Below are 72089 nucleotides of genomic sequence, written 5' to 3'. Positions count from 1 at the left end.
GATCATGAGTTTAGAGGAGAGAGGGGAGAGAGGGGAAGGGAGAGAGAGAGAGGAGAGGAGAGGAGAGGAGAGGAGAGGAGAGGAGAGGAGAGGAGAGGAGAGGAGAGGAGAGGAGAGGAGAGGAGAGGAGAGAATGCTAAATCACAGGCCAGTGGAGCAAATGACTAAGAAGTGTTGATTTTTAAGAGCCTAGAACATCAAGGTATAAATGCAGAAATGCAGACTGTGGGTGTTGGTGTGGTCTGCACTCACCCATTTCACCCTTAGCAGAGGGGCTCTTTCTCCCCACTGTGGTTTTCCATGAGTGTGTATGTGAGTGGTCAGGACACTAGAAAGATGAGGAGAAAGAACTCAAGCACATATTCCAAGTCAAGAGCACCATAGCACAATGGAAAGACATTGAAGGGGCTCAGGCCACCTGGCCTGGGCTTCCTGGTGGTGGCTACCCAGAGGGCACAGCAGGGCAATGTCTTGACTGAAGGAGGGGGCAGCCCTCACTATGATATGTGAGGCCTGTTGTGCGCACAGGCCTTGCTGTGTAGCCCCTCCACCACTCTGTGTGTTTAGGCTCATCTTGGCTAGGGGGTCTGGAAATCTAATAAGGTAAATTCATTTGACCCAGGGGCTTGAATCCCTTTCCTAAGCTGCATGGAGCTCTTGTGGTATGAGTTGTGAATGCTGCTGACTGTCCTGTCTGCATGCCCGTGGGAAGCTCAGTTATGTCTTTCTTCGGTGCCTTGTTTTGCTTATCTACAAAGGGGACTGTTTTAGGGACAATAAAGAAACGGTTTTCTTAAGCTGGTATAAGGGGATGCTATTCACAGGCCATAGAAGTGATTTAGTGGGCTACAGCTGACTTAAGAAAATGTCAGCAACTCTTTCCTTGGGGTTACTGCCTGTATCCCCATGGGTAAGTGGCATTTGATACGTGTATATGGTATGATTGGACAAGGTGAAGTTTAACAGCTCAAAGCCTTGGCCTTCTCACACAGGGGCCCCACCCAAGCAGATAGCTGTGCTTCTGCGTGTACAGCTACCTGTTATATAAAGCCTCTTCCCACACCTGATCAATCTTCTACCACGAGTTAGCTTCCTCAAGACAGGGTCCAGGCCAGACCCAGAAGGTGAGGGGGTCCTGAGGGCAAGTCTGAGCCCTGGGAGAAGCTGGAACCAAAGGGCAATCATTCAAGGCCAGCTCAGGCCTAACTTGGATAAGACCCTCCAGGTTTTTCTCTGGTATCATATAGTCAGGAGATGGAAGCCTGGATGGAGGGAAAACATGAGCTGGGACTGGGCTGGGGCTGGAGCTTGCTTACCTTCTGTTATCTGTTCTGTGTCATACTACATCTTCAGAACTTTTCTGAGCTCCAGACTTCCTATACGATGACTATGTTGGGGTAGGACTCTCTCAGACTGTTGAACCAATTAATGGTAGAACTTTGCAAGTCAGATAGAATTTTAGGGTTGTACATAGATGCTACTTTTCCCATTCTATGCACAAACTCCTCTATGACTTCTAACTTTGCTTTCCCTCTGGTCCACAGAAGTGACTAGCAGACTCGGAGTCTTACTGTAGGACCAACCCCAGACTCTGCCTCTCAGCTTTGTTGAGTCTTGACCACTTTGACCTTTGGCCATTTTCTTCTGAAAATGAGACTAATCATCAAGTATGTACATAGAGGAGTTGAGGTTATTTAATTTTTTTACTTTCACACTTTTTTCTCCTTCTCCCTTTTTCTTTACACTAGTAAGCTCTGGGGGCCCTTTCTTGGGAGGCCTGGCCTCTGAAACTCTTTCCTCCCTAAGAAGGCTCAAACAGGTGGTGTTCCAGGATGAAAGGTATTCTCATGTGTGGAGAACACAAGGTCTGTTTCACAATCTGGGTCCATGGGGCCTCCAAAGACATCTTTCACCTTTCTCTCTGGGTCTCTAAATAGTAGGGCCATTGGGAAAATGTCTGGACTTCTTGCCTTCCTGATTGGGCTAATTCTTCTTTCTTTTCATGAATCCCTAATAAGTCAACCAGAGGATCACAGTGCAATGTGTATATTGTATAATGTGTGTGTGTATGTGTGTGTGGTGTATAGCATATGGCAGTATAGTATATGGTATATGATGTGTGTCTATGTGTGAATAGCATGTGCTTTGCGTGTATGATGCATGTGATATAAATGTCATGTTTTCATGCTGGGTGATGTTTGAGTGTGTGTGATAATGTGGTATGAGGTGCATGTGTAAGGTGAAGTAGCAGAGGATTTCAGCTATGAGAGGTAGGTTTAGTTCTATCTTAGTAAGTAGCAGTTATAATGGTGCAACTAAGTTTTTTTTTTTTTGGCCAGTCCTGGGGCTTGGACTCAGGGCCTGAGCACTGTCCCTGGCTTATTTTTGCTCAAGGCTAGCACTCTGCCGCTTGAGCCACAGCGCCACTTCTGGCCATTTTCTGTATATGTGGTGCTGGGGAATCGAACCCAGGGCCTCATGTATATGAGGCAGGCACTCTTGCCACTAGGCCATATCCCCAGCCCCAGCAACTAAGTTTTGGAGCTGGAAGAACTTAGAGTGGAGCCTTACAAATAGGAAAGCATTGGCTGCTTTCATTATTACCTGATGCTGGAGTTTTCTTAGCTGCCATTGAATCATCTTTATTATAGCAGAACTCTCAGCAGAACAGTATATGCAGGAATGGAAATGTTTTTACCTTTACTAATCGACACAGCAGTCATTTGCCACAAGTAGCTGTGTGGTCAGGATCCTGAGAAACAGTCTATTTCTTTTCATCTAACTTCAGTTAATTGATTTAAATAGCCACCTGTAGCTCATGGCTACCATTTGTAGAATAAATGAGAGAATAAGTAGGAAGGGCTCATGCAGAGCCAGATATTTGCACTCTGTGATTCTTTGATACGCAGGCAAATTGAGGTTCTAGGAGCTCTAATTAGGAATTCAAATGAACATAATAACAACTTAGCAATCCACAAAGACTAAATTTTCAGGCAAGGAATTTGATGTGCAAAGGGATTGTTCACATTGGTGAGAAGTGCAGAGGGCTCCCAGCTGAGCTGTCTGGGTTGCTTGTGACCAGGCCTTGTTCTCTGAGAGCTGTCCTGTACTGAAAGGCAGTGGAGACTAGTAGTTAGGGGCCCTACCCCACAGGATACCAGCCAGAGTGAGAACTTGATTCTGAGTGTATCAGTTGGCCTTTCTAGAACTTAATTTTCTGTAAGTGCTAGTAATGGGGCTTACCTGTTGAGATGAATGAAATGTAATGATTTGGCAGAAAGCACTGTAGAGCTCATGCTCAATAGCTATCTCTGTATCCTTGGTAGTGGTGGCAATGACAGAATAAAACAGTTACGGCAGGCAGAGACTAGCCAACAAACAGAGAGACACTGTGCTCTGAGAAAGGAACGGGAGACATGGATCCTAACCAAATACTTTTTTCTTGGATTCTGTTATGATTTGAATATCAAATGTCCTCCAAAGAGCCATGTCCGGTTTTAGTGGCCAGCCTGTGGTGCTACTGTGAGGCAGTAGAACTTGTAGAAAGTGGGTCCTAGTGGAAGGAAGTTTGCTGCCTGGGTATGGGCCCCTAAAGGAGACATTAGACCCACACTAAAGGAGATATCAGGACCCTGACCCACACAGTCTTTCCTTTTCACTTCTGGCTGCCATGAGGTGAACAGAACTCCTTCACCTGTGCTCCCTCTAATATACACTGCAGCCACAGGCCCAAAGTGATGAGGTCAAGTGCTAGGCGGAAGCCTCTGAAACCATGAGCCAAAATAATATATTTTTTGTCATTTTGAGGTGGCTAGGTCAAGTGTTTTGTCACAGTGATGAAATTCTGACTCTGATTTCATAGTAAATGGAACTGAAAATTTATCCACCTGCCTATTTTGCATCTGAAATGACTCCACAGGAAAATGCCCCCAGTTGGGCTTTCTTCATATTTGTGTAAAGATGCCTCAGCAGGCGTTAATACTTAGGATCCTAGTGTAAGCACAGAGTGGAATATCAATCATAACTCTGTGCTCCCTGTGCCAGGCTCTGACTTTCTCTCCTACAAAGGTGGAGAGGGTACTTGGCTTTTTGTGTATGATGCAAACACCTTGTTGATGACAGGATTTTTGCCAAGCCCCTGGGGCTGCTTTCCTTGTGTCTCTGCAGGTTGCAGCTCTGTGGCCCCAGACTCAGGAGACATGAACTTTGGCACCATGAGAGGCATCCTTGTTGCTGGTGTCATCATGGCACTGGCCATTGCAGCTGTAGGTAAGAAAAGCCCACAAGGCTCCATTTGGTGAGAAGGACCAGAATTTGTCCTGGATTTTCCAACCTCTCCCGTGGTTTCTCATGTCAGTGTGGTCAGTAGAGGGTATGAACCCAGAAGAGCCATTCTATTGTTGGTCAAGGTCGAGTGTTATCATTGGGGAATGGTAAACAGTAGGAGAAATGGATGGGTGTGGCTTCAGCTCACAAAATCAAATTTGGGGATTCCTGGAGGGCAGGGATAGCATCCTACCTACATCCCTTTTCCTAGAAGGAGCTTTGTGCAAGGCATGCTCTGTAAATGTCTACTGAATGTTGACTGATGTTGGATATTTTGCCTCCCAGAATCCCTAAATTGTAACCAGTGTGATTCAGCAACAAACTCCTGTGTCAACGTCAGTGAGTCTGAGTGTCCACAAAATTCTGAGAGCTGCATTCGTTCTTTGACCAGCTCTGTTCTGGGTAAGCCATATGGATATTTGTGTGAATCGTCCCACCAGTGAGACTCACACTGAGCAGGACCTGGATGGGTGGCTGGGATGATGGGTGTGTACACCATACCCAGTTTATTTTAATTGGTTTTGAAGGTGTCTCGCTAACTTTTGCCTGAGCTGGTCAGGCAAACCTCCATCCTCCCAACCTCTTCATCCTGACTAGCTAACGATAGGTGTGAGCCACTGCATGTAACTTGATTGCTTCCTTGTAATGTCAGTTAAGTTCTGCTACAGTTCCTGGTACTTTCTGTAAACTGGATCAGTGCTGCCCAACAGTACTTCCTTCTGTGTCAGTACTTTTCTGTCAAAGCATTTGGAATGTATGTTATATAATTAAGGAAGTTGACTTTAAAGTTAATTAATTTTATTTATTTTTATTTTTTTGTGATGCTAGGGAATGCTAAATAAACACCTCATTACTGGAGTTCATCCCCAGTTCTCTTAAATTTTATTTTGAGCTAGGATCTCATTAGTCTTTTTTTTTTTTTTTTTTTTTGTCAGTCATGGAGCTTGAACTCTGGGTCTGGGCACTGTCCCTGAGCTCTCAAGGCTAGCACTCTACCACTTGAGCCGCTGCGCCACTTCCAGGCTAGTCTTGAACTTGATATCCTCCTGACCCAGCATCTGCAATGATTACAAGCACATACCATCACATTTATTTAATTTTAATTAACCTCTATTTAGCCACAGATTGCTAGTGTCTAATCATATTTCATAACTCAGTTCTAGAAGCTGGGCTAAATTTACATTCAGTTTCTTTTTTTCTAGTTCTCACCATGTACTTATTTTTATTTTTAATATTTTATTGTTATTATAAAGGTGATGTACAGTGGGGTCACAGTTACATAAGCCAGGTAAAGAGTACATTTCTTTTTGGACAATGTCACCCCTTCCCTCACTCTCTCCAAGTTTTTCCCTCCCATCCCCACCCACAAGTTGTATAGTTCATTTTCAACACAGTGTCCAGCGCTGCATTTGCTTATCCTTTGTTCCTCCATTTATGTGCCTACCTTTACACTCCCAAAGACATATAAATGAATATGCAGAACAAAAAGGAAAGAAAACAAAACCAGAAAAAAAGGGGAAAAAAACCTCATGTTTTTATTTCCTGGAGTTCATTTTGATAAATATTATTTTGTATGATTGGGTGCATGTAGGTACTGGGCCTTTGTGCTCCTCTCCTAAGAATATCTTCATTTGGTTTCACTGTTTGTGAATGCTTAGAGACCTGTGTAATTTCTTGTCCTGGTATTTTTAGATCTCGCTTCTGAATATGAGAGAAAACACCTGCTGTTTGTCTTTCTGAGCTTGGCTACATTCAGTTTCTAAGAAGGAACAGCTAGTGTTGTGAATGTCACACTGTGCACAGGCACAGGTCTTATAAATTATTTTTAGAGATGTTTAGACTCATTGCCAGATGTAGAGGTATTATGTCAGCCTGAACCACCCATTTCCATTCTCTCTTCTTGGCCTTATGTCTAGACGGAAGTTAACCCAGATCTTGGATAATCTCCTGATAAGGGAAAGAAATACCTGACAGAGAAGGACTTTTACATTTGCAGGAAATTTTTTTAGTGACTCTGATACTTCACTGAACTCAGGCAGCTCTCCCTGGAGCCTCTCCTCATCAGGGGTTAACCATCCATGCTTGGTTTTGTATAGGAAACACCACCATGTCCAACCAGAAAATGTCCTGCTCAGCCAGCAACTGCACTGGGCACAATGACACCTTGGTGGCTTTCACTGTCCAGGTGTCTGATGGGGAGTTCTTCCGTTTTGAAGGCCAGTGCTGCCAAGGAAAGAACTGCAATGATACCAGCAATGATCCAGGTTTGTGCTGGTCCTAGGGCTCCCGTCCCACGTTTGCCAAGCCCGGGCCCTTCCCATATCACCTGGGCTGTTTGTCCTTGGGAGGTCATCTCAAGTCCAGCATTTCAGTGCATATCTGGAGAACATGAATATCTGACCTACAATTATGTGAGAAACAAAGGAGACAGACTAGTATTGGCCCCATGCTTTACCCTTCCTTAGTAGAGATAGACGTTTTGTATGTACCACAGGTAGTGTGGAAAGGGCAGTAGATGCTTAGGCTACTCCTAAACTTCATGATCCAAGGGTCTCTACCAAGCCTTAAAAATGGTGTGAATACCAAAAAACTTCTGTTCATGTGGGCTTTATCTACCAGTTTTGACTATCTTAGAAATTAAAGCTAAGAAAATTCACTAATCTTAATTAGTTTACTAAAAATAACACACATTAATGGTAATAATAGTTGTGTACTTGAAATTACTTGATGAGAAGAGTGAATACATATATATCTATTACATACATAAATATATATTTATTATACACATTTCTTTTAAATCTATAATCATATAAATGTAGATAATCCACAATTATATTATTTTACATTATATAAAAGGCTGGATCTGAGGTTCCCAAGGATGCAATTGCTCTATTCTCATTATCTCTTTGGCAGTATCTTTACTCACATGGGGCAGTGCCATGTTCTGTATACAATACTATCTTGAGTAATGCTTCTTACTCTACCCAGCCACTCCAGATGCGTCCAGAAACACAGAGTGCCCTGCTTGTTACGGATACAACATAACGTCTTGTACTGAGAAAACCCAGAAATGCAATAAAGAAGAGCGATGTGTCTCTCTAACTGCAGACATCACCAATGGTATGTTTTAGAGTTCTAGTTCCTTTGTGGGGCTTGACTGGGAAACTCAGGCCTTGAGTTGTAAGTTCTAGGTTAACACAGAAGGGCCGAGGGGGTTGAAAACAGAGGGATCAAGATTAGGATTGGGATAGAGGCTGACAATGAAGCCTTGATTTGGTTGCAATTTCTGCCTTCTTCATTTAGAGCTCTCTCTTCTGGCTGCCTTTCTCTTGAGCCCGCTCTTTCTCAGTTTATATGAGCCATGATTACTTCAGTGCACCGTGACATGCCTGACATTCACCTCTTTACTAGGATGCTATCATTTTTATTAGTGTGGAGAGTTGTGACTTTTATTTCAGTTTAGACCTACATTTTTCATCTCTACCTATCACAAGAGGCTTATGGCAGCCTGGGTCATCTTGCGGAGAGAGGGAAATTAGAATTAAAATTCGGTTGTCATTTCCTATAAAAGCAAATCTAAAGGTGAAGGTGTGATTCCTTCCCACAGGCCATTGGCTGGGACCCAGTGACTTGGCCATTCTGTCTCTAAGGGACAGAGAAATGCAGTCTAGTGGTGGCCAGCCAGTCTCTGACAAATATGGCTCAGAATATTAAGAACAAGTTGATTTCAGCTTTTGTTAAATGACAATTTCAAAAGCTTCACCATAATCACAGAGTTTTCAATGGAGCCAAGAACCACTGAATTTCTTCTTACTTCTTAAAAAAAAAATCACCCTCCATGTTTTAGAGAAGTTTTAGATTCATAATAAGATTGACTAAAAGGCACAACATTTCCCCAGGTACTCTTGTTCCCCTCACATGTAGCAGAGTAGAACAGTTGTGATAACAGATGAGCCTGTATTAACACATCATTATTACTTGAAGTCCACATTTGCATCAGAGTTCACCTTTAGTGGTGTACATTCAATAGGTGTGACAAATATATAATGACACATACACACACCAGTTAACATTATAGAGTGTCCTCTGAGCTCCAATAATTTATCCTTCCATGAATACTTTTTAAATTGTCCCTACAGTTTTCCTTTTCCAAACTGTCTTCTAGTTGAAATCATCCAGTACATTATGTAACCATTTTAACAATGGTTTCCTTTTCTTAGGAATATATGTTTAAGGCCATGTTTTCTCTCTCTCTCTCTCTCTCTCTCTCTCTCTCTCTCTCTCTCTCTCTCTCACACACACACACACACACACACACATACACACACTCTTTTTCTGGTGCTGGTAGATGAATCTAGGAACTTTGCACATGCTAAGTTCACGATCTATCACTGAGCTACACCCCAGCAAAGGCTCTTTTTACTTTTAAAATCTTTGTGATGTCAACATTAATATTTTTTATTTTTAATTTTAAAGCTATGTCCAAAGGCAACAATAATATTGGTAGGATTTTCTCTGCTCATCTTGTTCTCGGTATCTTCTGATGGATTTTTTTTGTTTTTACTTTTTACATAGAGTTTCACTGTTGCTAGGTCAAGCTTATAGCCACCAAAAGTGTATATTTTTGTTGTTTATTTTGGCCCAAGGTCACTTTTTTGTGTGTCAGTCCTAGTGCTTGAAGTCAAGGCGTTGGCACTGTCCTTGAGCTTTTTTTTTTTTTTTTTCAAGGCTAGCACTCTACCATTTGAGCCACAGCTCCTCCACTTGTAGCTTTTTTGGTAGTTAATTGGAGATAAGAGTCTCATGGCTTTCCTGTTCAGGCTGGCTTCAAGCCACACTCCTTGGATCTCAGCTTCCTGAGTAGCTAGGATTTCAGGTGTGAACCATCAGTGCCCGGCTCCAAGATCAGTTTAAAAAAAATTACTCTGGAGATGTGGCAGGCAACATATGTTCCTAAACTCCTAGCACTGCACTGATGATAGCTATGGAACAACAATAAACTACTTCCTTAAGTGGGATTTGTTAGGATTTTTGTTTCCATTTCATTTCAGAAAAAGCTAAGAATAAGCCTTGAGTTCAAATTGCAGCTCTGTACCTTATGTTTTGAGAGCTGCTTGTCTTCTAGGGCTCTCTGAGTTGCAGGTGACAGCTCATTAAGGGCACAGTGTAACTGCTTAATTAAAGTGAGCTGCAGTTATAATCACAGCTTCTCTGCACATGTCTTAGGTCTTTTGCTAGGACTTCAGTCTCAGAGCAGAATTCTGATTTATGATCAAGACATCTGTCTGCTTTTCTTTTCTTTCAAGGACAACTCAGGGAAGGGAACATCAGATCTGGAGGAATGACAGGGAAGAATGGGGAGCCAGGGTGTTGACTTGGACTGGATGCAGAAAGCAGACTTTTGAGCTTGTCCTTAGCTTTTTTTTTTTTTTAAACTAGAAGCTATGTAGAAACATAAGGAGATTGAGTCCACTCTAGCTCTGATCCTCACTTTTTTTTTTTTTTTTTTTTTTGCCAGTCCTGGGGCTTGGACTCTGGGCCTGAGCACTGTCCCTGGCTTCTTTTTGCTCAAGGCTAGCACTCTGCCACTTGAGCCACAGCGCCACTTCTGGCCATTTTCTGTATATGTGGTGCTGGGGAATCGAACCCAGGGCCTCATGTATATGAGGCAGGCACTCTTGCCACTAGGCCATATCCCCAGCCCTCTGATCCTCACTTTTGCACATGGCTTTGCAGCCCACCCCTTGCAGTCTGTTTCCTTCAAGATACATGGAAAAAGGGATCTAGCTTCTGACCTCTGTGGATCTTCTTCTTTTATTACACATCGCGGGTGCTAGACTCCTTCCTTCAGGAACAGACCAGCTCTTGGAGGTGTTTTAGCTGCCATGTAGCGGATGGGAACCAAGAGGCAGGCAGCACCAGGAGATGTGTGACAGGGCTCAGGGCTGCATGATATCCTGATTGTCTCTTTTGCATTCACAGGAACTCACTCTATGCTTTTGGTGAAAGGGTGTTCCAACATCAGTAACTCTACCTGTCAGTTCCTGGCTGCTGAAAACCAGACTGTTGGAGATGTCTTCTTCTTAAAGGTTGAATGTACAGAAGCCGCTATCAGCCCCACCCCCAAGCCCACCAGCTCCAGCCCAGGCCTCACTGTCTCCATGGCTCTCCTGTCTTTTGCCAGTCTCTTTCTGCTTCTTCTGCTGCTCTGAAGTCTGGGACCTCTGCCCTGTGCCCAGTACCTGTGGGACGCCACTGCCTATTTGTTCTGGTTCTCCTGGTTTATTGCTCAGTGGGGTGGAAGGCAACAGATAAACTATTTGTCTTTTATTAAAGTGTTGGTTTACTCACTGGCCAAATCTGTTCTGATGCATTCGGGGCTGCACTTGGTGTGAACTATGGGGTAGCACTCCCATCTCTGGACATCATGAGGCCTTGTTTTGGCAGCATGTGCATGTTTACTTTTGGACTCAATCGCTGCAGGAGGGACAAAGGCATCCCTCTTGCTTCTGAGAAGCTGACCTTTGACTTTGCCAGCATTTCCCACTTGCAACCTTATATCCCTAAGGTTCTCCATCCTCTCTTCCACACAAGCACATGCAGGAAACACCCCAGCTGAGCTCCACCATTCCCCACACTGACTGTAGTGCCAGCATCAAAGCTACCATAGATCACACTCTTTCCTGATATCCTGTTCCTCAACAATTGTTCTGGCTGTGTGTGAGGCCTACAGTATGGAAGAAACAAGAATGTCATCTCAGAAAGGTGCATGCAGGGGGACTGCTAAAGGCCCAAGTACTCTCATTGGTTAAGCTGCTCAGACAGCTATATGATCAGGTCTTCAGGCAGCTAATTGGGTGCAGGACCAAGGCTTAAGGAGGTTTCCTGTAGCATTTCAAAGAATGAAATGTGGCTCTGAAGCCTTAGTCCCTTTCCTTAGAGAACCTATAACCAAACACAAAGCCATTTACTCTATTCTCAATAACAAGAAAACCATCAGGGGACTGGGGATGTGGCCTAGTGGCAAGAGCGCTTGCCTCGTATACAAGAAGCCCTCGGTTTGATTCCCCTGCACCACATATACAGAAAATGGCCAGAAGTGGCACTGCAGCTCAATTGGCAGAGTGCTAGCCTTGAGCAAAAAGAAGCCAGGGAACAGTGCTCAGGCCCAGAGTCCAAGGCCCAGGACTGGCAAAAAAAAAAAAAAAAAAAAAGAAGTAAGAAAACCATCAGACCAAAGTACACATAGGTTCAGACTTACCAAAGAAAGTGAATGATAAGTTGGACTTTAGTTTGTTGTAATAAAAACATTTAAAGATATAAATAAGTGTGGATCTTTATGGCCCAGGATTACCGATAATGTCCATTAAGAGCAAAGCCATCATAAAGGCCATCTGGTGGAAATTCATTACCTTGTTCATGCATTTATTTGAGCTTTTGATTTTGAAATACTTTTAGTCCTATAAAATGTTACTAAAATAATCGAGTTCAAGAATTTTCTTCATCCAGTTACTCTTGATGTTCACATTACACACCACCATAATACAAGGACTGAAACAAGGAAATGAACATTGAAAAACCATTGTTAAATAACAGACTTCTCTTGTAATCTATCACATTTCCCTAATGCTCATTTTCTGATCCAGGACCTAATCCTTAATAACTAATTTCTATGTTGACCCAATCCCTTTCAATCTGGAAGAGTCTGGAATCTATCTATCTTTGACTATTGGCAAATGAATTTTGTAGAAAGTCTCTTATTTCAGCTTGTCTGATATTCTTATGATAGGATTTTGGTTATACTTTTTTGGCAAGAACACTGCAAACTTGATAAGCTTTTTCTCTCCATGTCTTGTCAGGAAGTACATGATGTTAACTTGTCACATTACTGACGTTATTATCCTTAATTGGTTGGTTAAAGAGAGTGTAAAGTTACTATCACACTTTTAAAAATATTAAGTTATCTTTTGCTGAAATGACATATAGATGAAGGGGAGAATGCAGTCAAGAAGCGAATGTATATCCTATGGAATGAAGAAGAGTGAGGGAAGGGTTTGGTAGAGGAGGCTTGGGTGAGAATGCTGAATGGGGTGACATGGATCAAGTGATCAAGATATATTTTATTCATAAACTGCTTTGTTAAGTGACAACTCCTTTGTAAAACTACTTAAAGATAATGAAAAAGAAAATAATCAATGAAAAGTTAAAGTGTCTTCAACTAGAAATTAGACACACTGTAAGGGTGTAGACACAAATATTTTACCTAGTATAACTCATCATTATGAATAAATTAGAATCAGGTGGAAAAATCATATAACAGATATTTATTTCTCGATTACTTAAACTCTAAGGCTGATCTTGGTTGGGCAGATGTCTGCATCTCCCCTCCAAGAATAAGGAAAAGAACAGGACCTTTCTATTTCATGCCCCATGGTCTCTTGGGACTTCTTGAATTCTCAAGTAAGTGTTCTGCATATAGTCATCTGAAAAGTAACGAGAAAGATTCTAGAGGATTGTGCAATATGCCCTAGGGAGCACACCTGTCACTCTTGTATCTCAATGGCCATAATCGAGTCATATAATTTGAGAGAAGTTAAGCTTGTGTGTCCCCTCATGCTCTGCCTCAGAGGCCAAGCCCATAGCCTTGAGAGCCAGAGGGCATGACTTCAAGTCCAGCCCTGGGCTGAGACAAGTGATTTCCATTTTCTATGCCTTAGATTTTTCCACCTGTGCAATGAGGAGAGTGACAATGCCAGATGCATAGGGTTGTTAGAGTTACATCATTCCAGGAACAATGCTCGACAAACAGTACGTGTTAATCATTAGCAGAAGACTACAGCACAGAAGCTGCTTGCCAAAGTGCACAAGGGAGGAGCAGTGAGAACACAGATAAGAAGGGGTAGAAAGGTACAGCACTGGTCCATTTCCTTCAGACCAAACCATCTTCCCTGATTTTGCAGAAGCTTCTGTTCTATAGAGAATCTCCCACCTCCTTCACTTTCCCTTTCTAGGTCAAGGCTCCTGACAAGTCCCAGGCATTGAAGGATAGGCTCTTCCGTACTTGTTGGCAGATCTGCATCACTAGAACTAACCCGTTCTTATAACGTTTTAGAAGTTCCAGTTTTTGGGTTTGCAGCAAAAAAGCCATAATGCATTTAGGAAATTGCAGTGAACAAGGGCTGCCTGGAGGAATCTCTCAGTGAGATCCAAGAGATTTCTAGAACATAGCCAGTGAGCTAAGATTGAATTAAAGGCCATGAGAATAAATGCAGCAGTAAAAGTAGGGCTAGGTTTCCGTTCTGGGAAACTTCATCAGAGTGCGGGATACAGATGGAGAGATGGCTCAAGGACAGAATAATGAGGACTTCCTCAGACATCCTGTTACCTTGCTACAATGGAGAGTAAACAACAGTCCTAGAAATAAACTTTAGTGGGCTGGGAATGTGGCTTAGCAGTAGATTGCTTGTCTTGCATGCATGAAGCCCTGGGTTCGATTCCTCTGCACCACATAAATAGAAAAAGCCCGAAGTGGCACTGTTGCTCAAGAGGTAGCTTTGAAAGAAAAATAAAATAGAGCCAGGGACAGTGCTCAGGCCCTGAGTCCAAGCCCCAGGACTGGCAAAACCAAACAAACAACAGAAATAAGCTTTTGTGTGCACTGCCTCCTCATCAGAGCAGGGAGTTAAATTTTCTCTTCCTGCTGAACTTTGTAACCTGAACCTCTGGTTCTGAGCTGGGTCTTGGACTTGGGGGTGCTGTCAGTTCTTTAGTTCCAGCTTCAATAAAGCCCTATGTCTGAGAACTTCCACAGGCTTCCATGACTGGACCAATCACAAATCATAACCTTGCCTTTTCCCACTGTTTCATAGTTTGTAAAGCTCTTGGTGCAGGTGATTTTATTTATAATTAATTTGTACATACAATCATTTTATATGTGTGATTTATGCACCACAGAATGTGCATGTGCAGATTGCTAACCTCTGACAAACTTAGACCATGTTACCACCTCCTCCGCCTCCAGTGAAGATCTAGAAGCCCTGCCCCAAAGTAGGCCTCTTTGCAACTGACCCCACTGTGGACATATGCTCTCATCTACCTTCCCCTCCTGGGAGGGACAGGCAGCAAGCACTCTGCTCACAGTGCACTGAGCTGAGCTGTCAATCGGCACCACCTGGACCTATGAGGAAGTAGGTGAAAGTAGAGGGGCCAGAGGCTGTTTCCACAGGACCCCAAGCTCCTCCTCCCTTCTCAGCCACAAAGGGTGTAGTGTACTGGTGTCCAGAACCTTTGTGTTCATTACTGTTTATAGCACTTCTTAACTGAAGCACGATCAAATTATGAGCTGAAGTAATAATAACTAAATAATTCTTGATCTGTGATAAGAATTGAACCAAAGTAGAAATAACTGGTCACTCTAAATCTCTTCAGTGCACATTTTAAACTAGACTGGAGGTGCTTCTCAGAGGCCCTAAACCTCTAATCTGAGACTGGGAGCCAGAATTCTGGGTTCAAAGAGGACAGTGCCAGACAGGATGGGAGTATCTTGCTCTTAGGCTGAAGAAAGATTCAGAGAATCCCCAATGGGTTCCCACAGCCAAGTCACAGAGAGAAGTATGGCTTCCCAAAGTGCTGTGTCCCAGGACAAGGAACAGTGGTGACCAGTGTGCATGTACTATGTACCGGTCTCACAATGGATAATCCTCAGAGGCAGAGGGTGTTTATTTTTAGGGGGGTGTAGTAGTGGTTTTTTAAAAAAAATTTTAAATTAAGAAAATTTTATTTTGTTACACTGTAAATCAATTGTTCAAAGCAGCTACAGCTTGGGACTCCTCCTCTGCACATACCATATTTTAGTTATTATGTTTGTGTATATAGCCCAGTATATGTTTACATCCATCTATCTGTCTGTCTGTCTATCTATCTATCTGTCTATCCATCCTTGAGATCTAACTTCCATATATTGTATCTCTGAGCCTGACTTACTTCACTTAACATAATTTTTTCCAGGTCCATTCATTTCCCTGCAATGGATATAATATCATTCTTCCTTGTGGATGAGAAAAAATATATTGTGTATATCTATCTAGATACACATAGAGATAAGTATTTTCTCGCTCTATTGTCCATTAAAGGGTATATGGAAGAGAAGGAGGTTGTGCTAATGCCGTCATAATATTCAATGTAAATGGAGCCAGGTAAATTGAAGGATGGGTGGGGTTGGGAGAAATTTGGGGAGAATGATGAAAGGGGTGTTATTGACCAAGATGCATTATACCCACAAACTGATAAGATGAATTGAAAGTCCTTTGTTCAACTACTTAAAGATAATAATAAATAAATGCATTAAAAAAGTAAAACTTAAAAGCACTTTAATCAACATGAAAATGTATAGAATACTATTTTATGTTTTATGCCCCTATGTGTTGTGTAATGTTCAAATCAGGGTAAGAATATCTATCTCCTGATTATTTGCAGCTCATGCACAAGAATATGTGGCCCCAACTTAAGGCATTATATGATTCTGCTTCTGTCCCTACCCCCCATTCAGACCAGGGGACTGGTGTTCATCCGGAGGCATAACCCCAAATCCTTAGAACCACGGTGGAAGGGACCCTACGTAGTGCTACTGACTACTCCCACTGCCCTCAAGGTAGACGGCATAGGCACTTGGGTCCATTGCTCCCACACCAGGCTAGCTGACCCCTTTGCCCTGGACGACGACTACTGTGGTGGAACATGGAAGGTCTCCAAGCAACCGACTCAGCCGCTTTGCCTTCGCCTCAAGAAAAGAGAGTTAGACTGAATATTGTTATAATTTTCTTTTTGCCTTCTTTCCTTGCTACCCTGGCTAATGTTGATGTTATTTTGGCAGCTCCCTCCAAAGTGGGGTGACCCCCTTATTTTAGCAACTAGCAGGAGTCCTGTAAAGTCCCATGCAAGCAAGAAGGCATTGGTAGTTTTGGGCTTGCTCAGGAATACGAGTATAATTTCCAGTTTGGAGTAAACCTCCTAATGGACATCTGATCCTGCAGTCCCTTGGTAAAGTATAGGTTCCTGGCTAGGTAAGGTCAACGTCCCTCAGTCAGCCTGAAGAAGCTACAGAAGATGGATGATCTTCACCCATCAGTCCCCCTTTAAAACCAAGGGACCAGAGTTGTTTTAGGTTACTACTTTGGGCCCTATTGGCCTGTGCCTTATCTCTATATCATCCCCTAGACATGCAAGCCATTGAAATGGGCAGAATGGAGCCATGATTGGCTCCCAAGGTACCAAAGAGAAAAGGGGGAAATGAAGTGCCAGACTTTGAAGTCAGGCCCCACTTTACCACACAAACCCCACTTTACCACGTGAACCTGAGATAAGCAGGCCCTGTGAGCAAACCCAGGACAAGCTTATTAGGGCCCAGTTGGTCAAGAACTCTAACCACTAGGAATGCTTAACTCTAACAGCTCCCAGAATGCCTCGAGCCCTGAGCCAATCAGATTTGTACCTGTGTCCTAATCTTGCTTGCTTGAACACCTGATTGTTGTAACTTTGTCTTTTGCCTTTTTAAGCCCAGTGTAATCGCAGCTCGAGGCTTCCTCCTAACCTCCTCTGTGTCGGTGGGCAGGACAAGGCCTGAGTTGCAGCTCACTTGAATAAAGCCTTGCCTTACTTTTGCATTTTGGAACGTCTGAGTTTCGGTGGCCTTCTTGGTGGTCGTTTCGCAACTTGGCATAACAGACACCAATGCTATCCCAGTGCAAACCTGTGGCCACCAAGCCAACTCTGATGCTTTTGATCTTGGAGTAGAAGTCACAGACATGCGTATTAGCCTACTGCAGACTTGATGTCTCTTCTGCAACTCTGCCATGACAGACCTGCTACAAACTCAACTCTAATCTTGGGAGTATACACAGTCCTGAGTCTTTGAGAACTGAGCAAGTTGAGGTAGGCAGAGTCAGGGCAGGAGCACTCTAGGCCTGTCAAAATCTTCATAGGAACACTATTAGTGTTTCCTAGATATGGCTAGCCTGGATAGGCATGGGGAGACACCCATGCTGAGGAGGGTGTGAAATGAACTGCATTTGTTCCCTGAGCATTCTTCCATTCACTTGAGACAGAATAATCACCAGTAGGGAAGCCAGGCAGTTTGGGAGCAAACCATGGAAGCAGCTTCCTGTAGCCATGGACTCTCACAATCTACACAGCTAGCACACGCGTCAGCCTGCATCCTGACTTACTACTAACTTCATCCTATAAAGCACAATGCCAGTCCTGGGTGAGAAAAACCAAAGTTATCTCCACATTTGCACACTTGCTCCAAAATGACTCTGGTCCCTTGGTCTTAAAGGCAGTTTATGGGAGCACAGGCTTATTTTACCAAGTCATTGCCAGGATCAGATGTCCATTTGACTTTTAGCATAAATGGACATAAAGACTAACATGCTGGTTTTATATCAATGTACTTATACCATCTGCTGCACAATCGAACCTTTTGGGGTTAGTATTTTTCAAAGGAAACCACTTTTGTTTCCTCAATTCTTTCCCCAAGGCTTTTTTAAAATTGTTTTTTCACCTTGATTTGTGTTTGGATTAACTCTTAGACACATTTGCTCACACCCAAATCTGATCGGTTTGGGTTTAAAACTGCCCTGTGTTTTCTTTGTCTTGGAGCCAGGTGATCTCAGGTTCGCCTCCAGGAAGTTTACTGTGATTCCACCCACAGGCTGCTGGGGATAGCTTCTCTGTTGTTTAAGTTTTAAAACTGTCAGCTTTTTCTCTTTGGCCTGGAAACACTTGATAGTTAACACAAGGTTTACATTAGTTACAATTGTAGTAAAAAGCAAGTAGTTTTGAAACCGTGATGACAGTTTTTACATATTTTGGACACAGACATAGACACTTGTGCACAAGCTTTAGGGCATGCTTAGATTTAAAAAAAAAATGGCTCTGTAACTTACCTGGAATTCCAGCTGCAAAGTGGTATCATTTTGCGCAATCATGATGGAACCATGTGGTCAGTTAAAAAACAAACTTTGCCAGCAAACAAAATTTTCTACAGATTACACATGAGAAAATGGAGAAGCCACATTTTGAGAAACCAATTCATCTCCAATGGGGAGCTGAAGTGGGAAGCTATGATGACAAGAGAAGGTCCCAGAGACAGGAGACAGGACACAAACAGAATAGAGACATATGGCATGGCGTAATGGCAGCAGAGCTGGTCAGAGCCTTAACAGGGTCACAGCAAGACACCTTGACCTTTGAATAATTGAAATGCAAGGCATTCAAAATGGCAGCTGAGCTGCTCAGCAGTTACAGAGTTCCAGGGGCAGGGTCACCTGGAGCTTGAGTTTCCACATCCCCATCCTGCCTCTAGGAATTCTGCACACCCATTACCTGGGGGTAGAGGTTCGACTCCACCTTCAAGAGTTTTTGTAAATTTATCTTGATGCCAACCAAGATGTCACCTGTTAAAAACCAATTCTATTGTCCACCATGTGGTCATTGCTAGAAAAAAAATTAGCATTTAGCCAATAATAAGCAGAATTTATCAAAATCTCCAAGCTTAACAAATATTGATAACAAGAATAGAAAAAACCTTTCCTTTGTGTTTTCCTAGGCAGGTGTTAAACATTTGGTACCTTTGGAAGCTAGTACCTTCTAAGCCTGTATCACAGGCAGGCAGGCAGAGTTTAAAGAGGCAGAGAGAGAGTTCCATATGCCTGGGCGCTCACAGAAGTTATGTAAGTCCTGTAAAATATCAGGGGTCCATAAAGGGGCCATGTGGAGCTCCAAATTTGGTTGCATGAGGCTTAAGATTGGGATCAAACTTGAGTAGCTTTTTTGAAGAATTTTAGACTGTCTCCCACTCTTGAGTGACCAGTGGAGCTGAGCTAGAGCTACCTACCAGTGTCCCAGTGGTGCTCTGTCCAGCTAACACAGAGGGAAAACATAGCAAATGGAGCAGTCACCTGCAATTGCTGATTCTCTTGTCCTAGCCCAGTGGCTTACAGTCCCATGGAGTGGGGCTCAAAACTTGGCGCCAAAATTTCTCTCTTTGAGGCCTGGTGGCCTTACGAAAAATCAGATCCAAGCCCCTGGCTAACTGCAATGGTCACTCACCCTGGTTGGAGATTCAAATCTGTCATTGTGGTGGTGGATGGAAGTAGAGCACTCGGTCAGGAGAAGTGATGTCAGTGGTCCTCTGGGTGGGCTTAGGGGCACAGAATAGGGCCCAGGGGCAGCTTGGAACACCCCCCCCCCCAAATGGGGAAGCAAATCCACTGGGGTACCTATCTGAGTCACAGGCACCAACAAAAGACTCCATAGGGGACCATGTGGAGATAGTCATGGACAGAAGAAGGTTTATAAGAAGGTTTATTAGTGGGGCCATATCTCCCATGGGAGAGGGAGCAATATGGCGTCTGCATCTTATCCAGGTGGTTGCTTGTAACCCTGTGGTCTAGAGGAGGCAGGTAGGGCAGGGAGGAGTCCAGGTCTGAGTGGAGCTGTGGGCTAGTGGGGGGGGGGAGCAGCTAAGGTGGAGGAAATGCTAACACCTAGTACTCCCAAAAAATAAAAATAAAGATTTAAAAGACTACTAGAACTATGTTGAAGAGCAGGGGAGAGAGTGGACATCCCTGCCTTGTTCCTGATTTTAAAGGGAATGGCTTTAGTTTTTCACCATTTAGAGTTATGCTTGCTGTTGGTTTGTCATAAACTGCCTTGATTATATTCAGGAATGTTCCCTGGAATCCCAGTTTTTCCAGGGCTTTTAGCATAAATGGGTGCTGGATTTTATCGAACGCTTTTTCCACATCCAGAGATAAAACCATGTGGTTCTTTACCTTGCTCCGGTTGATGTGGTGGATTACATTAATTGACTTGCGTATATTAAACCAACTTTGCATCCCTGGGATGAATCCAGTTTGATCGTGGTGTATGATTTTTTTGATGACCTGTTGAAGTCCATTGGCCAGAATTTTGTTGAGAATTTTTGCATCTATGTTCATCAGGGAGATTGGTCTGTAGTCCTCTTTCCGTGATGAGTCTCTGCCTGGTTTTGGGATGAGGGTCATACTGGCTTCATAAAATGAGTCTGGTAGTGAACGTTCTCTTTCAATTTCATTGAAGAGTTTGAGAAATATTGGAGTGAGTTCTGTTTTGAAGGCCTTGTAGAATTCTGCAGTGAATCCGTCTGGACCTGGGCTTTTCTTGGATGGGAGATCATTTATTGCCGTTTCTATTTCAATACTGGATATGGGTCTGTTTAGAGGGTTTAAATCTTCATGGTTGAGTTTGGGGGTGCAATTAGGCAAGAAGAAAATATAAAGGGGATCCAAATTGGAAAAGATGAAGTTAAACTCTCTCTCTTCGCAGATGACATGATCCTATACCTAAAGAATCCCATAGACTCTACCCCCAAGCTACTAGAGCTGATCCAAAACTTTGGCAAAGTTGCAGGATATAAAATAAACCTTCAAAAATCAATGGCCTTTCTCTATGCTAACAACCCGAAGACCGAGGCTGAAATCAGGAAAGCAACTCCTTTTGCAATAGCCCCCCAAAACATAAAATACCTAGGAATAACCTTAACCAAAGAAGTGAAAGACCTCTTTGATGAGAACTTTAAAAGCTTGAAAAATGAAATTAAGTCAGAACTAAGAAAATGGAAAAACCTCCCATGCTCCTGGATTGGGAGGATTAATATAATCAAAATGGCAATATTGCCAAAGGCTAGCTACAAATTCAATGCAATACCCATTAATATCCCAACACCATTCTTTAATGAAATAGAGGAAGCAATCCAGAAATTCATATGGAACAATAAAAGACCTAGAATAGCAAAAACACTCCTAAGCAGAAAGAACAGTGCTGGAGGAATTACAATACCCAACTTCAAGCTGTATTATAAAGCTATAGTAATAAAAACAGCTTGGTATTGGCACTGGAACAGACCTGAAGACCAATGGAACAGAATTGAAGACCCAGAATTGAACCCACAGAACTACGCCTACTTAATCTTTGATAAAGGAGCTAAAACAATAGTATGGAAGAAAGATAGCCTCTTTAACAAGTGGTGCTGGCAAAACTGGCTCAACACATGCAACAAACTAAAACTAGATCCTTATATATCACCCTGCACCAAAATCAATTCCAAATGGATTAAAGACCTTGAAATCAAAACAGACACCCTGAAAACACTAAAGGAAGGAGTAGGAGAAACACTTGGGCTCCTTGGCGCAGGACGGAACTTCCTTAACAAAGACCCAGAAAGCCTACAAATCAAAGAAAGGTTGCACAAATGGGACTGCATCAAACTGCAGAGCTTCTGCACAGCAAAGGACATAGCTCGCAAGATAAACAGAAAGCCCACAGACTGGGAGAAGATCTTTACCGGACATTCAACAGACAAAGGCCTCATCTCTAAAATATATGCAGAACTAAAAAAATTACCTTCTTCCAAAACAAAACCGCAAAGAAGCAATAGCCCCCTCATCAAGTGGGCTAAAGACTTACAAAGAAACTTCTCTGATGAGGAAATGAGAATGGCCAAGAGACATATGAAAAAGTGCTCTACATCACTGGCCATAAAAGAAATGCAAATCAAAACAACATTGAGATTCCATCTCACCCCAGCAAGAATGTCATATATCAAGAAAACTAATAATAACAATTGTTGGAGGGGATGGGGCCAAAAGGGAACCCTACTTCATTGTTGGTGGGAATGTAAACTGGTTCAGCCACTCTGGCAAGCAGTATGGAGATTCCTCAGAAGGCTAAATATAGAACTCCCCTATGACCCAGCAGCCCCACTTTTGGGTATCTATCCAAAAGACCACAAAATCACAGTAATGCCACCAGCACAACAATGTTCATCGCAGCACAATTTGTCATAGCGAGAATCTGGAACCAACCCAGATGCCCCTCAGTAGACGAATGGATCAGGAAAATGTGGTACATATACACAATGGAATTTTATGCCTCTATCAGAAAGAATGACATTGTTCCATTTGTAAGGAAATGGAAGGACTTGGAAAAAGTTATACTAAGTGAAGTGAGCCAGACCCAAAGAAACATGGACTCTATGGTCTCCCTTATTGGGAATAATTAGTACAGGTCTAGGCAAGTCATAGCAGAGCATCACAAGGCCCAATAGCTGTACCCTTATGAACACATAAGATGATGCTAAGTGAAATGAACTCCATGTTATGGAAACAATTGTTATATCACAGTTGTAACTACTTTCAACGTCCTATGTGTATCTGTAGCTTCTATTATTGATGATGTTCTTGTATCACATTCCTGTGGTTGTACCTACACTATCTCTGTAATCTTATCTGAGTATATTGGAAACCGTGTTTACTGGTATTGGAAGTAGGAAATTGAAAGGGAATACCAAATTTGAGAGACACAGGGTAAAAAAAGAGAAACAACTACAAAAGCAATACTTGCAAAACTGTTTGGTGTAAGTGAACTGAACACCTCCGGGGGTGGGGGGGGGAGGAACGGAAAGGGGGGAGAGGGAGGGGGGTACGAGGGACAAGGTAACAAACAGTACAAGAAATGTATCCAACGCCTAACGTATGAAACTGTAACCTCTCTGTACATCAGTTTGATAATAAAAATTTGAAAATAAAATAAAATTAAATTAAATTAAAACAAAACAAAACAAAACAAAAAGACTGCTAGAGAGGCGACTGCCAATGGCTCACACCTGTAATCCTAGCTATCCAGGAAACTAAGATCTTAGGATCACAGTTCAAAGTCAGTCTGGGCAAGAAAATTCATGAAACCTTTAACGTCAATTAACCAGCAAAAAAGCCATAAGTGGAGCTATTACTCAAGTGGTAGAAAACCAGTCTTGAGCAAAAAGGTGCAGGGATAGCACCCAGACCTTGACTTTAAGCTCTATACAAATAAAGGCTACTAAACTACATATCTAGAAATAGAAGAGTGAAGTGAAAAACTCACCTAAAATAGATTCAATGATCTGTACAGAATGCAAAGCAAGGGAGGAGTTTCTGCAGACAGCAGATGCTTCTCCTGTTGCCTGACCATGTCGGAGCCTAGCTTCACATAATTCAGTCATTTCCAGGAAAGCCCAAATGTCTCAAAGGTTTAAGAGTTCCTCCCTGTGTCAGACAGTTGGTAAATAATTTAATCAGCAGGACTTTGTCCTTTCCTTTTTATGCATAGATTCACTTAAGGCTTTCCACACAGAAAATGTGCCACATCTACATATCAACACTAGATACTCATAAAAGTTGCACTGAATTCTTAGCAATATTGAAAGTAAGTACATAATTAGAAAGATAAATAACCCCACCAAGGCTTAACATTGCTCACTATTCAGATAAGCTCCATGAAGTAGTATGTAAATGCTTTAAAAAAAAAGCCTTAATCTCCAAGATTTTTAGGCTCTATAAAAAATGTCCTGAAGCAAGCATGTGGGGTTTCTGCAGCCTAGGACGTGTCAGAAGGCATGTTCTTGGCTGCCTCTGTTTGGCTCCTTAGGAGAATATTCGAATCTTAGGAGAATATCTTATTTTTCTCTCAAACTAGATGTGAGTTCCAGAGTCTTGTCTACCATGAGCATGAAATAAATGGAAGAAGGGAAGCAGGGGAGCTGAATGTACAGCAGCAGCGATGGCAGCTTTCTGATGTCATTCCACAGCAAGCAGGAGTCAGAGTGTCACATTCATCGAGTCCTCCCCATTCAGTGACACAGTCTGGCTCTTATCCAGGAAACTAGGACACATTTAGGTTTCCTCAGTAAATTCCCACATTCAACTCATCTATAGCAGCTTCAGCTCTAAATATACTACAAGGTCACAATGCTCTTACCTACTGGCCTATACAGTGTCTCTCCACCTGTATCAGCAGAATTCAATGTCTGTTCCACACACCCGTATAGATTCGGAGCATCCTGGCTGCTGTCTCAGTTTGATTCCTTGTACTATCAGCAAATCTGTCTACCCAAATAGCCTGTTATATAGACTCTGTTCTACATCTAGTCTGAAAAATCAAATACCCATATCTGCAAGCCCAGCAAATCACTCTCACTGTCTAACCCATATCTCCAACAAGTCACGCATTAGTAGCTCACAGTCTTCTGCCAGTGAGCCAACACAACATTCAGAATATTTCAGCAAAGAAAAAGAAAAATTCTATGGTGGGACAAAGTCGTTCTAAATTCATGCCCACATTTCTCAAACCAAGACTTGGGATGACTGAAAGCAAAATTAAGCCTATGGCCATACCACCCTGAACGTGCCCGATCTCGTCTGAAAGCCAAATTAAGTTCCCACAAAGAAATCATTCCTCAAAAATGATGTGCTCCCCTCCAGGGCTTGAATCTTCAGGACCTCCTCTACTTGGCAGCTAGGTATTGATAGAACTCAATCTTCTGTTTACACAGTTTCCAGGCCCAAATTATTAATGAGGCAATGTTGTAAGCCAGTTCAAATTCTTTATTTTAACCAAGACACCAAAACAACAACAACAACAAAAACCCCAAAAAACAAAAAATAAACTAGGAAGATTCAGTTTATGTCTTTTTTTTTCTTTTTTGGCCATAAATTCTGAAGCCGCTTCTATACCCAGAAATACATTCAGGAAAGTGCTTGGTGAGTTCCTCCTTTATCACCGCTACCTGCTCATATATCAGGCAACAGATAACCACTTTGCAACTTCCTCAAGGAAGTGGTCTCCCTCTCAAAATTACAGTTTCTGACCTGAGCTTGGTATCTTAAACTTTCAAATCTTTGCCTGATCATTATATAGAAAAAAAACATAGTATTCAGCTCATGGGTCACTTTAAAACACATGGATAAGCCAAATAGAAGCATGGAAAATGAACAATATTGATTAAGGCCGCTAGTGTGTCTTTCCTATTCCCCAAACTTATATGCTGAAGGCCTACATTTTCTGAATATGCATTATCGAAAATCATCATCTGTCTCATCTTTTGTCATTCCTAAGTCTTGGTTTGAGAAACTTGGGCATGAATTTACAAAGACTGTACCATCACAGACTTAGCATCAAGTGGCCGATTTTGAAAACAACCTCTGTTACTTCTGAGAGAACTCAGTTCTAATTCAGCTAGGAACTGAATACTGGGAGCATGAATCTGTGTTCTACCCTAGCCAGAGCACAGCAACTCCTTGAAGTATTGGTGCCTTTTCTACATTTAGATTGTCATTAGTGAGCATTATCTACAAGTAGGCCATGTGATTGTTGCATGAAAGCTTCCAAGTGATAGATATACAACTGGAACTTGGGCTCCACAATTCTTTCAGCACCTGATTTAATTCTTCACAACTGAAGAGCTCAGCAAGACTTAACCTAACATACTTCTCTGCATGTGATTTTTATTTTACTTTATTTTTGTATAGTCCAGAGGGTTTGTTTTTTTTCTCATCTCTTAGGCCATGAATTCATAGGGAATAGGCTTCAATAGTTCAAGCTACTTTCCATTGGTTCTCACAAAGTGTGCTTCTCTGGGTGGAGCAGGCTGGCACTTCAGTTGAACCCAAGTTCCTTTCTCTTTGGTTTCCTTCTTTTTCTGGTCATTTTCCCTCACTTGTTTCAAGAAGCTATCTCAGCTCTTAGAGTGCTTAATATGTTCAATACACACATTAATTCTCTTGGCAAGGATCTTGTCCTTAACTTGCTTGTTCACAACAATGCCAACAGCATGCTGGGTGACATTGTAGACCCTTCCAGTTTTGCCATGGTAACATCTGTGGGGCATTCCTTTCTGGCCAGTACCCATTCCCTTGATGTCTACAATATCACCCATCTTGTAGATTCTCATGTATGTGGCCAAAGGAACAACTCCATGTTCCTGAAGGGCCTAGAGAACATTTATTGGGTACCTCTCCTCTTTCCCTTTGTGTTTGTCATTTTGGCAAATTACTGGAAGATGGCGGTTCCAGCCAGAAAAAAAAAAAGTTGCATGTGATTTTTAAATCACATGTTATTGACAGTGTTGTAACATATCTACTTGTAGAAAGCAAGCTGTTTTATAAAGCCTATAGTGTCATCATTGTTTGCCAAGCTACTCATGCACACATGTATTTTTATTATTATCTTCAAAGGCTGTACAAGGAGTGTCCATTTGTAAGTAGGATGCAGCTTGATCAGTCACCTCTTCCACAATTCTCCTCCCTATCTATCACATCCACACCCATACTCTCCAGTTTCTTAGTTCCATTTTCATGTTTGTACATGGAACATTGTGACTGTGTATTTATCTACAGTTCCTCTTTCGATTTCTATACCGCGCTCCCCCCCTTTTTTTTTAACTTACAACTGCTTTTATACCTCTCCTCTTAACTTTTTTTTTTTTTTTTTTGCCAGTCCTGGCGCTTGGACTCAGGGCCTGTGCACTGTCCCTGGCTTCTTTTTGCTCCAGGCTAGCACTCTGCCACTTAAGCCAGAGAGTCTCCTGGCCATTCTATATATGTGGTGTTGAAGGAATCGAACCCAGGGCTTCATATATATGAGAGAAGCACTCTTGCCACTAGGCCATATTCCCAGCTCCCTCCTTTTAACTTCTATACCCCTCAGTAGAGATATGTTTCAGCTTCCTGATATTCACTTTGTTATATTATCAGTTAATTGTTCAAAGAAGGCAAACTATGGAAATAAACTCCTGAGCATTCTGTCATTTAGTCTGATCATGTATATATGCATATGTTTTCACATACATTTATATTTGAGGTTTAACTTCCACATATAAGAGAAAACATGCACTGTTCATGTTTCTGAGTCTGGCCAAGAGACATATGAAAAAGTGCTCTACATCACTGGCCATAAAAGAAATGCAAATCAAAACAACATTGAGATTCCATCTCACCCCAGTAAGAATGTCCTATATCAAGAAAACTAACAATAACAACTGTTGGAGGGGATGTGGCCAAAAAGGAACCCTACTTCATTGTTGGTGGGAATGTAAACTGGTTCAGCCACTCTGGCAAGCAGTATGGAGATTCCTCAGAAGGCTAAATATAGAACTCCCCTATGACCCAGCAGCCCCACTTTTGGGTATCTATCCAAAAGACCACAAACAAAATCACAGTAAAGCCACCAGCACAACAGTGTTCATTGCAGCACAATTTGTCATAGCAAGAATCTGGAACCAACCCAAATGCCCCTCAGTAGATGAATGGGTCAGGAAAATGTGGTACATATACACAATGGAATTTTATGCCTCAATCAGAAAGAATGACATTGCCCCATTTGTAAGGAAATGGAAGGACTTGGAAAAAATTATACTAAGTGAAGTGAGCCAGACCCAAAGAAACATGGACTCTATGGTCTCCCTTATTGGGAATAATTAGTACAGGTTTAGGTAAGTCATAGCAGAGGATCACAAGAGCCCAATAGCTATACCCTTATGAACACATAAGATGATGCTAAGTGAAATGAACTCCATGTTATGGAAACGATTGTTATATCACAGTTGTAACTACTTTCAATGTTCCATGTGTATTTGTATCTTCTATTATTGATGATGTTCTTGTATCACCTTCCTGTGGTTGTACCTACCCTATCTCTGTAATCTTATCTGAGTATATTGGAAACCATGTATACTGGTATTAGAACTAGGAAATTGAAAAGGAATACCAAAATTTGAGAGACACAGGGTAAAAAAAGAGAAACAACTACAAAAGCAATACTTGCAAAACTGTTTGGTGTAAGTGAACTCAACACCTCATGGGGGGAAAGGGAAAGGGGGAGGGGGGAGGGGGTATGAGGGACAAGGTAACAAACAGTACAAGAAATGTATCCAATGCCTAATGTATGAAACTGTAACCTCTCTGTAAATCAGTTTGATAATAAAAATTTGAAAAAAAGAGAAAGGTATGCATAGTTAAAACAGTTCCCTGTCATAGAGGTAGCTTCTGTGACCATTATCTCAGTCTTTTTTCCTTGGATTTGTTCTGGACGAGTTTTTATGACCTTATTCCTGGAACAGAACAGGAACAAGGTGATCTCCTGAGTTTAGGGTAGTTTCTTTAACATGGTAAGAAGGCATTGCCTATTTGAGTGGCAATTTTCCTTCCAGAAGACATAGTCATCAGTGAATGTGGTCGTTCCTGAAATCCAAGGTGATTGATTACAAGGGGACTGCAGCAAGGGATAACTTAGATCAAAGGGCATAGAGACAAAATTGCAAAATTAACTTTTAGTTAATTCTCACAGCTCATTGAAAGTATTTTTTACTTTGTCTCTTATTACAGTATCTTATTGGTAAAAATGAACGTTAAAGTGACAGTGTTTTGGTTATATTCAGTTAAATAAAATATATCCATGAAACGAAAAAAAATCTGCTTTATACTATTATAAAATCTCATCATGACATCTCATTATTTCACTGTATTGTTCCATTATTAGTAAGGTTTTACATTTCAGAATGTTGACCCTGCCTTTCCCAATTCTTCCCATTCTCATTTTGTGCTCATGTCCATGTGGGAATGTCAATTCCACTGTGCATGTCAGTGAGATACACACATGAACAATTATGAGTTCACATGAGCATGTGTTTTGTTCATGTTTCATCTAAGGAGGTCTTTTCCATGTGGTGCTGAAGCCTTTGGGTTCTGTCTGGAACTGGTGTCTCCTGCCCGTTTATGTTTTCCAGATTCTTATGAAAGAAGTGGAGACTTTAGATTGTGTGTCTGTTCTGCTAGTGAGAAACTGGTTGTGAGGACGTGGGCACTTAAAAGAAATTCTGATCTGGAGGAAGCTGGAGGGCAGAATACTTTTCTGGGCTTTGAATCAGGATCATCTCTGTAGTGCAAGCAAGGTGATATCTACATCTATCTATCTATCTGTCTATCATCTATCTATGCTTTTTTTTTGCCAGTCCTGGGCCTTGGACACTGGGCCTGAGCACTGTCCCTGGCTTCTTTGTGCTCAAGGCTAGCATTCTGCCACTTGAGCCACAGTGCCACTTCTGGCCAGTTTCTGTATATGTGGTGCTGGGGAATTGAACCCAGGGCTTCATGTATATGAGGCAAGCACTCTTGCCACTAGGCCATATTCCCAGCCTCCTATCTATGCTTTTACATCTTAGAAATGAATCAAACCAAAATACTTTTTGTCTGGGGATATGTTTCCCCCCTCAGAGCTAGATAGCTCTTAAAGATAGCTGAGAATGTCTGATTTATAAACTAACCCTTCCAGAGCCATATTTACACTCAGAGAGGCCATGCTTATCTGCCTTCAACATCTCAGGTCCACGGCCAGCAATTAGGGACCGCTGTTAGCCTACAGACTACTGTCCTGAGTTGTCTTTCTCATGTGACTTTGTGTGGAGTGCTGAAAATGTCTGGGCAGGGGAAATAAGGTATAGTCAATTTCCCACTTGCTGAACACCAACTTTACGGGAAATTGAAGTGTTTTCCTAGCTTTATCTTTTAACTTGTCTTCTCTATCAGCGATTCAGTGTGTCCTAACATGCTCTTGCAACCCAGAGATTTTCCTCTCTAATGTGTCCTACAGAGTCTTAGAGAGATTTCACTGCTGATGGCTGCCTCTTTAGACTTAGTGTGTAAAGACAGTTTAGGGGAGCTCAGGCAGTGAAGGCCTTCTAAAGATGATTTAGAATTAGTATCCTAGCTTTTATCTCAGAATTCATTCCTTGTACTTCTTAGTAGCTCTTCTAAGTAACTTGTCCAAATCTTAATTGTGTTTTTGTCTGTAAAATGATATCATGTGCTTGATTCCTTTCTCTTTAAAACGTGTGGCTTTCAGATGTCTGATAATAGCTGTTAGAGTTCTACAGAATTTTAGAGGAAGATGTCAGTTTGTGTTTATAATGTGGATCCATAGATCTAGTGTTCAGCTACTTTGCAAAATATAGTTATTAAAGTTGCTGCTACCTTGGGGTGGTGAAAATATATATTGCATGTGTCTGACAAGGTCTTTAGAAGTAAGGCATTTAAAGGTTTTTCTTGGCTCCATGATAGAGCCCATGCAAGTACAAGATACTGAGGTGTGTCCTGAGAGGAGTATTTTCAATGAATATCAAGTCATCTCAAGTGTGTGTGGCCTCAGGGGTCAACACTTGACAATGCCAGAAAGTAAAATTGAAAAGTTAATTGCTAGAGTTTAGAAAGTGAGAGAAATAGTGGAATATACTCTAGGGATAGACTTGTAAAGGTTAAGGATTTGTAGAATGCAAATGGAAAAAAAAAGGTTTAAGATCTTAAGTAGTTTTGTTATGCACCATTTTGATTCACATGTCCTGAAGACTGTGCTTGTGGTCTGTGGTTTATATTAGAATATCTGTTGTATGAAAGACAGCTATTGTCAATTGCATTTAATACACTGAAACAAACTGCACAGTTCTACACTTTGAAGGTTACTTTTACTTTAGGCCATCTACTGTATTTGGCCATTTTTTTTTGGCTGGGGGGAGATAGAGATTGTATTGTGGGAATTATACTGCTAGCCTACTATTTTTTGTCTCTTACTTTGAACACTTCATCTCACAATTGACTATCAATAGTGCTATAGTATTCACGCATCAATTCTACATGATTCAGTCTTTTACACGGTTTCCTGGAGATTCTGTGGCTCCAACAGCCTATTCCTAGCAGCAAAAGTGAAGGAACAGCCAAAATAAATAGAACATGTTATTAAGGTAGCTCATGCTTTTCTCCATCCCCAGGAATCACTTCCTGACACTAGGAGTGAGGCTTATCTACAGCAAGTTCAAGATCATGTGATTTTGGAAAGCATCATTTTGCAGATGTTAGGCTTTGAACTAACAATGAGTCACCCTCATACACATGTGGTTAGTTCAAGCAAGCAAAGATTTAGCACAGACATCTTACTTTATGGCAACAGCCTGCATTTGGCCACTTTTAGCCTGCAGTGCACAGCTCCTGTGCTGGACTGTCTCTGCATCTATCTGGCTTGCAAGTGGCCCAGCTGGGAGAGCCCTGTCTCAACTGATGGGAAGTTTGGTGGGAGGATGTGGACACCACTGTGACCTTAGGACTTTCAGGTGAATCGATACATGAATTACTACAAATTCTGGAGAAAAACAGATGCATTTGGAACTGGAGGCCATGTCAAACTGCTCTGAAAATAAAAGCAGATGGCTGAGGAGTGGATGCAAGTACTTCAGGGAAGACAATCATTAACACGGTTTCCCGTAGCTCTTCAGACACAACTATTGTAGCTTTCATGAGCATGTTGACAACTTCTACCACAAATGCATTGCCTTCTCATCCAGTGTCTGAGGAATTATCAGGCAATTTAACCAGTGTGGAGATGTCGCAGGGAGAGCATTGGCTGTCCACCCAACCTCCTTTTAAAATAGAATGTGCTCAAGGACATCTGACTAGTGAGAATCTATCACTTGTAGGAGCTGATCATTCCTTACAAAAAGATGGTGCAAATGAATTTATTTCCCAGAAGCAGAGTAATAAGAGTGTGCCATCAGCTCAAATGTCACTAAAAAAATACCGTTCAAAGCACACAGAAGAGCTGGCATCCCAGAAGAGCAACTAGAGAATGTGGAGGCCAATGTGAAGTCACAGTATGCATACACTGCCCAGAATCTCCTGTCGCATTATGACAGCCATCTTCCAGTCATTCTGGATATGCCCATAAAGGGCTCAGAAAATCCTGCGTGGCCTTTTCTGGAGAAGGCTGACAAAGCAGCTCTCAAAATGAGACTCCCAGTGGCTAGTGGTGATAAACTTCCTCCTCAAAACTAGAGGACGTAAAGATGCTCATTAATGTCCATGGTACAGCCGATAAGCACAATTCTTTAGAGGACAGTGTCCCCATGAGCCATGAGCACAAAGAAAAGCACAAGATTCAGCCATCTAAACATCATCATCATCATCATCACCACCACCACCACCATTCACACAAACACTGTCCCTTACATCTACCAGCTGGAGCTGGTAACAAACATCCAGGTGACCAAAAACATGCCAGTCAGGCAAGCACCTTAGTACACAAAACCTATAGCTTACTGAGTTTTTTTTTTTTTCCTCTTCAAGCTCTTCTCGTGAAAGGGGTCCCCCTGAAGAAACTGGAGGGGTGGTATTTGATACTCTGCCTTAAATTTCCTTTGCCTTCCTCTTCCTTCAAAAGCCCAGTGGCCTTTCCTTTTCACAGACCAGCCACAAAACTCCAGTTTCTCATTTGAAACAGGATAAAGGAGCTGCTGAGGCCAATGGATATCTAAGCAATAGACAATCAAGATGCTGTGAATGTGCTGAGTGCCCACTCAGCCCCCTGCATTTGAATTTCTCCATGTGTATGTAGAATATCTGAATCCATGCTGGTAGAATCTCCTCCACATCTGTCAATACAGACAAACCTTGACTACCACCATTACCATCAAACCTCCTCCTCCAATTCCACCCCTTACTAAGTGAAAAAGAAGGGGTGGGGGAAAACTTGTTGCTGTTTTAATCCTTCTTTTTGTTTCTTTTTAAAAAATTGACTACTGATACTGGATTAACAAAATTACTTACCTTATTAACTATGTCACCCTTCTTAGACTATGAATTAAACTGATACTAATACAAAGAGGGGAAGGTAGTAGTGGAGGGCCTCTTACATTGAACTGTTTGATTATAGTTTTTGCTGGTATCAAAAGGTGGGAATGTGTGGAAGCTCTGACAGATTCAGAGCACTTTTTCCATTGACTTCTCCACCTTCTGATTAATTGATTGGAATAGTATGTCTTTGCTCTTCTTACTGCAACTGCAACTTGGAGGTGTTTTCTCAAATAATTGTGGTATTCTTCTGATGTTTAAAATATCAGAGGAGAAGAAGTATTTAAACATCAACATCTTTTAAGAAACTTTTAAAAAATAATTTAAAGAAAGAAATTTAGCTAGAAAGTCTCCAATAGTTGATGGCTGGTGGCACATATGTATAATCCTAGCTACTGAAGAAGCTGAGATCAGAGAATTGAGATTTGAAACAAGTCCAGATAGGAAAGGCTCTGAGACATCATCTCCAAATGGCCAGCAAGAAGTTGAACTGGAGGTATGGCTCAAGTGGTAGAACACCAGCCATGAGTAAGCAAGCCAAACAAGAGCAAGTTGCCCTTAGTTCAAGACATGGTAACACACACACACACACACACACACACACACTTGTGATAGTAGGTATTGCTGTTTTTAGATAAAGAATAAAGGAATCATTCACCAGCAAATACACTCAAGCACAGCTAACTATAAGCACACTGGGCACCTGGGTTACTTAGTATGTACAGGCCAGCAAAGCAAACAGACCTCACCCATGATGTCCATCTGTAGAATAGAATAGCTTTGTTCATATAAAAATTATTTATTCCAAATTTTAATGATGAATAATAGACTTTGACTCATGTAATGACTATTATAAAAGGCTATACAGACACTATATGTAAGTTTTAATACAGATGTTAAGTTTTTATATGGTATATATCATTATATGTGTATGCATGATTGTAATAAACTGTTAATAAAATATCAAGTTGAACTATTACTTGAACAATAGTTCTGGAAAAGACCTGCAGTTAGTAAGCAAAACTGAAACCTCTCAGAAACAAAATTGCTCATAGGCATAAAATTTCATTGTGTATATGTACCACATTTTCCTGATCCATTCGTCTACTGAGGGGCATCTGGGTTGGTTCCATATTTTATCTATGACAAATTGTGTTGAGATGAACATTGTTGTGCTGGTGGCTTTAGTGTGTTCTTGTTTGTGGTTTTTTTTTGGGTAGATACCCCAAAGCAGGGCTGCTGGGTCATAGGGGAGCTCTATGTTTAGCCTTCTGAGGAATCTCCATACTGCTTTCCAGAGTGGCTGAACCAGTTTAGGAATTTTATGCCTCTATCAGAAAGAATGACATTTCCCCATTCTAAAGGAAATAGAAGAATTTGGAAAAAATTATACTAAATGAAGTGAGCCAAACCCAAAGAAACATGGACTCTATAGTTTGCCTCATGGGGAATAATTAGCACAGGTTTAGACTAGTCACAGCAGAGGATCACAAGAGCCTAATTGCTATGCCTCTACGAATGCATAAGATGATGCTAAGTGAAATGAACTCCATGTTATGGAAACGAGTGTTATATCACTGTTGTAATTACTTTCAACATAATATGTGAAAGCGTAGTTTCGATTGTTGATGATCCTTTTGTATCCCCTTCCTGTGGTTGTATCCGCGCTATCACTGTATCTCATCTGAGTACACTGGATACTGTATATACTGGTATTAGAACCAGGGAAGTGAAAGGGAATATCAAAATCAAGAGACAAAGGATAAAAAGACAAATGACTCCAAAAGCAATATTTGCAAAACCATTTGGTATAAACCCACTGAACAACTCATGGGAGGAGAGGGAAAGGGGGAGGGGGAGGGGGGGGAATGAGGGAAGAGGTAACAAATAGTACAAGAAATGTACCCAAGGCCTAATGTATGAAACTGTAACCTCTCTGTACATCACTTTGACAATAAATAAGTATTAAAAGAAAAGAAATTACTCATAGGCAAGTGGAAATTTACAGCCAAGGAGCAGGATGGAGGTAAATGGAGAGAAACCAGCCAGGAGGAAACAGGGATATAGGGGATTCTGAGCAACCAAGGGAATCGAATTCCTGCTGAAAAGATGTCAGGGTGACCAGATGCCACCCAGAAAGTTTGAAGCCAATGGGTATTGAGACTCGTGGTATCTGAACAAACGGACTTAGACTTTTGCTAAAATGCAACAATGTGAAAAGCAGCATGTGTGCACAAACTTTAGGTCCTTGGTGATGACAGTGCTCCAGGCAGCTAGAATCTGATAAGGATGATAGATTATGGGTCTCTGTTAAAACTGTTCCTGGGTGTCAGGAAAGTGGCACCTCTCCTCCTGATAAGTGTTTTTGCATGGTACACTGAGCAGAATGTTGTTTCTTATCCCAAGAATGACCACAGATTTCCTGAGGAAATGAGGACCTTTGAGGGGTCTGTAGGACAGTGAACACAAACATGTTAACTAAGGTATGGTCTATGCAGGGAAAGATTCCAATAGTGTTAAGTCCTTTGACCAGCTAACTTACAATTCAACAAAATGAACATGAAGAAGTTGGAACATGTGTTTCCTGGGGAGAAGTGAAGGAATGAGGTGAAAAGAAGGGGGCTAGAAAGAAGAAAGGAAGGGTGGGTGAATATAGTCATAATAATCCGTGTATATATGTGAAAAAAGAACTTGATAAATTGAGGGAAGGAGTGGGTTTGGGAGAGGTGGAGGAAGAATGATGACACTGATCAAGTTCCATTGTACTCACAAAGTAATATGTTGAGTTGGAGTACCTGAGTACAATTACTTAAGTATATTAAGTTCTTTTTCTTCCCTTTCTCTTCTTTCCTCCCTCCCTCCCTTTCTTCCTCTTTCCTTCCTTCCTTCCTTCCTTCCTTCCTTCCTTCCTTCCTTTCTTTCTTTCTTTCTTTCTTTCTTTCTTTCTTTCTTTCTTTCTTTCTTTCTTTCTTTCTTTCTTTCTTTCTTTTCCTTCCTTCCTTCCTTCCTCCCTCCCTCCCTCCCTCCCTCCCTCCCTCCCTCCCTCCTTCCTTCCCTTTCTTTCTTCTTTCTTTCTTTCTTTCTTTCTTTCCTTCCTTTCTTCCTTCTTTCTTCCTTTTGTGAGCACCCTAGATTCCATTTAGCATCTTGTCCACACTTCTCTTATACTCCAGGAAGTATATTCCCCTGGCAAGACTCTGTCAGTTTCCACACAGTAACCACAGATAAGTCAAGGTCTGAGCTTGTGGAGGCTTGTGGAGGACCTGCCCTGGGAGGTAGGAACTTGGCACAGAGCTGGGCAGTGCCAGGTTATTGTGGGCTGTGCTTAGTTCTGCTGTAAGACAATGGATGGGGCCTCAGTTCTCTACCAGCACTGGCAAGCCAGCCCCTTCCACCTGATCATCTGTCAGTACTGACTGGCCCACTCTACAGGCTCAAAGACAGCATCACTAAATGACAGCATCATCGGATGACAGCAGATAGTTGAATTGAACCAAAGTCTTATCCAATTCTTAGCTAGAGGTTTGGCCAACTTGCTTTATCTATAGCTTTATCTCTAGACACCTTAGCTAGTCGGGAATTCACGATTAAGTGCTACTTGCAGGAAGGTGAAAGGTTTAATAGCATGAAGAAATAAATGAATCATAAGTTTATACCTTAGGCTATGACTCAGACCCATGGGAGATAGGGTAGCAACTAGCTGGTGAGAGCAGATACTTTCACAGCAACTTTTTAAATCAACCCAGTTTAGTGTGCTTGTCTTTGGCAAGATTTTACAATGCTTTAATTATGATTGCTAGGAAAGCGAGGAGACAGAGACCTCAACAGATTGGATTTGACTTTAATCATTGTTGTGGGGGGACACCCAGAACCCCAAGCAGAGTTGGAGGTACAATGAGCACAGAGGGAGGGGCTCTGGAGTCAACATATAGCAAACAGAAAGTTATTAGTTGCAAAATCTGGTGTGCAGCGATCACAGACCATATCAATGGGGGAAATGTGTACTTTTAGAAGGGGCAGGTGAGATTTCTCCAGGAACTGGCCCCAGGGAGGTGGAGTCAGCGGCCAAACGAGCAGTGCTGGATTATAAAAAGAAATGCAGATCCTTATCCAGCAGGGCCATGTGACTGCTGGTCCTATAAAAGTAAGAGAAAGGGGCTAGAGAGGAGAGTCTGCCCTCATTGCTCCTTGAACACATTTCCTTTCATCTCTTGCCTTCTCTATCTCAGACGCAGTGCCTTCAGAATATTGGAAATACTGACGGTGAGCATTTTCATTGTGGGGTGGTGACACCTGGGTTATGGACCTGGGTTGTGGGAGGATGACTTTGGAATGGATAAATCTATGATCTTAGCTAAGATGTTTTTCACTTCTGAGTATGATAGCCAACTTGTCTAAGAACACAGAATATTCTCCATGAGAATAATTTCTAGCAAGGTGCTGGTAGCTTATACCTATACTCCAAACTACTCAGGAGGCTTACATCTGGAAGATTCGAGTTAAAAAATAGCCAGTCAGAAGAGTCCATGAGATTTCTATCACCCATAAACAACAACAACACCACAACAAAAACAGCAAAAAGCCCACCTGGCACCTTGCCTGACATGGTTGGGCACCAAAAGAGTAAGCAAGCTAAGTAAGCTCAAGGCCCTGAGTTTGTACAAGTCCAAGTACCATTAAAAAAAGTTACATCTCCATCTTAACCAAGCCATTCATCTCAGCTGTAGAGGTCTGATTTGGGGCTGTAATACCTCCTTTATCCCTATAATAAAAAAATCCCCGATATGTGACAATCCTTTTGAGAGAGAGGTGTTCTGTCCTCAATGTGATGATGGAAATAGCATTTTCATTTTGTATCTCCCCAAAAGGGCCACATCTGGCACAGATCTAGGACTTGATATATTTTTACTTGCAAAATGAATAACTGAAGGAAAACACTGTCTGGAGTTTGGAAGGCTACCTCAGTAGGTTTGATGGAGTGCTTGAACTATGAATAATACCAGTGAAAATCCTGGTTGTACATTTTTTCTATCCTCTAAGTAAAGACACAAGACTATGAGTGTTTGGCCTTTTGCAGTATTTCTGTCAAAAGAGTCCTTGTATATACTTATTTTAATCAAGAAAACCCTGGGTCCTTTACCAAAATTGCTTAAGTGCTTCTTGATTTTATGTCATCTCCCTCTTGGCATGTGCTCTTTTTACCCATTTTCCTATAACTCCAGTAAGTTTGCCTTGGTCTAATCTGAGCCTATAAAAATGTGGAGGTTGGGGGAAAGAACTTGAGCTAAACCATATCTGTTGATTAAACTTATTCCTTGTCTCATGATGGTAATTGGAATATTAACTATTTAATAAACAATATTCTGAGCTATGATAGCATGCTCATCTCTTCATCCATCATCCTAGAATCTGCTGGTTTCATCTAGCAGAGCCCCTTGTCTCTGACCAGTTTGTAACTCCTTGCACAGTGTCTCACTGGAGTAACTATGGCCTGGTTCCCTACCCAGAAGAGTTTCTTCATCATCTGTGTCTTCAACCTGTTTGTTTTCAGCACTGTAGGTGAGAATAAACAAATAACATCTTTCTTCCAAAAATGGCAAGTTGGGAGGAGGGCAGTGAAGACCCCAAGGGAAGGGCTATCAACCAAATCAGCCTCCAGGATTCCATCTAGTCCCTCAAGGACAGAGCTTCATGGAACCCTGTTTTCTAGAAATGTTTTATTAGAAACAACTACAATACTTGACCAGTTCTCCTCCTGAATTATTTTTAAACAATGTTTATGTCCCCATTGTAGAGACTTACACATGTATAGACTGTCTACTTGATGCATGTAGTTCTGACCTGAAGACTTGTGATGAAAGTACTAATGGCTGCTTCAGCACCAAGCAAGAATTTAACATATCAGGTGAGCCACATAAGCCACTCTGCCTGTGCTAATGGCACTCAAGGAAGAGGGAGAAGGTATTTGGTAGGCTGGGGGTGGGGGGATGATGCATGTAGTTCTGACCTGAAGACTTGTGATGAAAGTGCTAATGGCTGCTTCAGCACCAAGCAAGAATTTAACATATCAGGTGAGCCACATAAGCCACTCTGCCTGTGCTAATGGCACTCAAGGAAGAGGGAGAAGGTATTTGGTAGGCTGGGGGTGGGGGGATGTTGGCGAGGAAAAAGAATTGCTTTGTTCTGAAACTTCATGTAGCTTCTCATTTCTGCAAGCATATTCTGCCTTATGGTAATCACTGGCTAGCAAGAGGCTGGGTGGGTAGGGTAGGTGGAGGTGGTGGATGTAGCACCAGGCTGGTTCTCTAGGGAAAGGGAAAAGAGATGATTATGGTTGTGCCAGACCAAGAGCCTTCTATTGATCTTTTGGGGGCCATTTGGAAATGACACTTCTCTTACTTTAAAACATTTTTTTTGTGTGTGTGTGTGTGTGCGTGGCTGGGATCAAACCCAGAGCCTCCTGTATCCTAGGCAAATGCTTTACCTGGGATACTCCATTTGTAACAGAAGTTCCTCTTCCATTGGTTTGTTCTATGAAACAGGTCAACACAGAAGGACTCTACTGGACAAGAGGGAAAACTAAAGACAAGGGCACTGATGACATAGAATCTCTGAACACTGACTTAGAAGGAAAATTTTCCTTTGGGTTTGGTTTTCTGCAGGGAATCATTTCCAACAATTGAAGCAGAAAGGCTGTTCTTCATCTGACTGTGTTCCACTGGCCTTCACTGCAACACTGGGGAATCAGCGGACTTTTGGGTACACCCAGCAGTGCTGCCAAGGGGAGAAATGTAACCAGAAAGACTTTCCGTGTGAGTGCCAACTTCTCTGTGCTCTTCCTTCATTAGTCCTCCTGTGTCTATCCCATAGCTTTCTCTCTCTCACTTGTAAGTGCCTTTCTGTAGTCCATTTCTAGTGCTGAAAGGCCCAGGTGTTTTGCTTGCTAATTTGCCTCTACTTTTCACTGTCCCTTGCATATAAGCTTCTCTCTTGCATGGGAAACTGACAACTGGGTGGTAGGGGTTGGTTCTCAGGATTTTCTCTAAGGGTGAGTATGTAGACTAAGTATATGCCTGTAATTCTAGCTACTTAGGAGTCTCTAAGATCTGAAGACTATGGTTTGAAGCTAGCCTGGTTTGAAGCTAGCCTGTGATATTCTTATCTCCAATTAGCACCCCCCCCAAAAGCTGGAAGTAGAGCTATGGTACAAGTGGTAGAGTATCAGCCTTGAGTGAAAAGGCTAGAGGAGAGTATCCTGGCCCTGAGTTCAAACCCCATTATACAAACACACAAAGAACCAAATGATTTACTTTGCATTCTAGTTGTCATCTTCTTCATCCATGCAATTTCTCACACTGTTTTTTTGTTTTATAGGGGTGTGTGTGTGTGTGTGTGTGTGGTCCTGTGCTTGAACTCAGGGCCTGGGCACTGTCCTTGAGCTTTTTTTGCTCTAGGCTAGTGCTTTACCTCTTGAGCCACAGCTCCTCTTATTTTTTTTTTTTTTGGTGGTTAATTGGAGATGAGAGTCTTATAAACTTTTCTGCCCAGGGTGGCTTTGAACCAAGGTCCTCAGATCTCAGCCTCCTGAGTAGCTAGGATTACAGGTGTGAAGCACCGGGGTCTTTGAAGATGCCTTTGAGGCCTAGAGGCTTGTTCTTAGAAACTTCTGCCTCCTAGCAGGTGTTCCTCATGGCTATGATGTTAGAATCTCATGTCCTGGCTTCACACTGGTTTTTCTTTGTTGAGATAGGTCTTGCTATGTTTTCCAGGCTGGTCTTAAATTGCTAGGCTTAAGTAATCTTAAGGCTGTGGCCTCTTTAGGAGGAGTAGCTGGGGCTACAGGTGTGAGCCCTGCACACATTTTAGCAGCATCTTCTTAGACCAGAGGTTATCGTTTCTCCCATTATGTAGATATCATTCTCCATCCAAGTCAGAGAGGGTAATTGATGCAAGGGGACAATATGGCCTAATTTCTTTATGAGGTCCTTTTGCCTACAAATGCATGACTCCATCAGAGCTGTAAATTCTTTTGGAGGAATCTTGAAAGAATCATGATACTGGGGAGAGGCTAGTAGTAAGATTCTCAGCAATTTTTTGTGCCTATTCCTCATGATGAAAACTTATCTCTCTTCATTCAGTATTTCAGAAGTCCTCAGACACCAATGGAATCGAATGCCCTGCTTGCTACACTGAGAATGACAATTCTTGTGTCCCAACTCCTCTAAAATGCACAGGGGCAGAGACAAAGTGTGTAATGGTTACTGGTGAAGGTATGAGTATTTTTTTCAAGCATTGAAGTTCATCTTCTTAAAGAATAGGGTGGGTTAACCATCTGTTGTATAATTAGTCATGTTCAAACTTAGCAGCTTAACAGATCATGGTTAGTTCATGGTACCTGAAGATCCGAAGCCTGGGTGTAGCTTGGTGTGGTGGTTCTGGTCCTTGGTATCTCTGGTTGCAGTTTAGTTGTCAGCAGAGGCCGTGGTTGGTAGTCTGAGACTAGCTTGGGAAGGGAACTCTGTCTAGATGAGTTGAGATGACTGGGAAAATGGGATGTCATATAAAATACAGAAAAGGAATGAAGCCATTGCTAAGATACAGTCTTTTGCCCTAAATGACCATGGGAAGTGTAGACATTTGAAGAGTTTTCACAATATTATTCTCCAGAGAAACTCAGAGCCTTTGGAAGAAGTCTTATCTTGAAAGGGAACTCTATAATATGTTCTATTGGTTTCCCCAACCAAGCAAATCTAAGGAAGAGGACAGGTATATCACACATGGGTTTTAGCCAAATCCCAGAGGATTTGCCTATGTCAATCACATCTCTTTTAACAAACGTTATGAGGCCCTAGTTTCGGTTTTGTATTTGAGATATCAGGGCCTCTTTAAGGTCTCTCCTTTACTGGAGAGAAAATGGCAACAGAGCCTCTTCATGGCATGCTAAAGTCCAGGCTCCTCAAAGGCATTCTGAGCACCATTTTATTTCCCAAAGGAAGTAAGGTGACCCCGGGAAAACAACAGGATGGGAGAAAGACTAACTCCTGGATCTTTCTTTTGGCAGAATACCAAGGTGGAGGGTTTTCCTTGATGTTTGTTGCAAGGGGCTGTGCGACTGAAACTGCCTGTAACTTGAAGGATCTAACTGTACTTGGGGGTGTAAAAGTACATACCTCCTGTCCAGGCATCACCAATGCAAGCTCCCCACTGATGTCCACCATCTCCTCAGTTCTGGCCAGTATCTTCTTGCTGAAGATCTTGCTTTAATTGTTCAGGCTTAATCCCATAATCCTACAAAGTTGAACATGTTGGAGTTCTTGGATTGTTTCTTTTCCCAATGTAGGAGAATTAAAAAACTGAAACTTGTATAATTATGTGTGGAATTATTTTACTTTAGGTTAAAAGAACACTTTAGTCATTCTCTAGTAGCGTCTTTCTTCCTCCTTTCCTGAACATCTTAGATTCTGAGAAGATATCTGTAAGAATCTCCATGATTCAACTCTTATTAGAACCCACATCCTCAGTCACGTATCCCAGAGTACATTTCCTGTCTGATAGTCTCCATTTCTACTCCTAATCCTTATTTGCCCACTGCTAAGAAAAACATTTTTCAATAAACAGTTCAAGGCCCAGGAGGGGCTTTTCCTAGTTTGTTAAAGTTTCAGGTATAATGGAATCTCCTCTACCAAACAGGTGTGTGGAATTCTTGTTACGTGCACTGGATACTGGCAGAGATTTTCTGTGAAGGTAGTTTTAAATACTAAGATTAAAGGATGAAAATACATATGTCAAGAACCCAGAAAGCTGTTCCCATGGCAGGGTTTGGAAGTACAACAAGCATCACCATACTTTCTATGATGTCTGTGAAGAGTTGAGGGAGTCCAGTAGAGAAAGGGTCTTTACACCATCTAAAGTTGCATGTCTTTATGGTGCTGACTCCATAGGTAACTCTGGTCAAAGAGACCCCTTGATAATCCACATATTCAGTATCCTAGAGGGTACAACTTATTTCCCAAAGTTACATGAAAGAAAGAGTGCCCTACTATGCATTTTTCACGAATGTTTGTAAAGTCAGGATGTTTCTTTGTTCAGATCAGGCCCTGCTGTGGTAATTCTTTTGCTAGTAGGTTTCCCTCTCCCTTCTTGACCCAAGCTATACCATATCTCTGAGTTCTCTTTGCTATTCTTTGTGGGCTAAAAGGAGCCCACAGGTCTGGTCCTTGGAGACACTTCACACATGATCTTGTATGTTCTTTCTACATTTATTGATCATGGGGTGTGGATCTTGTACTCCATAGGAGGATGAGTCTCAGCATGACAGAAAACTATAGTCCATAAGTTGCTATTTGAAGGAACTCCAAGATACAATAAAATAAAATAAGTCATACCAATCAAGAATGCAGAATGTGTGAGTTAGAGTATAGATGAAAAACAACTGCTTACTGTGTTAATCTACTAAAATATGAAGGGTTGTACCAATGAACTTGTTTGGGCAAATCCATTTTAACTGAGAGACTTGAGCAGAGACCAGTCAAAATGGTTTGATTGTTCTTTGCAAATCTTGAAGTCCCAAAGGAGACCCTAAAAGTATGATACTCTAAAACTATTATAACACCCTGAAGTTATTTCTATTCTTTGTCTGAAAGTGGGATTTCTGCTTGCTTGACTAGGCCAGGGGAGTTCAGTAAAAGCCTTAGTTCACTAGAGGCTTCTACCATCAAGGTGAAATAAATGAACACCACAGTGGAAACTTAATTTGACTCTTTTCCCAGATGTTTTCAAAGCAAATATTGCAGATATGTAGTGACATCTAAATGTCACTTCTCTCACATTTAAAGCAGTGAGGGCTAAATGCACTGTGTATGTGTGTGTGGTATGTGCGCACATGCATGTGTGTGTGCATGCTGTCCTAGGGCCTGGACTCGGGGCCTAGGTGCTGTCCTTGAGCTTTTTTTTTTCTCGAGGCTAGCACTCTACCCCTTGAGTCACATCTTCACTTTCAACTTTTGGGTGGTTAATTGGAGATACAAACCTCACAAACTTTTCTGTGTAAGCTGGCTCCAAATCATAATCTTCAGATCTCAGCCTCCTGATCAGCTAGAATAAGTGCACCTGGCTGCATTTATTTTTTAATGGAAATAGATAAAGCAAGAAATATACATTTAAAATGAGTCAAATGCTTAATGTCTTCTGTATGCCCAAATTGACCATAGTAATTAAATTCATACACACACATGGGGAGGGTGGTGGAGACACACAAAACCAAGGAAGAAAGGTAGATAACAACAACAAAAGAGGGATGATAAACCTTAATTAAGGTAATGTTGGAAATGAACTATACAACTTGGGGCCTAGGGAGGTCAGGAGGGAAAAATAGGGAGAAAACGAGGGAGTGGGTGACACTTAAAAAATGTACTCATTACCTCACTTATATAAGTGTAACCATTCTGCACATCACATTTATACTTAATTTTAATAAATTAAGGATTGTCTCCATCTTGTGGTCTTTCATAGGGCGACTATTAATGACAATTTTTTGTTTTCCCTGTTACTCATGTAACTATTTTTCTCCAGATGCAGGAGTACTTCTCTAGCAAGAACTCTTGTGTGGGTTCTGTACTGTTGCCATTGAGGTTGGCGGTGATGAGACTTCTTGCATCCCCAGTGCCTAATCCTGGGCGACAGACACTGTGGTGATGCGTGGTGATGAGTGTTGTTGGGCTATTTAGTGATGATGGTAGATAAGATCCTTCTGTTACTGAATAGTGACCAGAGTGTAGACACATATGAGGTGGTGATAGTTTGCCACACAAGGCTGAAAGAGGTGACAACTCTTTCCTACAGTGGCTTTAGAGCAGCTGCCTCTTAGATGGTGGGGTTTGGGGAGTTAAGGTGTATTTAGCCACATCTGCCTTTCTGGAGTTCCCTTGTAGAAATGGCTGTTGGTTACCCAGAGACAGATAATACTAATGATTTATGTACTGCCCCAGGCTGCTGGTTATCAAAACTGTATCCTAAAACAAACTGATACTAATGGCTTACATCATTTCTGTTTTTGTTCCCAACTGTATAAAATATGATTTATGTTCAAGTGGTGTAGTCATTATTATTGATTTATCTTATGAAAAGGTTCATTTTCAAAATAAATTCATATATCTGTTTAGCAAGATTACAAGTAAGCTTTTCCTTTTTTTTCCTGTGTGGTGAAAATTAGCTCATGTCTTTGTACTGTATATTGGTAAGGAAATGTAAGTTACCACTTACCATGATACAACAAATATAATCACATTTAACTGAGATTTAAAAAAAAATTTGACAGATGTGAAAGAGTAGAAAGTATGTAAACTATTAATTTGGTTTGGGAATTCACGAATTGGCATTTCTTTATAAATTTGGAAGGCCTTTCAGAAAGAAATAATTTGTTCAAAGTTATATTATCTGAGTAACTTAAAGCTAAACAAGAGTACTTACAGTTTTTCAAAATTTGCACTACCTAGCACTTGATAATATTAGAAACATCTGCTCCCTGAATGTAACTGTTGCTTAGTTTAATTGAAGACCTTTCCATGTTATACAAAATAACCACTTCAGTCTTTTACTCACAGCTAAGTTATTATTGTATTTTAACAAGTAGCTAAAAATGAGAATCACCCTGGTTGTGCAGTTAATGACTGAAGCAAGAAAAACAATGTTGGTGGTGCTCAGACTGACCTAGAGATATTGATCTTAGATTTCTGACAGAGACCTGGGATGAACATTCTAACTTAAAGCTCAAACTAGGTGATTCAAATGAGCAATTAGGAGTAAGGACTCAATACTCATTTCTCCAAGAGACCTAAGAGAATAGCTTTCTGGTGCAGAGCACGTCTGTGCTTAGCCCAGAGTACAGTGTGTTTCCCTGTGGGGAGTACCTCCCCTCTTCCAGCCAGGCACATGCTTTCTCCTCACTCTCTACTGTTGGCATCAGCTACTGAACTGTGGCCTCTGCAGAATTCTCCATGTCCCAATCATTCCCTGGTTATATAGTACACATCTCAAAGTTCATCTAAAATCTTCACATTTCCCTAATAAAATTCACCATTTCCCACTTCTATCATGTGTCCAAATCAATGACCTTGGGCTTCCTGGGCAGAGCTCTACTGTTTGTTCATGCTCCTTGTGGATTTCTATGGCCTTTACTTCTCTGAATGTTCAGAAACTTGAAAGACAAGGACCTGACTTTGACCTTGATCCGCATTGTGTGAAGCTGAGTACATACAAGTAAACATTGCTGAAGGAGTAAATAAGGGGACAACTGAGGAATCAGTAGTCATTAACAAAAATGTAACCAAAAATACAACTTTATTTATAAATGGAAATAGCTGGGCCTTTGTTGGGGCTCAATGAAGTAGCTTCTCCAGGAAAAGAATAAAGAAGACAGAAGCTGGGTGCCTGACCGTGGCCCCGTTTCTGAGGGCTGATTTACAGATTGTGCTCTCATTAGTGACTGGAAGACCCATGTAAGAAGTTATTTTCTCATTGCATTGGCCTGTTGGTATGCATTTCTTCATTTCAATGATTATGCTGCTGTTGCCTGCAAGAAACCATACAGTGAGGCTTCCATTCTCTTCCTTCTCCTTTATATTCCCTCTTTTCTCAAACAGTCTGGTCTGTGGTAGGATATAAATCAGCTACACTCTTCAGTGACTTGCCCAATACTGATATCTCTTGCACAGGCAATGGGCTAGAATGTTTTCCTCCAAACACGGAGCCTTTGAATATTTAAATTTCCCTATAATCTATATCAGTCAAATATTGGTATACCTTCTAAGCATTATTTAAAAGACTCTTTTTCCAACCAAATTAACATTTGAGGATCAAGCATATGCTTTTAGAGACATTTTATGTTAATGAATATCAGAAATTGAAATGCTTTGTTTGAGCATCTTGTATACTATTGATACTCAAGGAGATTGTGTATCTGTAATTCAGTTATGTACATGTAATAAAAAGACATAAATATACTCCCCTCTTATTCTTGATCTTGGTTGTCCATTAAGAAATAGCAACAGCCACGGGAAGCTACCATTTGATTATGATTTTTTTTTCAAAGTCCCTTCAGGTACATTCTTTTACACAGCAGATAGTCTTTGCTCTTAATGATTTAATCTTACCACCTCTGGATACCATCTTTCATTGCTATTCTAGAGCAAAACAAAATCACTGTTTCATAAATGATAGCAGGAAAAAAATGTAAAACTTCAAGCGATTAATCAACATATCTAGACCCTGTAGTCACCTTCCTGATGATAAACTTTAGGAAGACCAAGCTCCCCAAAGTCACCACAACAAGCTGATATGGCAAAGAAGACTCTGGAAGCAGCCCAGTCCTCACAGGACAGCCCACCCAGCCCCATGTATCAGTTCATGCTAAGTCATCCTATCATTCCTAAGTTACTTCTAATTTGAACCTTTAATTTAGAATCTTACATCTACTTTTCTCAAAGCACAGTAAATTATTTTTTATGATCTTTTTGAAGCCTATTCATGGCCTCTCCCCAAAGATTTTACTTTGAAAATTAAAAACCCAGGGAAAAAAGACCTTCCTTCTTACAGACAAATTGCTTTGCATTTAAAATATTAGTGAACATTTTCAGAGGCCAATGTCTTAGTATGCTGAATCAACATCTTTGAAGCTAGCACACAATCTGCCAATTAATGCATGTATAAATTCATAAATGAATGAATGCACAGAAGAAAGAAACGGGGCATATTTTCAACGTCAGTACACTGCTATGTCATCATGTCTAAGAGATTTGGACAAAAGCAAGGTTCTCCTTAACCTTACAACACATGGCCTCTACATTTTCAAGAGAGTGCTACTAATTTTGTGTACAGAAAAAAAAATCAAATTTTAGAGAAGTACCTGTGTTTACGATGCCAAAGAACTCAACACACTTTATTTTATCTGCTGCACACCATCTGAGTTTTGAATTACATTCTCTTCCCTTCACAGCAAAACATGTTGGGCACTTGAAACCACTGGAGCTGAATTCATCAACAACTTTTTCCTCCAGGTCACTCAATTTAATTTCCCAAGAGACTGTTAAAAAACAAAGAAGGTTAAAAAAAACACCTAAATAAACAATTTGAACATTAAAAATATTTCTTTATACTAACAACTCCAGTAAGAAAACATAATGAAAAATAAAATATCCCTCAAACTATTGTACACTGTAAAAAAACAAACAAAACAAAAACATACAAAAAACCTCCAGAAAACTGGCTGCTCTCTGCCACTGTCAAGATGTGTCTCTAGAAACAGACCCATTTCATTCACCCTCTCCCCATCTTTGCAGCCCTCATAGAACATTTTTTTCTGGCAGTCTTGGAATTTCAACTCAAGGTTTTATATTGCTAGGCAGGTGCTTGCCATGCACTTTTTTATTTAGATATAGTTTGGCTTGCATTTCCACCCCCTTGGGGCAATCCAACTTCAGACTCCTAAGCAGCTGGAATTGCAGGCATAAGAAACTGCAACCAGCCTCATGTACCAATTTCTAACTCCTTCAAGTCAGCACTGGAATTAGCAGAGAAATCCCTGCCCTTATAAAGCTTACTTTCTGATGAACGAAACAGCTAAAATAACAAAGAAAAAGACATGGTAGGTGAAATGATAATAAATACTACAGAGGGAAGCTGTAGTATAGAAAGGGCAAGGAAGAGGTACAGTTCCCAGGGTCAGAGAAGTCCTCACTGAGAAGGTGACTCTGTTACCTTCTAGAGAGCTCTACTTCCATAGACTTGTACAGAATAATTTAGTCTTACAATGAATAAAAGCCTTGTACAAGTTGGAGCCTTCACCAACATGAAGGATCCTGATTTTGCCTGCATTCTTTGTCTTTGAGTCCCCATAACAATGTCTTAGTGAACTTAAGGCAGCTGGCTCCATGTTTCCAGCCATTTTCCCCTGTCATGAGCTAAAATGGGGCTGGGTGGCTCCAATGAAAGAGGTCTGGGCAGAACAGAGTGAGAGGAACTACTGAGAAAACCTGTGAAAAGATAAGGGCAAAGAAAAGGAGTGAGTAAAAGCTATAGTACTTCACAGCAGAATGCTTCTTAGGCTACAAAAAGGCTGTATCTTATCTGAGTACATTGGAAACCATGTATACAGGTATTAGAACTAGGAAACTGTAAGGGAACACCAAAATCGAGAGACACAGGGTAAAAAAGACAAACGATTACAAAAGCAATACTTGCAAAACTGTTTAGTGTAAATCTACTGAACAACTCATGGGGGGAAAGGGAAAGGGGGAGGAGGAGGGAGGAATGAGGGAGGAGGTAACAAACAGTACAAGAAATGTATCCAATGCCTAAAGTATGAAACTGTAACCGCTCTGTATATCAGTTTGACAATTAAAAAAAAAGGAAAAAAAGAAAAAAAAGGCAGCTGTGATTGACTATCTTCCTCCTACACCAGCAGCATTTCTGACTCTCCTTGCCTCTATTACCATCACAAAATGAGTGCCTGAAATGCCCTGGGACACACTCATGGGACACACTGACTTGGAGCTGCACAACATTCCCTCTTCTCACCTTGCCCAACTACCAAGAACTCTGTGAGTTCTCTTTCTTTTCTCCTTCCTTCCTTCCTCTTTTCCTTTTGTCCTCTTCTCTTCCTCTATTTCCCTCTTTATCTCCTTCCCTCCCTCCCTCCCTCTCTCTCTCCATTTTGTGTACCTATGCCGGAGCTTGAAGTCAGGATCTGGGCACTGTCTGAGCTTTTATGTTCAAGGTTAGCGCTGTACCACGTTGAGACACAATTCTACTTCTGACTTTTTGGAGATAAGTGTCTCACAGATTTTTCTGCCTTGGCTGGCTTTGAACTCCAATCCTCAGATCTCAGCCTCTTGAGTAGTTAAGAGTTATAGGTGTGAGACACTGACACTTAGATCCTGCAATTTCTTGTTCAAATCCATTTAGGGATCTCAATAGTGCAGGGAATGGGGAGCTTGGACACCAGGACTGATGAACACACATGATCATGATGGCCTTCATAGAAAACTAGGGAAAAGACCATATGCTGGAGAGTAGGATAAAAACCCTCAACACTGCCATATCTTGGCATGGAACACTTAATTGAAACTATGAAAATTCCATGACTGAGGTTCATTCATTAAGAGGCACAACATAAGTGATGGGCATGAGCAGTCAAAGCCCTTAGCCACTGAATTAGAGGACCACCTTTGGGAAATGGGGCTGAGTTGAGGGCCTGACAACAATGATTATGAAGTATTAACTGAAAGACCCCAGTCAGTTGAATCCAGACACAACCAGGGTGGGTAGATGCTATCCACATAGAACCCCAATAGCCCTTAAGGAAATCAGGGAAGTAGAACTATTTGAACACAAGTTAATGATTTATTATAATGGTGAACATTTTATTTATTCTTTCATTCCTTCAACACAAGTAATCTCTAGAGAAAAACAACAACAGAAAACTACTCTGTTGTTGTTGCTGCTTTGTCCTGGTACTGGGACTTGAAGTCTTGGGGCCATGTTTTCTTGCTCACCTTTTCCTTTTTCTTTTTTCTCTTTTTTTTTTCTTAGGCGTAGCCCAGGCTGGTATCAAACTTTTGATCCTCCTGTGGATTACTTGCATGTGCTACCATGGCAAGCAAATCGTCAAAATTCCAGAATGTCATTTTTGTTATTGTTCTAGTACTGGGGTTTGAACTCAGGGCCTGGGTTGCTGTCCCTTAGCTTTCTCTCTCAAAACTGGTGCTCTACCACTTGAGCCACACCTCCAGTTCAGAAAGCTACTCTTTAATGAGATGTTAGACTTGACAAAGCCAGGTTTATGTCAGATCTTTATTAGCTCACTAATGCCTCACAATTTCCCCAGGAAGAAATCAAGGTTTAAGTTGTCTAAAAAGGACACAGACATTGGGCTCAACTGCTTACCTGCACTCAGTATGTGGCTAAAGTGGACTCGACACTTAGGACTCAGTCTCCAGGACTGGTGAATAGACCAAAGTATTTTGAGGGCACAAAACATGTCTACTTGTTCACTACAAGTGTCATGAAGAGACCAGTGCCCAGAAAGGGACGGTGACACTGAAGGCAGTATTGAAGAAGAAATGCATGGAGAATATAGAGAAAATGAGCTGGGACTACCTGTCAAAACATGAGGATCATGACAGAAATGTGGGATTCTAGGCCAGAATGAGGGAGTGGAGCAAGCAGAAGAACATTCAGAAATTCAGAGGTGGCTTGAGACACGGGCATGCAAGATAAAGTGGGTAGGAAGGCAAGTGGGGACATGGCTGGATCCGAGGTGACTCTACCCTGTTCACTCACCTGTGAAGAAGGGCACGAGTGCAAGGCTGCAAGCCAAGAGGAGGCTGCGGGGAGCTGCGGAAGGCATGGCTGAAGCTGTGATGTCCCTTTTCTCGGTCGAAGAGAGGATAGTAGGCCGGATCGACCAGAATAAACACGTCTAGGCTCCCCAGAGGGCCGTCCCGCGAGCTAACGGTCTAGCTGGGCTAGCAGTCTCCAGCGGCGGGGATCACGCAGACGCTGGGGCCTCGAGGCACCGATGCTCAGTGTAGGCTTGTGGGGCTTAGGGGGGGTCTGCCCATCCAGTCCAGGACAAGAAACCTGATGAGGGTGTGGGGGTGAGCAGCCAGGCAGGGGAGTCCGCTTCTTGGGATGAACGGTAGAGGTGCAGCAGCCAGGAGGGCCAGGACGTGGGTGAGAACCCGTTGCTGGGATCCCAGATGCTGTACTTGGGAAGGAAGGCCGGGCTGGCACTGCACCAGGGTAAGGGCTTGGGGCGGGCCCTCCAGAGGTCTCCACCTCAAGCTCTTCCGGCCTGCCTGGAGCCTTGGCCAATCAGATCTCAGTGCCACAGAGTGCCAGTGACCGGCTACTTCCGCCATTCTGGTAACGGCAGGAGTAAAGGCGGAAGTTGGTTAAGAGAGGGAAGCCCGCTGAGAAGGGCCGTAAATGCCACCCTGTACTGCCCTTCGTGGGTCGTAAACATCTGTGTAAGATTTTTGAAACAAGAAGGTGATGGTGGGAGAGTCTGGTTGAGATTGTCCTCTGGTTCAGTCTAACGATGACAGTGATGTTGGAGTCATCGTTTGAACACTGCGAGATTGTTAGGTTTTGGGGTCAGAGGTCTGGTGTTAACCTTATGAGGAATAAATAAAGCATAAAGTGCTATAAAGTGTTTTTTAAATTAAACTACACATAACATGAAACCCACTATTCCACTGTGCATACTCCATTTGTAACAGAAGTTCCTCTTCCATTGGTTTGTTCTATGAAACAGGTCAACACAGAAGGACTCTACTGGACAAGAGGGAAAACTAAAGACAAGGGCACTGATGACATAGAATCTCTGAACACTGACTTAGAAGGAAAATTTTCCTTTGGGTTTGGTTTTCTGCAGGGAATCATTTCCAACAATTGAAGCAGAAAGGCTGTTCTTCATCTGACTGTGTTCCACTGGCCTTCACTGCAACACTGGGGAATCAGCGGACTTTTGGGTACACCCAGCAGTGCTGCCAAGGGGAGAAATGTAACCAGAAAGACTTTCCGTGTGAGTGCCAACTTCTCTGTGCTCTTCCTTCATTAGTCCTCCTGTGTCTATCCCATAGCTTTCTCTCTCTCACTTGTAAGTGCCTTTCTGTAGTCCAAATGAAATCCTAAAACACCAATATCCCACTTCTGCTTTCTCTGTCCTCCACCAATCGTTAATCACTTTCTAACACTATGGATTTGCCTATTCTGGGCATTCAATACAAATGGAATCCTGCAATAATGAATGTGGACTTTTCCGGCTGACTTCTTTTACTTCACCTAATGTTTTAAAGATTCACTCATGAAAGTCACTTTAGCATATCAACACTTTATTCTTTTTATACCCAAGTAATATTCTGTTCTATAAAAAGCATATTTTATAACCCATTCATCAGTTGACAGATGCTTTGGATTGTCTCCATTTGGAACCATTGAAAATGATATTGCTGTGACTAATGTTTTTGAACATCTGTTTTCAGTTCTTTGGGATATGTACACTGGAAATGAGTTGGTTGGTTAACTTCAGTCCACAGAACTGAAGTTCGTTTTTGTAATGGGGACCACAGTGTAACGGGGTCTGAGGGTGGGGGAATCTGCCATCCCTCCAAGAGTCCACCACTCAGAGACAGTCTCAAGTAAAAAGATGGATTTATTGGGGAAGTAAAAAGTATACTGACTGGCCAGGGTCATGGCCCAGACTCGGGAGCTGGAACTGCAACCGTAAAAAACAGGCTGGCTCAGCCTGCAGGCTGCAGCCCAGACTCGGGAGCTAGGACCGCGTGTGCTGGGCCACACTCAGGGTTGGGTTATAAAGGCAAACACCACATGGTCAAGCCTGCCACACGCAGGTGGCCAATGAGGTTACAACACTTACAGAGCATGCAAGGTCACACGCAGGTGGCCAATGGAGTTACAGTCTGTCTTAGTATCTGTTTGAACCAACCTATCATTCTAGTTAGAATTGGTGCATGGATTTGGGGCTCACATGATGCAGGTGGATACGTCTACTCATAGGAGGGCACAGGTTTAACCTTGAACGTTCCTTGAAACTTCCATGCTTCAGGTGGTCAAGCAGTTTACACAATCTTATCACAGTGAAGGGGAACTTCCCTGGATTGGGTGGGGGAGATCTTAGTGAAGATACAGTTGGCTTCTGCTCTAATCTGACCTGGAGTCAATCTGATGCCCCTCCACAGTTAATGATGGCACTGGCCATATCTGACCTCCCTATTACAGTTTTAAGTTATACATTTCTAGAAACAGTGTTGTTGTAGAGTTGATAATTCAGTTCCAAACGAATCGTAAAAGAAAAAGACATAATAATAAAGAACTGCCAGTGGGTTCCAGTGGCTCATGCCTGTAATCCCAGCTACTCAGGAGGCTGAGATCTGAGGATCCGGGTCAGAGCCACCTGGGGCAGGAAAGTCTGTGAGACTCTTATTTCCATTTAACCACCATAAAAGCAGAAGTGGATCTGTGGCTCAAATGGTAGAGCACAAATATTGTCTCGTAATCCAGTTTAAATCTTTCAATTTCCTTGATTTCAGGTTCTATTCAAAATGCTAGTTGTCTCCACTGCCAATTTTATAAAGTAGAAATGTGTTATATGTTTTCTTTTCTTCTTTTATCTTTTTGTTGGTCCTAGGGTTTGAACTCTAAGCTGGTGTTTCAGTACTTCTGCTATCCCCAGTGAAGTACTCACTGGTCCTGGTCTAGTTGTGTCCTGCGATGCTGGGGGAGCTCTCTGGGTAAGGGTGTAGTGGAGCCTGGCCTTGGCTCTCAGTCTGCACTGTCCAGCTCCTGCGTTGTTGTCTGCCTCCTGCCCAGCTCCTGCATGGCTGTCTGGCTCCTGTCCGGCTCCTGCTGTCCGGTATCACGTATCCTCATGGTTGGTGGGAGTTTTCTGCTCTGGTTTCTGTGGTCCCAGGAGTCCTGCAGTGTGCTGGGGCTGCTTGTGCAGCTTGGCCCTGCTCTGGCAGGGATGGGGGAGGGGACCCCACAAATTTTCCGACTTTGTAAAGTTTATGGACTTTTTTCCTTGTTCCTTTTCAGTTCTTGTGGATCTCTGCTTATTCCAATTCTTTTTTTTTTTTTTTTTTGCCAGTCCTGGGGCTTGGACTCAGGGCCTGAGCACTGTCCCTGTCTTCTTTTTGCTCAAGGCTAGCACTCTGCCACTTGAGCCACAGCGCCACTTCTGGCCATTTTCTGTATATGTGGTGCTGGGGAATCGAACCCAGGGCCTCATGTATATGAGGCAGGCACTCTTGCCACTAGGCCATATCCCCAGTCCCTGCTTATTCCAATTCTTGATCTGGCCCGTCTCTTGGAGGAGTGGTGGGTGTTGGGGTTCTCACCTCACTGTTTGGAGTGAGTTGGGGTGCTTCCCTATTGTTTTGGCGCCATCAGTAACTATAATCCCTTTGTACATCAAACAAGAATGCAAAAGGACAGTTTATCGACTATTATTTGAGAAAAGATTTGTGAATGATTTGTCCAATAATGGATGAAGATCCATTCATTAATAGACAGTATGTTCACATGGCATCAGCAACAATCTTCACTACAGCCAGTAGGTAGAAACAGCCTAGGTGCCTGTTGATGGAGGAGTCAATCCTTCCGTGGTCCACGAAGTGTGGGCCCATCCGGACAGTAGTGTTACTCGCTGCTAAGGAGGGAAATTGATGGAGCACACGGTGGGTGCGCAGAGGTGGGCTCCGTGGTGTGACCCAAGGAACAAGTAAACAAAATGAATACCAGAAGCTGAAACATGTCTTGTCTCAGAGGGGGAGGCAGCTGAAAGGACAGAGTTCTCATCGACTTTTTTAGAGATGTATTCCCTTGGCTTCAATCACTGATCCTCTGATTTTAGCCTCCCGAGAAGCTAAAATTATGAAGTGTGAGAAACTAGTGATTACCTATGATGTGTACTTTCTTGAGTGTCATGTCTTGTTGGGGCTGGCGTATTGTTTTTCCCATGTAGGAACTGGATTGTCACAGCTACTATTCTTCATTTAGCCCCATGTCACACTTGAAGTATACTTTCCTGGTGTGCTTGATTTACTTCCCAGCAAGATTTTCCTAGTATTTCATCTGTGTGGGGCAACAAAGTGATTTTTTCTATGCCATAATAGGAGGCCTGCTTTCTACCTGTTATTTCTGTGGTCTAAAAGACTATTATCTCAGATGTGATTCATTGCAAATAACCTAAGTAATTGATTTATCCCATGGTTTCAGTGTCTCAGGCTTCACTATTTTTATGAGTTGCATTCTGATTTTCTGGTGTCTAACTCATGTTGGAAGATAGTTGCTTAAGGTCCAGTCAACATAACTGTGCATTCGACATTAAATAAGTAGAGGCAAGGTTGGAGTGTGGTGGAGAGGTTCACAACCCACCTGGATGTCTGTGTTTATGTGGATGGTCCACTGCCAGAGTTTTTACCTTGGCTAGCAAAAGGAGAAATAGTATTTTCTTAGTTGAAACTATACAGTATATAGAAGAAAGAAAGACAGAATAGTAGGGACAACTTGATCCCTTTTACCATAATGTACAACAGGTATTATATGTCAAGGCTTACTCTCTGAAGAGGAAAAGTACAGGTACTAGGAATTCGAAGACAAAACCATTTCTAAAACAATTTGAGATTTGAGCAATAATTTTCCAACTCTTTCCGCTCAACATTCCATTGGAGAAAGTTTCAAATATTCAGAAAAGATACAGAACTTAGGCAACAAACAACTATGCACCATAACTCACAATTAACTCAGTCTAGCGTATCTGATACTAGACCACCCCTTCCTATCTACCCATCCATTATTGTATTGTTCCTGTACACATCAATCTTCTGTACATCTGACCACTTGCACATGCACATCATCCTTACCTAGCATTCTATGTAGAATGTGTAGAAGTGACGCATCCTAGTTCATGAGTGAAGGAGAGAGCCCAGCAGAGAAGTCTCACTGAGGGGTGATTAGCTGTCATCCCTGCTTAAAAATGGAAGCCCCCACATTGACACAATGAGACTAAAGGAGGAAACTCCTAGGGGAGGAACCCAAAGGCACAATGCCTCTATGCCTCTGATAATATAAAATGATATTTATTAAAATGAATTCCAGAAAATGGAAACAAGGATTTATTCCTCCCCCGCCCTTCCTTCTTCTTCCTCCTCCTCCACTTTCTCCTCCTCCTGTTCTTCTTCCTCCTCCTCTTCTTCCTTTTTCTTTTTCATCTCCTTCTTTTGTTTTTGTTTTGTATGTTCATTTATCTGTTGGAGAAAAGTAAAGGGACACAAAAATGGAGGGACAAAGGGTGGACAAATGCAACAGTGGTACTCAGTAGATACTATGTTGAAAATGAACTATACAACTTGTGGGCAGGGGCAGGAGGGGAACACTGGGAGAGAGGGAGGGAAGAAGTGACACTGTTCAAAAGAAATGTACTCATAACCTGGTTTATGTAATTTTAACCCCTCTGTATATGACCTTTACAATAACAATAAAAAATATTAAAAAATAAAGAGCTACCTTTGGGCTAAACTTTGGAAAGTAGTTGTGGTGCACGTAAAACTGGTGGGATGAGAAAGGGGGCAAGGAGAGACCCATTTGGAACACTTTGCATTATGGGGTAAAGACTTACTCTAGTAGGACATTCCTGTACCACCACATATTGTACCTTTGGGCCATTGCATTAACTGTGACCCAAGGAGTGGGCTTTATAAAATGAAAAGGAGTCAAATGATTAGGACATGGTAAGGAGTTAGGTGAGGGTAGTGCTAGAGATCCAGTAACCCTGTAGAACATTCACTGGAATTCAACTCTGGAAGAAGCTCAAGCTTGAAGGTGAGTTTATGATTTTGCTTCCTGATGTGATGAATTTGATGTTTCTTTGGAACATCTGGTTGCAGTGTTGAAAAGTTGTGATGAGGAGACTGGAGGAGCTATCTGGCTGGCCTGTGATTGTGTGCATGACTTTGGTGTCAGGTGGTAACTGAAGGTACCTAGCCTTGAGTGGGAATAACTAGATGGTGTGTGAGTTGAGGACAGAAAGATTTTTGCAAACCTCCATCACTTCAGGGGAGGTACAGGTCAGAAATAGGAGGAAAAGAATGAACACGGTTTTTTTCACCAAGCAAAGAAAGGTTTTCAAGAAAGGAAGCAGGGGCTGGGAATGTGGCCTACTGGCAAGAGTGCCTTGTATACGTGAAGTCCTAGGTTCTATTCCTCAGCACCACATATATAGAAAAGGCCAGAAGTGGAGCTGTGGCTCAAGTTGGTAGAGTGCTAGCCTTGAACAAAAAGAAGCTAGGGACAGTGCTCAGGCCCTGAGTTCAAGCCCCAGGACTGGCAAAAAAAAAAAAAAGGAAGCAGGACCTGGATGCTGGTGGCTTATACCTGTAATCCTACTCAAATGACTGGAGTTTGAATCCAGCACAGCAGAAAATTCTGTAAGACTTCATTCCTCAAATAACCAGCAGAAAACTGGACTGCAGGCATGGTGCAAGTGGTAGATGACCAGCTAAGAAAAAAGCCAAGGAAGCAAGCAGCTCTGTATTCAAACTGGTACCACCTCTGCTGCTACAACCAACACAAAAGGATTCTTGGGAGAAGAACACAAAGGGGCAATGCCCATATGCATTTAAAATAATAAAATAATATTTATGGAAATGAACTCCAGAAAATGGAAACAAAAAAATGCTGCTTTTTCCTTTTTGTCTTATGTGTTCATTTATCTGTATAAGGGTATAAGGGTATAGGACACAGAAATGGAGAGGCAAAGGGTAAACAAATGCAGCAGTGGTACTTGCTAGACACTATGTTTAAAGAAGCATTCAACTTGTGTACTGGGCATAGGAGGGAAAAAGAGAGCAAGGGAAGGAGTGACATTATAAAAAAAAGTTCTCTTTTCCTGACTTATGTAATTGTAGCCACTCTGTATATCACCTTTATAATAACAATAAGAAAGAGAAGCTAAAGATAGGACCACACCGTGGGAATTAGGTAAGATAATGTTCTTTGAATTTATCTGTTATCTGCTAGTATTTATTGATTGGCTGCATGTTCCAAGCACTCTTCTAGAAGCTGAGGATGCAACATTATTAAAGCAGAGCTTCAGTGGGAGGTAAAACAGGAGGAAGCCATTTGAGGCAAACTTAATGACATCCAGTCTCCAAACTAGAAAATAAAAGGAAAAAGGTATCATAAACATAAAGGTGGGATTAGAGACAAGAATTCTGATTTAGAAAGGGTAAATGGAGTAGATGTATCTCATATGTCAGATGAGCTATTCCTGAATGAAGTAAAGGAGGAAGCCATGCAAAATTGGGAGGAAAGTCTCCATCCATAGAGGAAAGCTCCCAAGCAGGAGGGACTCCAAGGAAGGATTCTGGTGTAGAACTGTGCGTAGTTAACAGAAGAACAGAGTAGTGTGGCTGGAGTAGAGAAAAGAAAAAGAATCCTTTTGGAGTTTATTGGGGGGAGTAAAGCTTTCTGGCATTCAGTGATCCAAAGATGATGGGTATTGCTTCATTCTATGAAGAAAGGCTAATAAAGCAGCCTGGAGTTCGATGGCATGATGAGGAGTTGTGGAATCTATTTAGACAACTCTGAAGACAAAGACCAGTCATTGAAGGGTAAAGAGAGAATTTTTGCATGTAGATTTGGACTTCTTGTCTCACAAGGGGATTCCAGAATGGGGTCATGGAATCATAGAATAGTTGGCCTTCTAAATATCTCTCCACCCTCTTTCTCAGTTCACATGGCTGACCTAAATGCTCAGGTGTCTGTCTAGTCATCCTCTTTCTCAAATCTTAGGCCTTCCTACTAATGCCACACTTTCCTATTGCCTTCTTCATGGCCCCTGTTACTTCCTTGTTTCTGAGGCTGTAGATGACAGGGTTAAGCATAGGTATGAGCACTGTATAGAAGACAGACACTACATCATCCTGGCCAGGAGAGTGATATGATGCAGGTAGCATATAAGTATAGACTAGGGTTCCATAGAAGAGGTTGGCCATGGTCAGGTGGGAGGAACATGTGGCCAGGGCCTTCCGACGCCCCTCCACAGAATGCATCCGGATCACAGCCACCAGGATGAGGGCATAGGAAGTTGTGATGAAGGTAATGGGCACCAGGAGGACTACCATGCCTGTCACAAAGAGCACCTGCTCATAGGTATTCGTGTCTGCACAGGCTAGCACTAGAAGGGAGGGCACTTCGCAGAAGAAATGGGAGATCTTTCGTGAACCACAGTAGGGGAACTGAAGGGTCAATGATGTCTGAATGGAGGCATTAAAGGACCCTCCAAGCCAGGAGCCTATGACCATAAGTAGGCAGACCCTGTGACTCATGAGCACTGGGTATCAAAGCAGGTTGCAGATGGTGATGTAGCGATCATAGGCCATTAGGGCCAGTAGGAGGCATTCAGCAGCTCCTAGGAATGTGAAGAAAAACATCTGTACCCCACATCCCCCAAAGGAGATGCTCGTCCAGCCAAAGAGGAACCCCACTATCATCTTGGGAACAGCGACTGAAGTAAAGAAGATGTTCAGAAAGAACAGCTGGCTGAGAAGGAAGTACATAGGTGTGTGAAGCCGGGCATCAGTCCAAATCAGGAGGATAATGGCGGTGTTGCCGGCCATGGCAAGTATGTAGACCAAAACCACCATGCTAAAGAGGAACAGGTGCATCTGGCTGTGTTTGAAAAGACTAGTGGGGATGAAGCCATTGGTGGAGGAATGATTCCAGGGTTCTCTGCCTGCCTCCTGCTGGAGCTCACTGTGGAAGGAAAGTCAACCAGCTCAAAAACATGCACTCAGATAGATAGAGAAAGGGGAAAGGATGGAGGTCACAGGAAAAATGGGGAAGCTGCATGGCCAGCAAAAGGTCTTTAGAGTGTTTGGGGGAATGTCTTTGTGTGGTCAACATTATTTCACACTGAAGAATTACTACAAAAAGCATGACATGTAGCCGAAGCAATGTTCAGAAGGAACCTGTGATTCTAAACGTGTGTGTTGGAAAAGACAACACTAAAAATCAATGCTCTAAATTACTATTCAATTTATGGGACAGTGTAGTATGATGCCCCATGTTTTGTGAAATATTCATAGCTAATAATATTTTCAACTAAACAAATGCATTCAAGAAAAATGAAAGTTTATTCTTCTGCATAACTCCTGGGAACTAGATGCACAAAGGTGCACATTGCAGGGTTGAAAATTCTTACTTGTGTGAGGATTTATGTGATCCATTTCTCAGAAATAGATGACAATCACATTCCTTTTGTTTCATTGGTTCTTGGAACCATGGATCTGCACTTCAGGTCAGGTGCAGAGATCGCTTAAATGTGGATTTCTGATACCTTTCCCCATTCTTGTGTTGTTGCTTCCAGATCTCTATTTCAATAGTGTCATGATAACCAAGTCTTACTATATTAAGAAGATCCCTTATAAACTTTTCATACAAATTAAGCCTTACTGAAAATACAAGTAAGTGTATATATTCTACATCAAGAATAGATAAAGCAGTTTCAAATTTCCCTTGGGAGCATCTGGAGCCACAAAGTCTTTCTCAAATTCATATATACATAAATACTTATACACACATACAGATAAATTGAAATCTCAAGGAAAATCTGTTTACTTAGGATGGAAAATAAAGATGCTTTAGGGGTGTGGTGGGGAAGCAAAGCCTGCCTTTCTGCACCCTAGTACAGAAAGAACCTTATACTTGCCAGGTAAGTGCTCTACCACTTGAGCCACATGCCCCAGCCCATAGTCTTGTTTTCTTTCTTTATCATTTAAGATATATCATTTTGGAAAATGGCCGTGTCAAATTTTTCAATCTGTTAGAGATTTTAAGTGCTGGAAAACTTGGCAGAAGAGAAGTTGAAGAACTGCTTTTACATTATAAACCCATTTTGAATTATGGGACTGCATATCCAGGGTGGGGGTTCAAATCATTTCTTGTGTTTCCCGTTGTATCCCATACATATCTCACATTGTCCCAATCCACTAGCTCCATCAGGAATCTTGCTCTTCTGTTGACTTTGTCTTCCATATCCTCCTGAGCTCCAGCCAGAAACTCAGAAACCATACAGCTACCTTGGGAAGACTGCACAGAAAGCCATGAAATCAGTTGTGAAATCTATCTTTCACACAAGTATTCCTGAAACATTCTCATATGTCTCTTAGAACCTCTTCTTTCCACATGACATCTGATTGACATTTACTGCAAATACAGTGAACGTCTGCCTATTGTCAGTGCCCCTTCTCATTTTAGAATGTCATAATTTTAGAATTGACTCGATCCTATGTTCTTATCTTCAAGACCAATTGTTAGGTCCCATGTAGCACTCATGATTTAGCTGTGTTACTGAGACTTACATGATGTACTTGCTAGGGGGACATAAACTATTTACTAGCATACCTTCAAGTCATAGATGAGCAGAAATGCTCAGTTGTGCCTGCACATTGAAATGATCTGTGGAGCTAAAATTAGATTGATATTTTTTGCTGCATTTTTCTGAATAGTAATTTAACTGATTTTAGAGATAGCTTAATTTTGGAATTAGTGAACTGATTTGCTTTTGAGGTACAGGTAAATCCAGGTACTACTGATTTCACAGAACAGCTGCAGTTCTACCCACTGCTGCTGCCACGGAGTTCCCTGGACCAAAGTGTGGGATCCAGATCAGCACACAAGCTACTTGTTCTAAGTGGAAATTGTCAGCCTCTACCTCTGGGTGGACCTTTTAAGTCTAAACAAGCCCTTCAGGTGCTACAATGTTCAGAAAAGTTCGAGAAGTCCTGCAGAAGTCCAGAGGTGGGCAACTAGGGGTGACTTTGCTTTCCAGAGGCCACTAATCAGTGCCCAAAGAATTTTTTTGTGGTTCCAATAAGGAAGTGTGGGTTTAATGGCATAAAAAAGTCCAGAGATACTGCTCAACATTGTACCTGCACAGAATGGACCCTCACAGCAAAACCTAACTGAAAAAGTACAGAGAACCAAGGCTGGGAAAGCCTGCTCCTGACATGCCTCTGACCTGCTCTTGTCTATGGTAAGTTCGGTTTGTCCTGAACGTCCATTGTCTGGAATATTTCATCCTAGGAAACAACTAAGGTGAGCAGTGCACACTGTGGCAGCTGAATAAGGCTCTTGAGCAGTTGAGAGAATGCATGGCACAAACTGTAAGAAGAAAAGGGAAGGCTGAAGTGATTCAGCTAATGGAAGGAGAAACTTTCGGTAAGGACAAGTCACATTAATTCATAGCATCTGAACAATGTCAGCCTCTGTTTGAGAGGATACACAATGGTCAGTTCTAAGCAACTGAGCAGCTGGTATAAAAAGCCTATTTTGTGTGTTTGGGATGTGAAATATAAAGAAACAACTGTCAGACACTTTGCCTTTGTAATGCATGGGTGGCATTGGGCACTGTGAAGGTAAGCTCTCCCCCTCAATAAGAAAGAAACAGCTGCCCCAGGGTTATTGCTTGGGTGTGCTACACCCATGGTCAAAACAGAACTCAGTGCTAGGGACACAATTAGAGTGACTGACCTGTGAGCCCCTTCTGTCACCAACTGAAGCAGGTGTTGAGAAGGAGAGGTAAGCACCTCTGTTTCACAGTTCACCTTCAGCTCAGCAGTCTCTAGGTATACAGGTAACTACTATTTCTCCCTGTGAGCTTTCTATATCCCAGGACTATGTTACATGTGTCTTTTACAGGCTACTAGAAAGCCAGGACACACAGAAGGCACAGTGGTGGGTTCTAATGCATTCTGACTTAAAGGCAATGCTTATTTGACAACATTCTAGCTTTTCTCCAAAATGGTTGTAAGCAGTAATAATCTATCAGACAATCGCTTAAAAAATGACAATTAGTGGAACCACTTTAACCTCATACACATAACTTGTAGATGCTGGTCATAAAAAACCTAGATAGAGACCTCTAAAGAAATTACATACACATGGAAAGGAAAAAAAAAAACAAAGATGGACAATACTTAGATTGTATCTCCTTCTCATCTCAAGTGAGTATTTAAACGGAGGTCTGCAACTGCTGACATGGGCTTACTGGAAGAGCATTGTAAAAGAGGGCTGCTTGTCTTTACAGTAGCAGACTGAGAAAATTTAGGGATCTTTCTTTCTGAGGCATTTTACATATGGAGATGGGCTAGTCCTCACTTGTGTAGATATTTGAGGCCAGTCTTGGAATAGGCGACTCTTCTAAAACTAAAAATTAATGATTTGTTTTCTGCTGGATCCCAAGTGTTTCCTAGTATTTTCTGTACAGGTAATTAAATGACTTTAGAGAGAAGACACAATCTAGATTTTGATGAATTATAAGTGCACGTGTCACAATCTGAGATAAAGCTCATGGAGGGAGAGAATGAAGGAGGGTGACATTGTCCAAAAACAAATGTACTCATTACCTTACTTATGTAACTGTAACCTCTGTTCATCACCTTTACAATAAAATTAAATTTAAAAAGCTCATGGTTTCTAGATAAGTATGGGAAGAGCTGCTCTAAGAAAATGCATACACACTTTCTCAGCTGTAGGAAAATGACTTCAGGGCCCCCAGGCCCTCAGACTATTATTCCAGGCTACTATATATATTCACAAAATACTTGGGTGTTTGAAAACAGATTAGTCAGCATAGCATCATTTGGTATCTGGGGGAAAGTGCTTGCCAACTGGTAATTAGGCATATTCAGTCCCTCTTTCCCTCCCTCTCTCCTCCTTACTATCTTCCTTCCTTTTCTCCCTCCCTTGCTCCTTCTTTTCTCCTTACCTCCTTTCTTCCTTCTTTGTATCATATTTACTAACTGGCTTCAGTTCAGAGCTTTATGTACTTTATTTTTTCCATTAAAAATGGAAAACAAACTCTCTACTTCTATTTTGTGTTATGCATGCAGCACATGAGCTCATTTAGTTATAGTAATATCATGAAGGGATAATTGATCATTATTTAAGACATAAAACAATTAACTTTCACAAGGTTACATAGTTTATTGACCAAGGTCATCTGTTCAGCAAATGGAAGATTTGGAATATGAGTACCGGTTTAGGTCACTAGAAGCTCTGTACCATCATAGTCTAGTTTGTGGTCACCAAGTACCACATAAACTTCCATTTATACTTTGAAATTCAGGTCTAGTCAGAATGCTTGGATGCCCACAATATCAATGTTTGGTGCCTTGATAAGCTGAAATTTTCAATTAATTCAACTTTAGTGAAAACTTTTCCTCTTGGCTTATTTCTCAATATCAGGTAGCCAATGTTTATAAAATAAACATACTCTTCTTTTGAGTGGTATAAGATGACAAATTATGGCCCACATCTAATATCTCATAACTAGATGATTCACCCTTAGGCCACTATGTCTCAAGGAGGCAAATATTTGCTAACATCTGATTAATGTGCACAAATCACCAGGATAAGATTGTGCTCTCATAATTTGTAATTTCAATGCTCAGACAATGTAAGCCAAGCTTGTATATAAGTTTGTCTGATTTGGGGAGGGGAAGGAGAAGCACAGAAATGCTGAGAAAAATGGTGAAGTAATTCAGCAGTGATAGTCACTAGATACTATGTTGAAAATGAGCTGTAAAACTTGTGAGGGAGGAGTGTCAGAAAGGATAAACTGGGGGCTGGGGATATAGTCTAGTGGCAAGAGTGCCTGCCTCGGATACACGAGGCCCTAGGTTCGATTCCCCAGCACCACATATACAGAAAACAGCCAGAAGTGGCGCTGTGGCTCAAGTGGCAGAGTGCTAGCCTTGAGCGGGAAGAAGCCAGGAACAGTGCTCAGGCCCTGAGTCCAAGGCCCAGGACTGGCCAAAAAAAAAAAAAAAAAAAAAAAAGAAAGGATAAACTGGGAGAAAACAAGGGAAGAGGTGACATTGTTCAAAAATAAATGTACTCAACACCTGACTTATGTAACTGTAACCCCTCTGTACATCACTTTTACAACAAACAGTTAAAAATATTATTGCCTTATTTTTCAGAGATAAAAATTGAATCTCTAAAGGGAAAGCATAATGTCCAGGAGCACTGAGCTTAGGATGCCTGATAGCTCCCACACCTGCCAAGTGTATTCATCTTCTACTCAGATTTGAACATGGTTTGTTGCTGCAGAGCTGTTATTCATTTATTTTTTGCTTTGCTCTCATATGATGATTTGTGTATTGACTACTAGCTATTTCTGACATCATGTTGGATCCCTGACTCATGGAGCTAGAAAGAACCAGCTCCTTTTCTCCTTTTAGTCTCAAAGGTCTGCTGGGAATTTTGTTTCTCATTTATAATTCATGAACTCAAGGTTTCTTGCCCACCTCAAGGTTCTAAGTGCCCAGAGTCCCTGGAAAGTAGAATCTGAAGATCACAGAGAAAGAAATATCCTTCACCACATATAAAACTGGCCAGAGCTGCCATGTTAGTTTAGTTATTGATCTTCATGGTTGTGTTCTTTCAGAAAGAGTACAATCAATGGCCACTTGCATCTGTGTACACTGGTGTCACCACGAATTTTGAGAATAAAATGGAAGGCTATCTGTTTATTTATTTTTGCCAGTCCTAGGCTTTTACTCAGGACCTGGGCACTGCCCTCAACCTTTTTTGCTCAATGATAATGTTCTATCTCTTGAGCCACAGCTGTACTTCTGGCTTTTTGGTGGTTAATTGGAGATAAGAGTCTCACAGACATTTTTTGTTCTTGTTGTTGTTCATGGGGCTTGAATTCTGGGCCAGGACACTGTCCCTGAGCTCTTCAAGTCAAGGCTAGTGCTCTACCATTTTAGGCACAGTGCCACTTCTGGCTTTCTGGTGGTTAGAGATAAGAGTCTCATGGACTCTCCTGCCTAGGCTGGCTTTGAATCATGATAATCAGATCTCTGCCTCCTGACTAGTTAGGATTACAGGCGTGAGCCACCAGCACCTGGGAGTCTCACAGACTTTATTGCCCACAATAATTTTGAACTGAGATCCTCAAATCTCAGTCTCCAGAGTATCTAGGATTGCAGGCATGAGCCATCAGAGACCATCTTGGGAGTTAAAAAAAAAAGTCTTTTGTGCATCCCAATCATCAAATATTCCTTGGTATTTGAAGTGTTTTATATTTAATTGCCACAAAATCTGTTTTTCTTTTGTACTTTTTCATTTCTATTTCCTTAAAATTCTTCACACTTTGTTGGTTCTCTGTCTTTGGCTTTAAGCTATCCTTCAATTTAAATCCTTAAGTAATCTCAGATTCAAGGAACTGAACTTTGGTGAGAACAAAGTAATTTGCAGAGCATCCTATACAACCTGTGTCTACGAGTTTGTTTGTGTAGATCATATTCATTCTCATTCATCTCCCTGTACTTGAATTATATGTAAGGTGGCTTGCTCTTAAATCAGGGAAATCCCTGTTTGCTGCTCTGTACTTGGGTGTCTGAGGTTTTGTTTTGTTTTCCTTTTGTATGTGTTCTTATTCTTTGTTCATCCAAGAACACTCATTTAATGCTTCCAATATGCATTCAGGTCACTATGTCAGTGTGGGTCATAAGAACTATGCAACAAGATCATTTGATCTCTGCAAGTGGAAAGTCCAAGCTACCTGGGAAGGAAGTATTGTGATGCATGCCAGTCCCACTGGGCTGATAATGAAGAATGGCATATCCAGTCACAGTCTTGCTTGTTTTATTTATTTTTTATTTCTTTACATTTATTTCCTTTGGCTGGACCTTGCTAGAATAGCTCAGAAAAAAGTCAGCCCCTGTTGTCTGGAACACTCACACATTTTAATCATTTTCTGCATATCTTAACACCTTAAACACAATTACTGTTGAACGCCATTTGTATTATTAAGTTTTAATCTTTTTATATTTTGTGTATGTTGTAGATACCTAAGTTAAAAAAAAAAGAATGAAGAAACACATTTCCCTTACTTCTGTCCTTCCTTTTTTCTTTCTTTTTTTCCCCCTGTCTTGTCTATGCTGAGATTTGAACTCAAGGTCTCAAGCTTGTTTGCTTTGTGTTCTACTACTTGAACTATGCCTTTAGCCAGGCCTTTTCTGATGATTTTGAAGACAGAATCTTGATGATTTTTCTGCCCAGATGTCCTTGAGCCATAGCCCTCTAGATCACAGCCTCCTGAGTAGCTAGGATTACAGGAGTGAGCCACTGGCACCTAACATACTTTTTAGTGATAAAAGAGATGGTGATTTCTGGGCTTTCACATTACATATTTTTTGTTAGTTTTGTTTTTAATTCTCTCATTGCATGGTTTGGTTATATAAGGCCTTGATTTTTTGCTTTGTTAAAACTTCACTCATTTGATTTTAGCTTTTAGCATTGTCAGATATCTAATTGCTTGCCATCTTTCATTAACTCCCACTGGAATGATTTGTATATGCAAGCAATTAAACATGTGGTGATTCTTTTATTTTTCATGCACACTGAAAAATTTCTGTTGATACAATATTTTTAAAGCAGCATTTTAAGCCTTCTTTTAAAATATACATTTCTGTAAAGTTTTAGGGACTTGTCAGTCTGCTACCACTACCTCCCATGCCATCAGTGAAAGTAGTTTGCCAAAACCACTGAGGAGGAAACCAGAAGTTCTCAGGAACAGTTGCTACATTGCTGACTTCTCTAGGTAGTAAAAGTGCTGGAAGTGATCCTATCCATTAAACCCATTAATTCAGTAGATTGTTAATTGGAACTTTTTGTAAGTCCTGATCCTTTCAAATAAGCCTACAGATAGTCACTTCTGAGCAGGAAAATATAACAAAAATTGCATATAATTAAACTTTGTGTACATATCCAAACCTCACAGCCATATATTTCAACACACAAAATATTTTGATCTTATAGTTCCATGTCTGCTAACTTATGCCAAAAGTTAATGAGAGGAAAAAAAGCAATATCACAAAATCTTCAATGTAACTTTGTATCAGTGCAGAATTAACAAATAAAATCTGTCTAGCTATAGAGAAGTATATATAATTTGTTAGGTCAACCCCATGAAACACCATTAATTCTTCAAAGATATTAGATTCCTAAAATATTTAACAAAGTGAAAGAAGTTTTATTAAAATGAGAAAATTATCAAGTATAATATAAAACTGTGATATGACCTTGAGGTGGTAAATAATGTATTCCTTTTGTCTTTTAATTCTATTCATGCACGTGTCCTGTCGTGTCGTGTGTGTGTGTGTGTGTGTGTGTGTGTGTGTGTGTGTGTGTACTTGAATGCAGGGTGATGTACTTGAGCTTTTTATTGCTCTAAGATAGTTCTCTACCACTTGAGCCACAGCTCCACTTCCAGCTTCTTGGTGGTTAATTGAGAGATAAGGGTCTCACAGCCTTGTCTACATGGGCTGGCTTCAAACCATGATCCTAGATCTCAGCCTCCTGAGTTGCTAGAATTACAGACAGGAGCCACCAGCACCCAGCTACTGTATTTCTATTCTTTTAAAAATATAATTTATTATTATTATTAAAGTGATGTACAAAGAAGTTACCATTTCACAATTCAGGTAATACATACATTTCTCTTCTGGACAATGTCACCCTTTCTTTGCTTTCTTCCATTTTCCTCAGTATTTCTACTCTTAATACCATAAATTTGTTATTTATACTAACAAGTAAGATAATATTAAATTATGTTCACTCAATGACTAGTTAAGAAAGCTCAAAATGTCAGGCTGATTAAGTGGATTTTACTATCAGAATCTACCAGAAAAGGTATTTTTCTCTATATCACCCCTAAGGAATTGAGGAGAATTTATAGGTTATTTTTATGCTCCCAGTATTTGCAACAGCAGAGACAATTATTATTATTATTTTTGCATGAAGTAATCCTCCAGACTTTGAATTAGTGGTGAGGAGAAACAAGTCCCGAAAGGGTAGAGCCACTTCCCATGGCTCAGAATGTGTATGGAGAGAACTCAGAGAACTCCATCATTTTCCTCTTGGCACTCCCATCCTTCTTATCCTGCCAGACCTGTGCCTGGTAGGCAGCTCTGAAAAAGTAGGTATGGTGTCTGGGCTGACATCCGACAGCTCGAAATCATTAGTACCTGCTAATGGCACACTGTTGAGAGAGTTACCTGGATGGGTTCCTGAGACCCACAACTATGGGGACGTGGGTGACACCTAGGAAGAATTCCCAGGGGGTATTTTCACAATTAAGAACTGTGTACATGTTGACTTATCAACTTCTGGATGGATAATTCAGTGATCTTTCTTAAAAAACAAATATCCTTCACCTTTTCCTCCACAGAAACACCCATCTTGCTGCCAGAGTACTTCATATTCAGACTGTTTCCTCCTTGCATGGATTGTTGTATTTCATGGATGCTAGACTACACTTAGTCCTTTGCGTCACCTTTCTCTCACTGAGTCCCTCCTTAATATCATACAAAATGCTTTATACATCTAGCACATAAAAATCATTTATTGTTTAAATTTAAACATTTTATTTTAAGGTACATGTGTGTGTATATATGGTGCATATATATATGTATATACATACATATATGTGCCATTTTGTTTATCTGATTGATTCTATTTCTTGACTATAGTGCTACAACAAATATAGGAGTGCAGGTGTCTCTTTGAGACATTGTTTCATTTCATTTAAAGTTATTACCAAAAATGAATATTTCTCTTTTTTATAAAGGGTTCCTACTTTTCTTTCTTTTTATTGTAATGGTGATATACAGAGTTACATAAGTCAGGTAAAATGAGTGAGGATTTCTAGACTATATGGTAGTTATTTTTGGCAGTTATATTTTCAGTTATTTAAACTTCTATACTCTTTTCAGTCATTTCTATCCCAATACTCACATTCTTACCAATAGAATACAAGGACTCCCTTTACTTCACATCCTCACTAGTGCTTTGATCTTTCATTGTTTTGATCATTTTCTTTTTTTTTTTTGGCCAGTCCTGGGCCTTGGACTCAGGGCCTGAGCACTGTCCCTGGCTTCTTCCCGCTCAAGGCTAGCACTCTGCCATTTGAGCCACAGCGCCGCTTCTGGCCGTTTTCTGTATATGTGGTGCTGGGGAACCGAACCTAGGGCCTCGTGTATCCGAGGCAGGCACTCTTGCCACTAGGCTATATCCCCAGCCCCTGTTTTGATCATTTTCATTGTAGGATGTATGAGATAGTATCTCAGTGTGGTTTTAACTTGCATTTCCTTGAGGATTAATAATAAATTTGTTGGTCATTTGTATCCTGTTTTGAGAAATGTCTATCAGGTCCTGTGTCCATTTTATAAATCAGATTGTTTTCTTGCCATTGAGTTGTTTCAACTCATTATATATTTTGAACATTAATGCCTTGTCAGAAATATGGCTTGCAAATATTTTCTCCCAGTATGTAGACTGCCTCTTCACTATTGTTTACTTTGTGTTCAAAAGCTTTTTGTTTAATTGAATATCATTTTTCATGAGAATATATACAAATGTCCACTGGATTCACCAAGAAAGGTTCAATCTCACTTATCATAAGGAAAATGCAAATTAAAACTATATGATAAAGTGATGATATAAAAATAATAAACATATCAAGTGCTGATGAGGGTAAAGACAAAAGAAAATCCTTGTGGGAATGTAGACTATTATAGATATGATGGAAAACGCAATGGAAGTTCTTCAACTAGTTAAAAATAGAACTTACACATGACCCATTAATCACCACTACTGAGTAAAGTCCAACTTTTCACTCTCAAAGAAATGAAACAGTAAGCCAAAGCAACATCTTCACATCCACATCTATTGCAGCATATTCAAAAGAACCAAGAAATTGTTTCAACTGGTGAAAAGCTTAATATATATCTCACATATATAGTACACAATGTATATTTTATATTAAATAATTATAGTTATATATAACATATACAATTTTATATACTATATGTGATATCTAACACATTATACATAACACTATATATAGTTATATATAATGACACACTACTCAATTTTTAAAAGTAAAACAAAAGTCCTTCCATTTGCAAGTACTCGAATGAACCTGGAGGATTATATTAAATAAAATAAGTTTGGCCCAGAAAGACAAATAATGCATGAACTTATTTATCATGAGTCAAAGTCATATAAATGAAGAGTGGAACAGGAGGTTTAGAGTAGGGCTAAGAAGACTGGTAGATACTATTCAAGGAATACCAAATTTTAATATTTATTACCGACAGTTGCTAAGAGTCAATCTTAATTTTTCTGAGCACAAGAAGTGCATTATGAAGTTATTTTTCTGCATAGCTAGTTCTTCAAACATCCATTTGTGATGGAACTCTAGAAAATCCTATTCTGCTATTTTTGTCAACCTCTCATTTTTTTTGGAAGACCTTTCAATTTGTTTTGCACATAGGAGTACCATCTTTCATTAGCACCAAATATAACATAAACCAGGAATTTGACTTATTTACTCCATCTGCACTTTTTATTTTCCATGTTTTTAAAATTTAAGTCTAATTTAATAGTTACAAAATGCTACTTCATTATGACTTGATTTACTCCTAAAAATTAGATGGTGAAATTTCACGTTTGGTCATTTGTATATGTTCTTTGGGAAAATGACTGTTCAAATTTTTTGCCAGGTTTTCAGTTGTGCTTTTTGTTTTTTTTTAAACTGCAAGCATTCCTTATATATACTGGATATCAATCTTTTATCAGATA

The 72089-nt window shown here is 41.2% G+C and overlaps 3 protein-coding genes, 1 long non-coding RNA gene and 2 pseudogenes across 4 annotated transcripts; 4 read left to right on the top strand and 2 right to left on the bottom strand.

The window, feature by feature from the left end:
• Nucleotides 1–3785: 3785 nt before the first annotated feature.
• On the top strand, nt 3786–10621 carry LOC125359737 (ly6/PLAUR domain-containing protein 8-like). Its single transcript, XM_048357623.1, has 5 exons — nt 3786–4269; nt 4612–4728; nt 6423–6590; nt 7315–7446; nt 10309–10621. The coding sequence occupies exons 1-5, from the start codon at nt 4116–4118 to the stop codon at nt 10536–10538; spliced, it is 801 nt and encodes a 266-aa protein (XP_048213580.1). The 5' UTR covers nt 3786–4115; the 3' UTR covers nt 10539–10621.
• A 15117-nt stretch (nt 10622–25738) lies between these two features.
• Nucleotides 25739–26247, bottom strand: LOC125359588 (annotated as a pseudogene).
• Nucleotides 26248–30286: 4039 nt separating this feature from the next.
• Nucleotides 30287–32726, top strand: LOC125359783 (annotated as a pseudogene).
• Nucleotides 32727–37032: 4306 nt separating this feature from the next.
• LOC125359396 lies at nt 37033–38756 on the top strand. The gene is made up of 3 exons (XR_007212546.1): nt 37033–37112; nt 38318–38408; nt 38644–38756. It is a non-coding gene; the product is annotated as an uncharacterized LOC125359396 (long non-coding RNA).
• A 76-nt stretch (nt 38757–38832) lies between these two features.
• Nucleotides 38833–42212, top strand: LOC125359782 (protein RoBo-1-like; the record flags this gene model as incomplete). The annotated part of the gene is made up of 4 exons (XM_048357667.1): nt 38833–38920; nt 39512–39661; nt 40988–41119; nt 41911–42212. Coding segments are annotated over 4 exons (573 nt in total), but the record flags the coding sequence as incomplete, so codon positions are not given.
• A 17006-nt stretch (nt 42213–59218) lies between these two features.
• Nucleotides 59219–61502, bottom strand: LOC125359781 (olfactory receptor 56-like). The gene is given in 3 exon segments (XM_048357665.1): nt 59219–60185; nt 60769–60860; nt 61407–61502. Coding segments are annotated over 3 exon segments (1155 nt in total).
• Between the last annotated feature and the right edge of the window lie 10587 nt (nt 61503–72089).

The sequence above is a fragment of the Perognathus longimembris genome, chromosome 11 (assembly GCF_023159225.1).
Source record: "Perognathus longimembris pacificus isolate PPM17 chromosome 11, ASM2315922v1, whole genome shotgun sequence".
Taxonomy (NCBI): domain Eukaryota; kingdom Metazoa; phylum Chordata; class Mammalia; order Rodentia; family Heteromyidae; genus Perognathus; species Perognathus longimembris.
Note: the sequence above shows the minus strand (reverse complement) of the source record. Positions and strands in the feature narration are given on the sequence as shown.

Coding starts and splice junctions, on each gene's coding strand:
- LOC125359737 (XM_048357623.1), top strand. CDS start 4,116: ATGACAGGATTTTTGCCAAGCCCCTGGGGCTGCTTTCCTTGTGTCTCT. Junction 4,729..6,422: donor TTTGACCAGCTCTGTTCTGG/GTAAGCCATATG, acceptor GGTTTTGTATAG/GAAACACCACCATGTCCAAC. Junction 6,591..7,314: donor TGATACCAGCAATGATCCAG/GTTTGTGCTGGT, acceptor TACTCTACCCAG/CCACTCCAGATGCGTCCAGA.